This window comes from Chenopodium album, chromosome 22 (assembly GCF_948465745.1).
Source record: "Chenopodium album chromosome 22, dcCheAlbu1.1, whole genome shotgun sequence".
Classification (NCBI taxonomy): Eukaryota; Viridiplantae; Streptophyta; class Magnoliopsida; order Caryophyllales; family Amaranthaceae; genus Chenopodium; species Chenopodium album.
Window position 1 is genome coordinate 24,230,842 of NC_137855.1, and position 72,089 is coordinate 24,302,930.

At 38.9% G+C, this 72,089-nt stretch overlaps 1 long non-coding RNA gene across 1 annotated transcript; it reads left to right on the forward strand.

Annotated features, from left to right (window-relative positions):
* The first annotated feature begins 28,366 nt into the window (after positions 1 to 28,366).
* On the forward strand, positions 28,367 to 31,785 carry LOC145606320 (uncharacterized). Its single transcript, XR_014105242.1, has 3 exons — positions 28,367 to 28,491; positions 29,866 to 29,932; positions 31,249 to 31,785. It is a non-coding gene; the product is annotated as an uncharacterized LOC145606320 (long non-coding RNA).
* Positions 31,786 to 72,089: the final 40,304 nt, after the last annotated feature.

A 72,089-nucleotide genomic window follows, 5' to 3' on the forward strand; every position in this document is an offset into this window, starting at 1 on the left:
ACAACAACAAATTAGCTCAAAAATAAACAATAAATTGAAAAAATAAACAACAATAATAAACTTCATTTCATGTCTTGAATTAAAACAACGAAATATCGGAAAATTAGCTCGAAATACAGGAAAATAATTTCAGATCTTAAATTAACTTGAAAATTAGCTAAATGTTCAACGAAATACCGGAAATTAAAGCGAGATCTGACCTGAGAAGCACCGACATGAACCCTAACGCCTTCTTCATTCTCGTTGCTCGGTGTTCGTCGCTCGTCGTTGTTGTGGTGAGGCGTGAGAAAGGAAAGACCATGAAAGTCGATTGATTTGGGGATAAATAGTGAATAAATAAAATCCAAAAAAACCCACATTCATATCAAAAATCCCAAAACAACCCTTGAAAAAAAAAATAATAAACAGAGGAAAAAATGGAGATTGAATTAAAGAGGAAAAAACATTCATATAAAAAACCCAACAAAATTACCTTCAAAAACGCCACCATTGATGACTTTGATGAGTTTAGAAAGAGAAGGGAGGGTGAGAGAAGAAAGAGAAGGAGATCAAGGGGGAGAGAGAGAGATAGAAGTGAGGCGTGATGGAGGGGAGCTAGAGAAAGGAGAGAGAGCGTGAAAATGAGAGGAGAAAGAAGAAATGAGGGGAAAGAGAGGAGAGAGAGCGTGAAAATGAGAGGAAAGGAGAGAGAGGAGAGAGAGGGTGAGGCGCCGCGTGAAGAGGAGAGAGATGGGGTTCAAAGTTCTTAGGGTTTTTTAACAAATGGCAAGCGGTTTACGGTTCAAACCGCTTGCCATTTACAATTTGGCAAGTGGTTCACCCAAAACCGCTTGCCATTTACAATTCGGCAAGCGGTTCACCCCAAACTGCTTGCCATTTCCAATTTGGCAAGCGGAATTCTAAAACTGCTTGCCATTTTGGGCTTCCCATTTACTATTTTCTACTAGTGGGAAATTTTTATTTCCGGGCGAAAAAAGGTTAAAAATTCCAAAATTGCATATCCACGCTTTTTGAGGCATTTTGAGGTTACGGGGCCCAGTGGCGAAAAGTCTTGAGACTCTTGGGGACACATCTTAGGGTCATATAATGACGTTTGAAACCATATATGACCCTTATATGTTTCCATAAATGTCTGTGGTAGGCTTGAGGTCACGATATCGGTGCAAGTTTAGAACAGGTAAATTGACTGTTTAAAGGCATATTGGATGGTTCCACCCACTCAATTGGACTCCCAGAGGGTATTAGGAACCATGGTAAACGTCTCCGAAATTTTTATTTCAGGGCGAAAAAAGGTCAAAAAATTCCAAAATTGAATATTCACGCTTTTTGAAGAATTTTGAGGTTACGGGGCTCGGTGGCAAAAAGTCTTGAGACCCTAGAGGATACATCTTCGGATCATATAATGACGTTTAGAACCATATATAACCCTTATATGTAGCCATAAGTGTCCGTGGTAGGCTTGAGGTCACGATATCGATGTAAGTTTGGAACGGGTAAATTGACTGCTTAAAGGCATATTGGGTGGTTCCAGTTACTCAATTGGACTGCCGGAGGGTATTAGAAACCATGGTAAACATCTCGTCAATTTTTAATTCCGGGCGAAAAAAGGTCAAAAAATTCCAAAATTGAAGGGCTTTAATCCACGCTTTTTGAGGGATTTTGAGGTTACGGGGCCCGGTGACGAAAAGTCTTAAGACCTTAGGGGATACATCTTAGGGTCATATAATGACGTTTGGAACCATATATGACCTTTATATGTTGTACAAAATAGCCGTGGTAGGCTTCAGTTTACGAAATCGGTCCAAATTTGAAACGGGTAAATTGACTGTTTAAAGGCATATTGGATAGTTCCACCCACTCCGGAGGGTATTAGGAACCATGGTAAACATCTCGCCAATTTTTATTTCTAGCTAATCAAGGTCTAAAAATTCCAAAATTGAAGGCTACAATCCACGCTTTTTGAGGAATTTAGAGTTTACGACCTAGTGGCGAAAAGTCTTGAGACCCTAGGGGATACATCTTAGGGTTATATAATGAAGTTTGGAACCATATATGACCCTTATATGTTGCCATTAATATCCGTGGTAGACTTGAGGTCACGATATCGGTGAATGTTTGGAACTGGTAAATTGACTATTTAAAGGAATATTGGATGGTTCCACCCACTAAATTGGACTCCCGAAGGGTATAAGGATCCATGGTAAACATCTCAGCAATTTTTATTGCCGGGCGAAAAAAAGTCAAAAAATTCCAAAATTGAAGGCTATAATCCACGCTTTTTGAGGAATTTTTTAGGTTACGGGGCCCTGTGGCGAAAAGTGTTGAGACCCTAGGGGATACATATTAGGGTTATATAATGACTTTTGGAACCATATATGACTCTTATATGTTGCTATAAATGTCCGTGGTAGGCTTGAGGTCACGATATCGGTGCAAGTTAAGAACGGGTAAATTGAGTGTTTATAGGCATATTGGATGGTTCTAACCACTTTATGTGACTTCCTGGGTATTAGGAACCATGGTAAACATCTCAACAAATTTTATTTCCAGGCAAAAAAAGGTCAAAAAATTCCCAAATGGAAAGCTATAATCCCCGCTTTTTGAGGAATTTTGAGGTTATGCGGCCCGGTGGCGAAAAGTCTTGATACCCTAGGGGATACATCTTAGGGTCATATAATGACGTTTGGAACCATATATGACCCTTATATGTTGCCATTAATGTTTGTGGTAGGCTTGAGGTCACGATATCGGTGAAAGTTTGGAACGGGTTAATTGACTGTTTAAAGGCATATTGGATGGTTCCACCCACTCAATTAGACTCCCGGAGGGTATTAGGAACCATGGTAAACATCTCGGCAATTTATATTTCCAGGCGAAAAAAGGTCAAAAAACTACACAATTGAAGTCTATAATCCACGCTTTTTAAGGAATTTTCAGGTTATGGGGCCCGGTGGCGAAAAATCTTGAGACCCTAGGGGATACATCTTAGGGTCATATAATGACGTTTAGAACCATATATGACACTTATATGTTGAAATAATTGTCCGTGGTAGGCTTGAGGTCACGATATCGGTGAAAGTTTGGAACGGGTAAATTGACTGTTTAAAGGCATATTGGAATGTTCCACCCAATCAACTGGACTCCCGGAGGGTATTAGGAACCATGATAAACATCTCGGCAATTTTTATTTCAGGGCGAAAAAAGGTCAAAAAATTCCAAAATTGAAAGCTATAATCCACGCTTTTTAAGGAATTTTGAGGTTACGGGGCCTAGTGGCGAAAAGTCTTGACACCTTATGGGATACATCTTAGGGTCATATAATGACGTTTGGAACCATATATGACCCTTGTATGTTGCCATTAATGTCCGTGGTAGGCTTGAGGTCACGATATCGGTGAAAGTTTGGAACTGGTAAATTGACTGTTTAAAGGCATATTGGATGGTTCCACCCACTCAATTGGAATCCCAGAGGGTATTAGGAACCATGGTAAGCATCTCGGCAAATTTTATTTCCGAGGGAAAAAGGTCAAAAAATTCCAAAATTAAAGGCTATAATCCACGCTTTTTGAAGAATTTTGAGGTTACGGGGCCTAGTGGCGAAAAGTCTTGAGACCCTAGGGGATACATATTAGGGTTATATAATGACGTTTTGAACCATAAACGACCCTTATATGTTGCCATTAATGTACGTGGCAGGCTTGAAGTCACGATATCGGTGAAAGTTTGGAACGGGTAAATTGACTGTTTAAAGGCATATTAGATGGTTCCACCCAGTCAATTGGAATCCCGGAGGGTATTAGGAACCATGGTAAACATCTTAGAAAATTTTATTTCCGGGCGAAAAAAGGTCAAAATATTCCAAAAATGAAGATAATCTGTGCTTTTTGAGGAATTTTGAGGTTACGGGGACAGGTGGCGAAAAGTCTTGAGACCCTAGGGGATACATCTTAGGGTCATATAATGACGTTTGGAACAATATATGACCCCTTTATGTTGCCATAAATGTCCGTGGTAGGCTTGAGGTCACGATCTCGGTGAAAGTTTGGAACGGGTAAATTGAATGTTTAAAGGCATATTGGATGGTTATACCGAATCAACTGGACTCCCGGAGGGTATTAGGAACCATGGTAAACGTCACGGCAATTTTTATTTCCTGGCGAAAAAAGGTCAAAAAATTCAAAAATTAAAGGCTATAATCCACGCTTTTTGAGGAATTTTGAGGTTAAGGGCCCAGTGGCAAAAAGACTTGAGACCCTTAGGGATACATCTTAGGGTCATACAATGACGTTTGGAACCATATATGACCCTTATATGTTGCCATTAATGTCCGTGGTAGGCTTGAGGTCACGATATCGGTGAAAGTTTGGAGCGGGTAAATTGGCTGTTTAAAGGCATATTGGATGGTTCCACCCAGTCATTTGGCCTCAATGAGGGTATTAGGAACCATGGTAAACATCTCTGCAATTTTCCTTTCCGGGCGAAAAAAGGTAAAAAAATTCCAAAATTGAAGGCTATGATCCACAATTTTTGAGCTATTTTTAGGTTTCGGGGCCCGGTGGCGAAAAGTCTTGAGACACTAGGGGAAACATCTTAGGGTCATATAATGACGTTTGGAACTAGATATGACCCTTATATGTTGCCCCAAATGTCCTACGGGATACATCTTAGGGTCATATAATGACGTTTGGAACTATATATGACCCTTATATGTTGCCATTAATGTTTGTGGTAGGCTTGAGGTCACGATATCGGTGAAAGTTTTGAACTGGTAAATTGACTGTTTAAAGGCATATTGGATGGTTCCACCCACTCAATTGGACTCCCGAGGGTATTAGGAACCATGGTAAACATCTCAGCAATTTTTATTTCCGGGCGAAAAAAGGTAAAAAAATTCCAAAATTGAAGACTATAATCCCACGCTTTTTGAGGAATTTTGAGGTTACGGGGCCTGGTGGCGAAAAATCTTGACACCCTAGGGGATACATCTTAGAGTCATATAATGACGTTTGGAACTATATATGACACTTATATGTTGCCATAAATGTCCGTGGTAGGCTTGAGGTAACGATATCGGTGTAAGATTGGAACGGGTAAATTGATTGTTTATAGGCATATTAGATGGTTCCACCCACTCAATTGGAATCCCGAGGGTATTAGGAAACATGGTAAACATCTTCGCATATTTTATTTCCGGGCGAAAAAAGGTCAAAAAATTCCAAAATTGAAGGCTATAATCCACGCTTTTTGAGGAAATTTGAGGTTATAGGGCCCGGTGGAGAAAAGTCTTGAGACCTTAGGGGATACATCTTAGGGTCATATAATGACGGTTCAAACCATATATGACCCTTATATGTTGCCATTAATGTCCGTGGTAGGCTTGAGGTCACGATATCGGTGAAAGTTTGGAACTGGTAAATTGACTGTTTAAAGGCATATTGGATGGTTCCACCCACTCAATTGGAATCCCAGAGGGTATTAGGAACCATGGTAAGCATCTCGGCAAATTTTATTTCCGGGGGAAAAAGGTCAAAAAGTTCCAAAATTAAAGGCTATAATCCACGCTTTTTGAAGAATTTTGAGGTTACGGGGCCCGATGGTGAAAAGACTTGAGACCCTAGGGGATACATCTTAGGGTCATATAATGACGTTTGGAACCATATAAGACCCTTATATGTTGCCATTAATGTCCGTGGTAGGCTTGAGGTCACGATATCGGTGAAAGTTTGGAGCGGGTAAATTGGCTGTTTAAAGGCATATTGGATGGTTCCACCCAGTCATTTGGCCTCAATGAGGGTATTAGGAACCATGGTAAACATCTCTGCAATTTTCCTTTCCGGGCGAAAAAAGGTCAAAAAATTCCAAAATTGAAGGCTATGATCCACAATTTTTGAGCTATTTTTAGGTTTCGGGGCCCGGTGGCGAAAAGTCTTGAGACACTAGGGGAAACATCTTAGGGTCATATAATGACGTTTGGAACTAGATATGACCCTTATATGTTGCCCCAAATGTCCTACGGGATACATCTTAGGGTCATATAATGACGTTTGGAACTATATATGACCCTTATATGTTGCCATTAATGTTTGTGGTAGGCTTGAGGTCACGATATCGGTGAAAGTTTTGAACTGGTAAATTGACTGTTTAAAGGCATATTGGATGGTTCCACCCACTCAATTGGACTCCCGAGGGTATTAGGAACCATGGTAAACATCTCAGCAATTTTTATTTCCGGGCGAAAAAAGGTAAAAAAATTCCAAAATTGAAGACTATTATCCCACGCTTTTTGAGGAATTTTGAGGTTACGGGGCCTGGTGGCGAAAAATCTTGACACCCTAGGGGATACATCTTAGAGTCATATAATGACGTTTGGAACTATATATGACACTTATATGTTGCCATAAATGTCCGTGGTAGGCTTGAGGTAACGATATCGGTGTAAGATTGGAACGGGTAAATTGATTGTTTATAGGCATATTAGATGGTTCCACCCACTCAATTGGAATCCCGAGGGTATTAGGAAACATGGTAAACATCTTCGCATATTTTATTTCCGGGCGAAAAAAGGTCAAAAAATTCCAAAACTGAAGGCTATAATCCACGCTTTTTGAGGAAATTTGAGGTTATAGGGCCCGGTGGAGAAAAGTCTTGAGACCTTAGGGGATACATCTTAGGGTCATATAATGACGGTTCAAACCATATATGACCCTTATATGTTGCCATTAATGTCCGTGGTAGGCTTGAGGTCACGATATCGGTGAAAGTTTGGAACTGGTAAATTGACTGTTTAAAGGCATATTGGATGGTTCCACCCACTCAATTGGAATCCCAGAGGGTATTAGGAACCATGGTAAGCATCTCGGCAAATTTTATTTCCGGGGGAAAAAGGTCAAAAAGTTCCAAAATTAAAGGCTATAATCCACGCTTTTTGAAGAATTTTGAGGTTACGGGGCCCGATGGTGAAAAGACTTGAGACCCTAGGGGATACATCTTAGGGTCATATAATGACGTTTGGAACCATATAAGACCCTTATATGTTGCCATTAATGTCCGTGGTAGGCTTGAGGTCACGATATCGGTGAAAGTTTGGAGCGGGTAAATTGGCTGTTTAAAGGCATATTGGATGGTTCCACCCAGTCATTTGGCCTCAATGAGGGTATTAGGAACCATGGTAAACATCTCTGCAATTTTCCTTTCCGGGCGAAAAAAGGTCAAAAAATTCCAAAATTGAAGGCTATGATCCACAATTTTTGAGCTATTTTTAGGTTTCGGGGCCCGGTGGCGAAAAGTCTTGAGACACTAGGGGAAACATCTTAGGGTCATATAATGACGTTTGGAACTAGATATGACCCCTATATGTTGCCCCAAATGTCCTACGGGATACATCTTAGGGTCATATAATGACGTTTGGAACTATATATGACCCTTATATGTTGCCATTAATGTTTGTGGTAGGCTTGAGGTCACGATATCGGTGAAAGTTTTGAACTGGTAAATTGACTGTTTAAAGGCATATTGGATGGTTCCACCCACTCAATTGGACTCCCGAGGGTATTAGGAACCATGGTAAACATCTCAGCAATTTTTATTTCCGGGCGAAAAAAGGTAAAAAAATTCCAAAATTGAAGACTATAATCCCACGCTTTTTGAGGAATTTTGAGGTTACGGGGCCTGGTGGCGAAAAATCTTGACACCCTAGGGGATACATCTTAGAGTCATATAATGACGTTTGGAACTATATATGACACTTATATGTTGCCATAAATGTCCGTGGTAGGCTTGAGGTAACGATATCGGTGTAAGATTGGAACGGGTAAATTGATTGTTTATAGGCATATTAGATGGTTCCACCCACTCAATTGGAATCCCGAGGGTATTAGGAAACATGGTAAACATCTTCGCATATTTTATTTCCGGGCGAAAAAAGGTCAAAAAATTCCAAAATTGAAGGCTATAATCCACGCTTTTTGAGGAAATTTGAGGTTATAGGGCCCGGTGGAGAAAAGTCTTGAGACCTTAGGGGATACATCTTAGGGTCATATAATGACGGTTCAAACCATATATGACCCTTATATGTTGCCATTAATGTCCGTGGTAGGCTTGAGGTCACGATATCGGTGAAAGTTTGGAACTGGTAAATTGACTGTTTAAAGGCATATTGGATGGTTCCACCCACTCAATTGGAATCCCAGAGGGTATTAGGAACCATGGTAAGCATCTCGGCAAATTTTATTTCCGGGGGAAAAAGGTCAAAAAGTTCCAAAATTAAAGGCTATAATCCACGCTTTTTGAAGAATTTTGAGGTTACGGGGCCCGATGGTGAAAAGACTTGAGACCCTAGGGGATACATCTTAGGGTCATATAATGACGTTTGGAACCATATAAGACCCTTATATGTTGCCATTAATGTCCGTGGTAGGCTTGAGGTCACGATATCGGTGAAAGTTTGGAGCGGGTAAATTGGCTGTTTAAAGGCATATTGGATGGTTCCACCCAGTCATTTGGCCTCAATGAGGGTATTAGGAACCATGGTAAACATCTCTGCAATTTTCCTTTCCGGGCGAAAAAAGGTCAAAAAATTCCAAAATTGAAGGCTATGATCCACAATTTTTGAGCTATTTTTAGGTTTCGGGGCCCGGTGGCGAAAAGTCTTGAGACACTAGGGGAAACATCTTAGGGTCATATAATGACGTTTGGAACTAGATATGACCCCTATATGTTGCCCCAAATGTCCTACGGGATACATCTTAGGGTCATATAATGACGTTTGGAACTATATATGACCCTTATATGTTGCCATTAATGTTTGTGGTAGGCTTGAGGTCACGATATCGGTGAAAGTTTTGAACTGGTAAATTGACTGTTTAAAGGCATATTGGATGGTTCCACCCACTCAATTGGACTCCCGAGGGTATTAGGAACCATGGTAAACATCTCAGCAATTTTTATTTCCGGGCGAAAAAAGGTAAAAAAATTCCAAAATTGAAGACTATAATCCCACGCTTTTTGAGGAATTTTGAGGTTACGGGGCCTGGTGGCGAAAAATCTTGACACCCTAGGGGATACATCTTAGAGTCATATAATGACGTTTGGAACTATATATGACACTTATATGTTGCCATAAATGTCCGTGGTAGGCTTGAGGTAACGATATCGGTGTAAGATTGGAACGGGTAAATTGATTGTTTATAGGCATATTAGATGGTTCCACCCACTCAATTGGAATCCCGAGGGTATTAGGAAACATGGTAAACATCTTCGCATATTTTATTTCCGGGCGAAAAAAGGTCAAAAAATTCCAAAATTGAAGGCTATAATCCACGCTTTTTGAGGAAATTTGAGGTTATAGGGCCCGGTGGAGAAAAGTCTTGAGACCTTAGGGGATACATCTTAGGGTCATATAATGACGGTTCAAACCATATATGACCCTTATATGTTGCCATTAATGTCCGTGGTAGGCTTGAGGTCACGATATCGGTGAAAGTTTGGAACTGGTAAATTGACTGTTTAAAGGCATATTGGATGGTTCCACCCACTCAATTGGAATCCCAGAGGGTATTAGGAACCATGGTAAGCATCTCGGCAAATTTTATTTCCGGGGGAAAAAGGTCAAAAAGTTCCAAAATTAAAGGCTATAATCCACGCTTTTTGAAGAATTTTGAGGTTACGGGGCCCGATGGTGAAAAGACTTGAGACCCTAGGGGATACATCTTAGGGTCATATAATGACGTTTGGAACCATATAAGACCCTTATATGTTGCCATTAATGTCCGTGGTAGGCTTGAGGTCACGATATCGGTGAAAGTTTGGAGCGGGTAAATTGGCTGTTTAAAGGCATATTGGATGGTTCCACCCAGTCATTTGGCCTCAATGAGGGTATTAGGAACCATGGTAAACATCTCTGCAATTTTCCTTTCCGGGCGAAAAAAGGTCAAAAAATTCCAAAATTGAAGGCTATGATCCACAATTTTTGAGCTATTTTTAGGTTTCGGGGCCCGGTGGCGAAAAGTCTTGAGACACTAGGGGAAACATCTTAGGGTCATATAATGACGTTTGGAACTAGATATGACCCCTATATGTTGCCCCAAATGTCCTACGGGATACATCTTAGGGTCATATAATGACGTTTGGAACTATATATGACCCTTATATGTTGCCATTAATGTTTGTGGTAGGCTTGAGGTCACGATATCGGTGAAAGTTTTGAACTGGTAAATTGACTGTTTAAAGGCATATTGGATGGTTCCACCCACTCAATTGGACTCCCGAGGGTATTAGGAACCATGGTAAACATCTCAGCAATTTTTATTTCCGGGCGAAAAAAGGTAAAAAAATTCCAAAATTGAAGACTATAATCCCACGCTTTTTGAGGAATTTTGAGGTTACGGGGCCTGGTGGCGAAAAATCTTGACACCCTAGGGGATACATCTTAGAGTCATATAATGACGTTTGGAACTATATATGACACTTATATGTTGCCATAAATGTCCGTGGTAGGCTTGAGGTAACGATATCGGTGTAAGATTGGAACGGGTAAATTGATTGTTTATAGGCATATTAGATGGTTCCACCCACTCAATTGGAATCCCGAGGGTATTAGGAAACATGGTAAACATCTTCGCATATTTTATTTCCGGGCGAAAAAAGGTCAAAAAATTCCAAAATTGAAGGCTATAATCCACGCTTTTTGAGGAAATTTGAGGTTATAGGGCCCGGTGGAGAAAAGTCTTGAGACCTTAGGGGATACATCTTAGGGTCATATAATGACGGTTCAAACCATATATGACCCTTATATGTTGCCATTAATGTCCGTGGTAGGCTTGAGGTCACGATATCGGTGAAAGTTTGGAACTGGTAAATTGACTGTTTAAAGGCATATTGGATGGTTCCACCCACTCAATTGGAATCCCAAAGGGTATTAGGAACCATGGTTAGCATCTCGGCAAATTTTATTTCCGGGGGAAAAAGGTCAAAAAAGTCCAAAATTAAAGGCTATAATCCACGCTTTTTGAAGAATTTTGAGGTTACGGGGCCCGATGGTGAAAAGACTTGAGACCCTAGGGGATACATCTTAGGGTCATATAATGACGTTTGGAACCATATAAGACCCTTATATGTTTTCATAAATGTCCGTGGTAGGCTTGAGGAAACGACATCAGTGAAAGTTTGGAACGGGTAAATTGACTATTTAAAGGCATATTGGATGGCTCCACCCACTCAATTGGACTCCCGGAGGATATTAGGAACCATGGTAAACATCTCGGCCATTTTTATTGCCGGGCAAAAAAAGGTCAAAAAATTCAAAAATTGAAGGCTGTAATCCACGCTTTTCGAGGAATTTTGAGGTTACGGGGCCCGGTGGTGAATAGTCTTGAGACCCTAGGGAATACATCTTAGGGTCATATATAATGATGTTTGTAACCATTTATGACCATTATATGTTGCCATAAATGTCCGTGGTAGCCTTGAGGTCACGATATCGGTGCAAGTTTGGAACGGGTAAATTGACTGTTTAAAGGCATATTGGATGGTTCCACCCACTCAATTGGACTCTCGAAGGGTATTAAGATCCATGGTAAACATCTCAGGAATTTTCATTTCCGGGCGAAAAAAGGTCAAAAAATTCCAAATTGAAGGCTATAATAAAATTTATTTGAGGAATTTTGAGTTTACGAGGCCCGGTGGCGAAAAGTCTTGAGACCATAGGGGATACATCTTAGGGTCATTTAATTATGTTTGGAATCATATATGATCCTTATATGTTGAAATAAATGTCCGTGGTAGGCTTGAGGTCACGATATCGGTGCAAGTTTGGAACGGGTAAATTGACTGTTTAAAGGCATATTGGATGGTTCCACCAACTCAATTAAATTCGTGGAGGGTATTAGAAACCATGGTAAACACCTCGGCAAATTTTATTTCCGGGCGATAAATCAACGCTTTTTGAGGAATTTTGAGGTTACGGGGCCTGGTGGCGAAAAGTCTAGAGACCCTAGGGGATACATCTTAGGGTCTTATAATGACGTTTGGAACCATATATGACCCTTATATGTTGCCATACATGTCCGTGGTAGGCTTGAGGTCACGATATCGGTACAAGTTTGGAACGGGTAAATTCACTATTTAAAGGCGTATTGGATGGTTCCACCCACTCAATTGGACTCAATTAAAAACCATGGTAAACATCTCGCTAAATTTTATTTCCCGGCGATAAAAGATCCACGCTTTTTGAGTAATTTTGAGGTTATAGGTCCTGGTGGCAAAAAGTCTTGGGACCCTAGGGGATACATCTTAGGGTCATATAATGACGTTTGGTACTACATATGACCCTTATGCCTTGCCATAAATGTCCGTGGTAGGCTTGAGGTCACGATATCGGTGAAAGTTTGGAACGGGTAAATTGACTGTTTAAAGCCATATTGGATGGTTCCACCCACTCAATTGGACTCGTGGAGGGTATTAGGAACCATGGTAACCATCTCGGCAAATTTTATTTTCGGGCAAAAAAGGTCAAAAAAATTCCAAAATTAAAGGCTATAATCCACGCTTTTTGAGGAATTTTGACGTTACGGGTCCCGGTGGCGAAAAGTCCTGAGACCCTAAGGGATACATCTTAGGGTCATATAATGACGTTTAGAACCATATATGACCCTTATATGTTGCCATAAATGTCTGTGGTAGGCATGAGGTCACGATATCGGTGCAAGTTTGGAATGGGGAAATTGACTGTTAAAAGACATATTGGATGGTTCCACCCACTCAATTAGACTCCCGGAGGGTATTAAGAACCATGGTAAACATCTCGACAATTTTTATTTCCGGGCGAAAAAAGGTCAAAAAATTCCAAAATTGAAGGCTATAATCCACGCTTTTTAAGGATTTTTGAGGTTATGGGGCCTGGTGGAAAAAAGTCTTGAGACCCTAGGGAATACATCTTATGGTCATATAATGACATTTGGAACCATATATGACCCTTATATGTTGTCACAAATATTCGTGGTAGGCTTGAGGTCACGATATCGGTGCAAGTTTGGAACGGGTAAATTGATTGTTTAAAGGCATATTGGATGGTTCCACCCACTCAATTGGACTTCCGCAGGGTATTAGAAACCATGGTAAACATCTCGGTAATTTTTATTTCCAGGCGAAAAAAGGTGAAAAAAAATTAAAAATTGAAGGCTATAATCCACGCTTTTTAAGGAATTTTGAGGTTACGAATCCCGATGGCGAAAAGTCTTGAGACCCTAGGGGATACATCTTAGGGTCATATAATGACGGTTGGAACCATATATGACCCTTATATGTTGCCAAAAATGTCCGTGGTAGGCTTGAGGTCACGATATCGGTGCAAGTTTAGAACGGGTTAATTGACTGTTTAAAGGCATATTGGATGGTTCCACCGAATCAATTGGACTCCCGGAGGGCCCGGAGGTTTATTAGGAACCATGGTAAACATCTCGGAAATTTTAATTTTTGGGCGAAAAAAGGTCAAAAAATTTTAAAATTGAAGGCATAATCCATGCTTTTAAAGGAATTTTGAGGTTACGGGGCTTGGAGGCGAAAAGTCTTGAGAACCTATGGGATACATCTTAGAGTCATATAATGAAGTTTGGAACCATATATGACCCTTATATGTTGCCCCAAATGTTCGTGGTAGGCTTGAAGTCACGATATCGGTAAAAGTTTGGAACGGGTAAATTGACTATTTAAAGGCATATTGGATGGCTCCTCCCACTCAATTGGACTCGCGGAGGAAATTAGGAGCCATGGTAATCATCTCGGCAATTTTTTTTTCTGGGCGAAAAAAGGTCACAAAATTCCAAAATTGAGGGCTACAATCCTCGCTTTTTAAGGAATTTTGAGGTTACGGAGCCCGGTAGCGAAAAGTCATGAGACCCTAGGGGATACATCTTAGGGTCATATAATGACGGTTGGAACCATATATGACCCTTATATGTTGCGATAAATGTCTGTGGTAGGCTTGAGGTCACGATTTCGTGCAATTATAGATTGGGTAAGTTGAATGTTTAAAGGCATATTAGATGGTTCAACCCACTTAATTGGACTCCCGGAGGGTATTAGGAACCATGGTAAACATCTCGGTAATTTTTATTTCTGGACGAAAAAAGGTCAAAAAATTCAAAAATTGAAGGCTATAATCCACGCTTTTTGAGGAATTTTGTGGTTACGGGGCTCGGTGGCGAAAAATAGTCTCGAGACTCTAGGGGATAAATCTTAGGGTCATATAATGACGTTTGGAACCATATATGACCCTTATATGTTTCCATAAATGTCCGTGGTAGGCTTAAGGTCACGATATCGGTGCAAGTTTGGAACGGGTAAATTGACTGTTTAAAGGCATATTGGATGGTTCCACACACTCAATTAGACTCCCGGAGGGTATTTGGAACCATGGTAAACATCTCGGTAACTTTTATTTCCGGATGAAAAAAGGTCAAAAAATTCCAAAAAGTCTTGAGACCCTAGGGGATACATCTTAGGAAAATATAATGACGTTTGGAAACGTATATGACCCGTATATGTTGCCATAAATGTTTGTGGTTGGCTTGAGGGCACAATATCGGTGCAAGTTTGGAACAGGTAAATTGACTATTTAAAGGCATATTGGATGGTTCCACCCACTCAATTGGACTCCCGGAGGGCATTTGAACCATGGTAAACATCTCGGCAATTTTTAATTCCGGCGAAAAAAAGGTCAAAAAATTCTAAAATTGATGGCTATTATCCACGCTTTTTGAGGAATTTTGAGGTTACGGGGCCCGATGGCGAAAAGTCTTGAGACCCTAGCGGATACATCTTAGGGTCATAAAATGACGTTGGAACCATATATGACCCTTATATGTTGCCATAAATGTCCGTGGTTAGCTTGAGGTCACGATATCGGTGCAAGTTTGGAACGGGTAAATTGACTGTTTAAAGGCATATTGGATGGTTACACCCACTCAATTGGATTCCCGTAGGGTATTAGGAACCATGGTAAAAAACTCGGCAATTTTTATTTCTGGGCAAAAAAAGATCAAAAAATTCCAAAATTGAAGGCTATATAATCCACCTTTTTGAGGAATTTAGAGGTTACGGGGCCCAGTGGTGAAAAGTCTTGAGACCTTAGGGCATACATGTTAGGGTCATATATTAACGTTTGGAACCATATATGACCGTCATATATTGCCATAAATGTCCGTGGTAGGCTTGAGGTCACGATATCGGTGCAAGTTTTGAACGGGTAAATTGATTGTTTAAAGGCATATTGGATGGTGACACCCACTCAATAGGACTCCCGGAGGGTATTAGGAACCATGGTAAACATCTCGGCAATTATTTTTTCAGGGCGAAAAAGGTAAAAAAATTCCAAAATTGAAGGCTATATAATCCACCCTTTTTCAGGAATTTTGAAGTTATAGGGCCCGGTGGCGAAAAGTCTTGAGACCCTAGGTGATACATCATAGGGTCATATAATGACGTTTGGAACCATATATGACCCTTATATGTTGCCATTAATGTCCGTGGTAGGCTTGAGGTCACGATATCGGTGCAAGTTTGGAACGGGTAAATTGACAATTTAAAGGCAAATTGGATTGTTCCACCCACTCAATTGGACTCCTCGAGGGTATTAGGAACCATGGTGAACATCTCGGAAATTTTTATTTCCGGGCGAAAAAAGGTAAAAAAATTCCAAAATTAAAGCGCTATACTCTACGCTTTTTGAGGAACTTTGAGTTACGGGGCCTGATGGCGAAAAGTCTTTAGACCCTAGGGGATACATCTTAGGGTGATATAATGACGTTTTGAACCATATATGACCCTTATATGTTGCCATAAATGTCCGTGGTTGGCTTGAGGTCACGATATCGGTGCAAGTTTCGAATGGGTAAATTGACAATTTAAAAACAAATTGGATTGTTCCACCCACTCAATTAGACTCTCGGAGGGTATTAGGAACCATGGTGAACATCTTGGCAATATTAATTTCCCGGCGAAAAAAGGTCAAAAAATTCCAAAATTAAAGATTATAATCCACGCTTTTTAAGGAATTTTGAGGTACGGGGCCTGATGGCGAAAAGTCTTGAGACCCTAGGGATACATCTTAGGGTCATATAATGACGTTTGGAACCATACTTGACCCTTATATGTTGCCATAAATGTTCGTGGTAGGCTTGAGGTCACGATATTGGTGCAAGTTTGGAACGGGTAAATTGACTGTTTAAAGGCATATTGGATGGTTCCACCCACTCTATTGGACTCCCGGAGGGTATAGGAACCATGGTAAACATCTCGTCAATTTTTATTTCCGGGCGAAAAAAGTTCAAAAATTTCCGAAATTGAAGGCTATAATCCACGCTTTTTGAGGAATTTTGAGGTTACGGGGCCCGGTGGCGAAAAGTCTTGAAACCCTAGGGGATACATCTTACGGTCATATAATGACATTTGGAACCATATATGACCCTTATATGTTGCCATAAATGTCCGTGGTAGGCTTGGGGTCACAATATCGGTGCAAGTTTGGAACGGGTAAATTGATTGTTTAAAGGCATATTGGATGGTTCCACTCACTCAATTGGACTTTCGGAGGGTATTAGGAACCATGGTAAACTACTCGGCAATTTTTATTTACGGGCGAAAAGGTCAAAAAATTCCAAAATTGAAGGATATAATGCACGCTTTTTGAGGAATTTTGAGGTTTCGGGGCCTGGTGGCGAAAAGTCTTGAGACCCTAAGGGATACATCTTAGTGTTCTATAATGACGTTGGAAACCATATATGACCCTTATATGTTGCCATTAATGTCCGTGGTAGGCTTGAGGTCACGATATCGGTGCAAATTTGGAACGGGTAAATTGACTGTTTAAAGGCATATTGGATGGTTCCTCCCACTCTATTGGACTCCCGGACGATATTGGGAACCATGGTGAACGTCTCGGCAATTTTTATTTCCAGGCGAAAAAGGGTCAAAAATTCTAAAATTGAAGGCTATAATCCACGCTTTTTGAGGAATTTTGAGGTTACAGGGCCCGAAGGCGAAAAGTCTTGAGACCCTAGCGGATACATCTTAGCGTCATATAATTACGTTTGGAACCATATATGACCCTTAAATGTCGCCATAAATGTCCGTGGTAGGCTTGAGGTCACGATATCGGTGCAAGTTTGGAACGGGTAAATTGACTGTTTAAAGGCATATTGGATGGTTACACCCACTCAATTGGATTGCTGGAGGGTATTAGGAACCATGGTAAACAATTCGGCAATTTTTATTTACGGGAGAAAAATGGTCAAAAAATTCCAAAATTAAAGGATATAATCCACACTTTTTGAGGAATTTTGAGGTTTCGGTGCCCGGTGGCGAAAAGTCTTGAGACCCTAAGGGATACATCTTAGGGTTCTATAATGACGTTGAAAACCATATATGACCCTTATATGTTGCCATAAATGTCCGTGGTAGGCTTGAGGTCACGATATCGGTGCAAGTTTGGAACGGGTAAATTGACAATTTAAAGGCAAATTGGATTGTTCCACCCACTCAATTGGACTCCCGGAGGGTATTAGGAACCATGGTGAACATCTCGACAATTTTTATTTCCAGGCGAAAAAAGGTCAAAAAATTCCAAAATTAACGGCTATACTCCACGCTTTTTGAGGAATTTTGAGTTACGAGGCTAGATGGTGAAAAGACTTGAGACCCTAAGGGATACATCTTAGGGTCATATAATGACGTTTGGAACCATATATGTTCCTTATATGTTGCCATAAATGTCCGTGGTAGGCTTGAGGTCACGATATCGGTGCAAGTTAAGAACGGGTAAATTAGCTGTTTAAAGGCATATTGGATAGTTCCACCCACTCAATTCGACTCCCGGAGGGTATTAGGAAGCATGGTAAATATCGCGGCAATTTTTATTTCCGGGCGAAAAAAGTTTAAAAAATTCCAAAATTAAAGGCTACAATCCACGCTTTTTGAGGAATTTTGAGGTTACGGGGCCCGGTGGTGAAAAGTCTTGAGACCCTAGGGGATTCACCTTAGGGTCATATAATGACGTTTGGAACCATATATGACCCTTATAAGTTGCCATAAATGTCCGTGGTAGGCTTGAGGTCACAATATTAGTGCAAGTTTGGAACAGGTAAATTGACTGTTAAAAGGAATATTGGTTGGTTTCACCCACTCAATCGGACTCCCGGAGGGTATTAGGAACTATGGTAAACATCTCGGCAATTTTTATTTCCGGGCGAAAAAAGGTGAAAAAATTCCAAAATTGAAGGCTATAATCCACACTTTTTGAGGAATTTTGAGGTTACGAGACCCGATGGAGAAATGTCTTCAGACCCTAGGGGATACATATTAGGGTCATATAATGATGTTTGGAACCATATACGACCCTTATATGTTGCCATAAATGTCCGTGGTAGGCTTGAGGTCGCGATATCGGTTAAAGTTTGAGACGGGTATTGACTGTTTAAAGACATATTGGATGGTTCCACCTACTCAATTGGACTCCCGGAAGGTAATAGGAACCATGGTAAACATCTCGGCAAATTTTATTTCTAGGCGAAAAAATGGTCAAAAAATTCAAAAATTGAACGCTATAATCCACGCTTTTTGAGGAATTTTGAGGTTATGGAGCCCGGTGGCGAAAAGTCTTGATACCCTAGGGGATACATCTTAGGGTCATATAATGACGTTTGGAACCATATATGACCCTTATATGTTGCCATAAATGTCCGTGGTAGGCATGTGGTCACGATATCGGTGCAAGTTTGGAACAGGTAAATTGAATGTTTAAAGGCATATTGGATGGTTCCACCCAGTCAATTGGATTCCCGGAGGGTATTAGGAACCATGGTAAACATCTCGGAAACTTTTATTTCCGGGCGAAAAAAGGTAAAAAAACTTCCCAAATTGAAGGCTATAATCCACGCTTTTTGAGGAATTTTTAGGTTATGGGGCCCGGTGGCGAAAAGTCTTGAGACCCAAGGGATACATCTTAGGGTCATATAATGACGTTTGGAACCATATATGACCCTTATATGTTGCCATAAATGTCCGTGGTAGGCTTGAGGTCACGATATCGGTGCAAGTTTTGAACGGGTAAATTGACTGTTTAAAGGCATATTGGATGGTTCCATCCACTCAATTGGAATCCCGGAGGGAATTAGGAACGATGGTATACATCTTGGCAAATTTTATTTCCGGTTGAAAAAAGGTCAAAAAATTCCAAAATTGAAGGCTATCCACGCTTTTTGAGGAATTTTGAGGTTACGGATCCCGGTGGCGAAAAGTCTTGAAACCCTAGGGGATACATTTTAGGTTCTTATAATGACATTTGGAAACGTATATGACCTTTATATGTTTCCATAAATATCCGTGCTAGGCTTGAGGTCACGATATCGGTGAAAGTTTGGAACGGGTAAATTGACTGTTTAAAGGCATATTGGATGGTTCCACCAACTCAATTGGACTCGGGGAGGGTATTAGGAACCATGGTAAACATCTCAGAAAATTTTATTTTCAGGCGAAAAAAGGTCAAAAAATTCCAAAATTAATGGCTTTATTCCACGCTTTTTGAGGAATTTTGAGATTACGGGGCCCGGTGGCGAAAAGTCTTGAGACTCTAGGGGATACATCTTAGGGTCATATAATGACGTATGGAACCATATATGACCCTTATATGTTGCCATAAATGACCGTGGTAGGCTTGAGGTCACGATATCGGTGAAAGAATGGAACGGGTAAATTGTCTGTTTAAAGGCATATTGGATGGTTCCATCACTTTATTGGACTTCTGGAGGGTATTAGGAACCATGGTAAACTTCTCGGCAATTTTTATTTCTGGTCGAAAATAGGCCAAAAAATTCCAAAATTGAAGGCTATATCCATGCTTTTTGAGGAATTTAGAGGTTACAAGGCCTGATGGCGAAAAGTCTTGAGATGTCAGGGGATACATCTTAGGGTCATATAATGACGATTGGAACCATATATGACCCTAATATGTTCCCATAAATGTCCTTGGTAGGCTTGAGGTCTCGATATCGGTGCATGTTTGGAACGGGTAAATTGACTGTTTAAAGGTATATTGGATGGTTCCACCCACTCAATTAGACTGGGGGAGGGTATTAGGAACCATGGTAAACATCTCGGAAAATTTTATTTCCGGGCGAAAAATGGTCAAAAAATTCCAAAATTGAAGGTTATAATCCACACTTTTTGCGGAATTTTGAGGTTACGGGGCCTGGTGGTAAAAAGTCTTGAGACCCTAGGGGATACATCTTAGATCATATAATGACGTTTGGAACCATATATGACCCTTATATGTTGTCATAAATGTCCGTAGTAGGCTTGAGGTCACGATATCGGTGCAAGTTTAGAACGGGTAAATTGATTGTTTAAAGGCATAGTGCATGGTTCCACTCACTCAATTGGACTCCCGGAGGGTATTAGGAATCATGGTAAACATCTCGGCAATTTTTAGTGCCTGGCGAAAATAGGTCAAAAAATTCCAAAATTAAAGGCTATAATCCACGCTTTTTAAGGAATTTTGAGGTTAAGGGGCCCGGTGGCGAAATGTCTTAAGGCCCTAAGAGATACATCTTAGGGTCATATAATGAAGTTTGGAACCATATATGACCCTTGTATGTTGCCATAAATGTCCGTGGTAGGCTTCAGGTCACGATATCGTTACAATTTTGGAACGGCTAAATTGACTGTTTAAAGGCATATTGGATGGTTCCACCCACTCAATTAGACTCACGGAGGGTATTAGGAACAATGGTAAACATCTCGGCAATTTTTATTTTCGGGCGAAAAAAGGTCAAAAATACCAAAATTGAAGGATATAATCCACACTTTTTGAGGAATTTTTAGGTTACGGGGCTCGGTGGCGAAAAGTCTTAAGACCCTAGGGGAAACATCTAAGGGTCATATAATGACGTTTGGAACCATATATGACCGTTATATTTAGCCATAAAAGTCTGTGGTAGGCTTGAGGTCACGATATTAGTACAAGTTTGGAACGGGTAAATTGACTGTTTAAAGGCATAGTGGATGGTTTCACCATCTCAATTGGACTCCCGTAGGGTAGGATTCATGGTAAACATCTCGCCAATTTTTATTTCCGGGCGAAAAAAGGTCAAAAAATTTTAAAAATAAAGGCTATAATCCACGCTTTTTAAGGAATTTTAATGTTACCGGGCCCAGTGGCAAAAAGTCTTGAGACACTAGGGGATACATCCTAGGGTCTTAAAATGACACTTGGAACCATATATGACCCTTATATGTTGCCATATATGTCCATGGTAGGCTTGAGGTGACGATATCGGTGAAAGTTTGGAACGGGTAAATTGACTGTTTAAAGGAATATTGGATCCTTCCACCCACTCAATTGGACTCCCGGAGGGTATTAGGAACCATGGTAAACATCTAGGCAATTTTTATTTCCAAGCGAAAAAAGGTCCAAAAATCCCAATATTGAAGGCTTTAATCCACTCTTTTTGAGGAATTTTGAGATTACGGGGCCCGGTGGCGAAAAGTATAGGGACCCTAGGGGATACATCTAAAAGTCATAAAATGACGTTTGAAACCATATATGACCCTTATATGTTGCCATAAATATCCGTGCTGGGCTTCAGGTCACGATATCGGCGCAAGTTTGGAACAGGTAAATTGACTGTTTAAAGGCATACTGGATGGTTCCACCCACTCAATTGAACTCTCGGAGGGTATAAAGAACATGGTAAACACCTCGGCAAATTTTATTTTCGTGCGAAAAAAGGTCAAAAAATTCCAAAATTAAAGGCTATAATCCACGCTTTTTGAGGAATTTTATGGTTACGGGGCCCGGTGGCGAAAAGTCTTGAGACCCTAGGGGATACATGTTAGGGTCATATAATGACGTTTGGAACCATATAAGACCCTTATATGTTGCCATAAATGTCCGTGGTAGGCTTGAGGTCACGACATCGGTGCAAGTTTGGAACGGGTAAATTGACTATTTAAAGGCATATTGGATGGTTCCACCCACTCAATTGGACTCCCGGAGGGTATCAGGATCCATGGTAAACATCTCGTAAATTTTTATTTCCGGGCGAAAAAAAGTCATAAAATTCCAAAATTGAAGGCTATAATCCCACGCTTTTTGTGGAATTTTGAGGTTACGGGTCCCGGTGGCGAAAAGTCTTGAGACCCCAGGGAATACATCTTAGGGTCATATAATGACGTTTGGAACTATATATGACCCTTATATGTTGCCATAAATGTTTGTGATAGGCTTGAGCTCACGATATCGGTGCTAGTTTGGAACGGGTAAATTAACAGTTTAAAGGCATATTAGATGGTTCCACCCACTCGATTGGAATCCCGGAGGGTATTAGTAACCATGGTAAACATCTTGGAAAATTTTATTTCCGGGCAAAAAAAGGTCAAAAAATTCCAAAATTGAAGATTATAATCCACGGTTTTTGAGGAATTTTGAGGTTACGGGACTCGGTGGGAAAAAGTCTTGAGACCTTAGGGGATACATCTTAGGGTCATATAATGACGTCTGGAACCATATATGACCCTTATATGTTGCCACAAATGTCCGTGGTAGGCTTGAGGTCACGATATCGGTGCAAGTTTTGAACGGGTAAATTGACTGTTTAAAGGCATATAAGATGGTTCCACCTACTGAATTGGAATCCCGGAGGGTATAAGGAACCACGGTAAAAATCTTGGAAAAATTCATTTCCGGGAAAAAAAAAGGTCAAAAAATTCCAAAATTGAAGATTATAATCCACGCTTTTCGAGGAATTTTGAGGTTACGAAGCCCGGTGGCGAAAATTCTGAAGACCCTAGGGGATACATCATAGGGTCATATAATGACGTTTGGAACCATTTATGACCCTTATATGTTGCCATAAATGTCCGTGGTAGGCTTGAGGTCACAATATCGGTGAAAGTTTGGAGCGGGTAAATTGACTGTTTAAAGGCATATTATTTCGTTCCACCCACTCAATTGGACACCTGGAGGGTATTAGGAACCATGGTAAACATCTCGGCAATTTTTTTTTCCGGGCGAAAAAAGGTAAAAAAATTCCAAAATTGAAGGCTATAATCCATGCTTATTGAGGAATTTTTAGGTTACGGGGCCCGATGGCGAAAAGTCTTGAGACCCTAGGGGATACATCTTAGGGGTCATATAATGACGTTTAGAACCATATATGACCCTTATATGTTTCCATTAATGTCCGTAGTAGGCATGAGGTCACGATATCGGTGAAAGTTTGGAACCGGTTAATTGAATGTTTAAAGGCATATTGGATGGTTCCACCCACTCAATTGGACTCCCGGAGGGTATCAGGATCCATGGTAAACATCTCGGAAATTTTTATTTTCGGGCAAAAAAAGGACAAAAAATTCCGAAATTGAAAGCTATAATCCCACGCTTTTTATGGCATTTTGAGGTTACGGGTCCTGGTGGCGAAAAGTCTTGAGACCCTAGGGAATACATCTTAGGGTCATATAATGATGTTTGGAACTATATATGACCCTTATATGTTGCCATAAATGTCTGTGGTAGGCTTGAGGTCACGATATCGGTGCAAGTTTGGAACGGGCAAATTAACTGTTCATATTAGATGGTTCCACCCACTCAATTAGAATCCCGGAGGGTATTAGGAATCATGGTAAACATCTTGGAAAATTTTATTTCCGGGCAAAAAAAGGTCAAAAAATTCCAAAATTAAAGATTATAATCCACGCTTTTGAGGAATTTTGAGTTTACGGGGCCCGGTGGCAAAAAGTCTTGAGACCCTAGGGGATACATCTTAGGGTCATATAATGACATTTGGAACCATATATGACCCTTATATGTTGCCATAAATGTCCGTGGTAGGCTTGAGGTCACGATATCGGTGCAAGTTTAGAACGGGTAAATTGACTGTTTAAAGGCATATTGGATGGTTCCACCCAATCAACTGGACTCCCGGAGGGTATTAGGGGCCATGGTAAGCATCTCGGCAATTTTTATGTCCGGGCGAAAAAAGGTAAAAAAGTTTCAAAATTAAAGGCTATCATCAATGCCTTTTGAGGAATTTTGAGGTTACGGGGCCCAGTGGCGAAAACACTTGAGACCCTAGGAGATACATCTTAGGGTCATATAATGACGTTTGGAACCATATATGACCCTTATATGTTGCCATAAATGTCCGTGGTAGGCTAGAGTTCACGATATAGGTGCAAGTTTGGAACGGGTAAATTAACTGTTTAAAGGCATATTAGATGGTTCCACCCACTCAATTGGAATCCCGGAGGGTATTAGGAACCTTGGTAAAAATCTTGAAAAAATTCATTTCCGGGCAAAAAAAGGTCAAAAAATTCCAAAATTAAAGATTATAATCCACGCTTTTTGAGGAATTTTGAGGTTACGGGGCCTGGTGGCGAAAAGTCTTAACACCATAGGAGATACATCTTAGGGTCATATAATGACGTTTGGAACCATTTATGACCCTTATATGTTGCCATAAATGTCCGTGGTAGGCTTGAGGTCACGATATCGGTGAAAGTTTGGAGCGGGTAAATTGACTGTTTAAAGGCATATTAGATGGTTCCACCCACTCAATTGGCCTCCATGAGAGGAGCCATGGTAAACATCTCGGCAATTTTTATTTCCGGGCGAAAAAAGGTACAAAAATTTCAAAATTGAAGGCTATAATCCATGCTTTTTGAGGAATTTTTAGGTTATGGGGCCCGGTGGCGAAAAGTCTTGAGACCCTAGGGGATACATCTTAGGGTAATATAATGAAGTTTGGAACCATATATGACCCTTATATGTTGCCATTAATGTCCGTAGTAGACTTGAGGTCACGATATCGGTGAAAGTTTGGAACCGGTTAATTGACTTTTTAAAGGCATATTGGATGGTTCCACCCAATCAATTGGACTCCCGGGCGGTATCAGGATCCATGGTAAACATCTCGGCAATTTTTATTTCCGGGCGAAAAAAGGTCAAAAAATTCCATAATTGAAGGCTATAATCCCACACTTTTTGAGGAATTTTGAGGTTACGGTTCCTGATGTGGGAAAATTAGGTCGTTGGACTAATCCTCCTAAGCCAAACAAAATTTATAAACACTCAACAAACCTAAATACAAGTATAGAGGTAAGTCAAGGGTCGAACCCAAAGGAACCGTAATGTCAAAGTGCTTCCAATTATGTGCCTAAGCTAGGTCGAAGGCAAAGGGTAAAAGAGGACACTAACAACTACTAAGACAAAGAAACCAAACAAGTAAAATGCTAGGGATTATGATTCACTTATAATAGCAATGAACAATGCAAAATGGTTTAGGAAGTTGACTAAGTCAAGCAATGTGAGGGAAGATTAATTATGCAACCAAAAGAGCATATCAAGCTATTCTCCTAGAGGTCTAACTACCGTCAACTAAGATAAACTCTAGCTAGGAAACATCACAAGACACCTCAATCTTGTAAATGCAAGCCACAAATCAATGGTCCGTATCAATGTGAACTTACAATGCAATCTAGTGTGAATAACTAGGGTGATCAAGCCTAAATCAAACACACACATGCACATAATCAATTAACCAATTTAATCACATCATCAACTCCATCAAAATCCCCAATCTACATCAATCCATTACATAATACAAGCTTCACCAAATCCCTAACCAAACAACTACTCTAGCAACATCATCAATTTAACTAACAACTAAAGAAATCAACAATTAACAATCTAAGAAGAACAATCAAAGAAGAACAATTACTCTAATCAAACATCAATCATCAAATCATCAAAATCCAATCAAAATCAAACAATCAAAACATGAATACTAAACAAAACAATAAATGAGATAGAGTTTAGAAATGCCCATTGATAATAGAGTAAATCTACAATACAATTGTCACCATTGGATCTTCAATCTCTCAATAACCATTGAAATTCTTCACTTTATCTCTCTAAAATCTACTCCTAAAACTAACCCCTAAATCTAGAGAGAGAAGCTCTCAACTAAGCTAAGAATATGATCTAATTCTATTATGAAAACTCCTTGCAAAAATTTGGGTTCAAATGGGTATAAGAAGAGAAGGAAAATCGTCGAAATCCGATCGGAAAAGACCCACGTCGGTGCGGCCGCACAACAGAGGATGTGCGCCCGCACCACCATGATGTGCGCCCGCACCACCATGGTGTGCGGCCGCACATCCTTCGTGTGCGCCCGCACCTTCTGCGCGTGCGGCCGCACTCAGCTGGGTTTCTTCGAATCTTCAACTCTTCAAGCTCAAAGGGTGCACACATGATTTATGATGATGATGGGCACTAGGAGTGGTAGTAGCTAAGGCTTAATATTGAGGGCACACACTTCCTTTGAAAGGAGCACAAGAGAAGAGCCAAGACTTGGAACTTCCACTTCTTTGCATCTTGAGCTTCCCAAATTCCATGAACTTGATCCAAAAGCTTCTTCCAGCATAGTGGATCACCAAAATCAAGACCCGAACCTCGTCCAATACCTACAACCACGAAAATAGAGCAAATAAAGAAGAAAAGGCTAGAAAACCAACGAAAAGCACAAAAGCTACAAAATAAGAGAAGAAAGGTAAAACTAAGCAACAAAGCATAGAATTAAGCACTTATTAACCATGAAAGATATGAAAAGAGCATAGAAAGAACCTAAATGCTCGTCAAATGTGTGCCATTTATGACACACATTAAATACCCCCAAGCTTACCTTTTGCTCGTCCTCGAGTAAAACAAAACCAAGGGAGTGGAAATGACGAGCTTATTAAAACAAACTAAAGAAGAGACAAGGTGAGAATATACACTAACTCACTTTCGTAGGAATCACGGTTGTTTTTAGCTACAACAAGCCCTTTAAACCCCAAAGTCGCCTATGAGGACGAGTGAGGTCTCGTAAGGGTATCCTAAGAGTTTGACCCATAACTCTCATAATAATACAAACAAGGAAAAGAATGAAAAAGAAAACAAAATACAAGAAAAGCAAACAAATGTTCATGAAAGGACTTTTGCAAATGTACAAGCACAAGAGGATGCAAATCTTTCTAAACAAATAAAGGAATGCACGTTCCAAGATACCCAAGGTTGATTGAAACATAAATATGCTAAGCATAGGAACTAGCTTTCACAATCCACTTTCATCCCAAACGATCTTACCGCGTTCTTCCTAATAGCTTCAAATCGACCTCAAATGAGCATCCCAACGATTCCACGAAGGAACCGAAAAAAGTGAATTTTTAGGCTACTCGACATCTTGACTTTTGCATCCCCTCTCCCTATTCCTAAAACTCACATTCCTCTCCACCGATGAATGACTCAACCATTTAGGGCAAAAGGTCTTTCCCCAAGGTTGTAACGTTAAGGCAAAAGGGTGAAGGTAGGCTAAAATTTAAAATTTGGTGGTTTTCCTAATAGTGAAGCAAAGAACGGCCAATTCTTAGAATCACAATCAAGTAGTCAGGGTCGAACCCAAAGGAACGGTAATGTCTAAGTGCTTCCAATTATGTGCCTAAGCTAGGTCGAAGACAAAGGGTAAAAGAGGACACTAACAACTACTAAGACAAAGAAACCAAACAAGTAAAATTCTAGGGATTAGGATTCACTTATAATAGCAATGAAAAATGCAAATTGGTTTAGGAAGTTGACTAAGTCAAGCAATGTGAGGGAAGATCAATTATGCAGCCAAAAGAGCATATCAAGCTATTCTCCTATAGGTCTAACTAGCGTCAACTACGATAAACTCTAGCTAGGAAACATCACAAGACACCTCAATCGTGTAAATGCAAGCCACAAATCAATGCACTACAAGAAAAAGGGGGATTAGCAACTGATTTTTGCGACTACCATAATAATTAGTCGCAAAAATAATTTTTGCGACTGAAAAAGACGAACAGTCACAAAATTTGCAACTGATTTTGCAGTAGTTGCTATGCGGTCGCTAATTAGCAACTAATTTTTGCGACTACTATAATAATTAGTCGCAAAAGTTATTTTGCGACTGCAAAAAACGAGTAGTCGCAAATTTTTGCAACTAATTTTGTAGTAGTTGCTATGTGGTCGCTAATCTGCGACGCTCTTATAATTTTTTGCGACTAAAGATTAGTTGCTACGGTAAATAATTTTGAAACAATTTTTTTAATAAAATTTGCTACTACTATTGCAAGATTTGCAACTAACATGGTAGTTGCTAACATTGTTAATGAAAAATAAAAACCCCCTTTTATTAAACAAGGAAATATAAACCCTTAGTATAATGAGTTAGTTTTTTATTTTATTTTTTTTACTAAAATTAAAAACCCTTAGATGTTGCCGTAAAAAACCCAATTATCACTCCTTAATCCTTATTCACGAAGAGTACTGCAGACATACTCTTCTTCCTTAAAAAAAAAAGCCGAAGGCCAAGTTCAATTCAGAAAAAATCTAACCGTCGTCGTTATATTCATCTGTCCCCGCCATGCCACCATATCTCCTCCCAGGTTAGTTACGCATGCTTCCCCTTCCTACCGTCCATTCCATCTTTCTCATATTGCAATTTGCTAATGGCGATTTAGGGTTATCATTGAGTTTTCGTCCAATTTTTTACTTTAACAAGTTTCGTTTGCGAATTGCAAACTGATTTTAGTCTGATTATTGATTGAATTGCGAATTGAATGAGTTGCGAATTGATTGAATTGATATTAATCTGGTTTATTGCGAATGGATTGAACTGATTTTAATCTGGTTGCCAATTGCGAATTTTGGGTTTATTTTTGAACTCAATTAATGTAAAACCATTCAAACATGATTTAATATGCAAAAAGCCCTAATTTTTTTTAATTTCTGTATGATTTACTATATACTTTGCTTTTAAACGTTGCAAATTAGGCAATGTTGGTAATTACTGTAGTTTTTTGCATCTACTATTGATGAGATTTAAATTGTAATGTTGTTTCTCTTACTGTATTTTACTATGCTGTTTGATTATTTTTGTTGACATATGGTGACACAAATATTATGTATACATGATTGGAAATCCCTTTTCTTAAATTAGCCAATGTTGCTGTTGAGGATGATATGGCACTACAAAATTTGAATGGAGTGGAACAAGGAAAGATTTAGCTCTCACTAGATGGGTTATGGTGAATTATAATCATTTATGTATTATATTTGATGTCTCACACTACCACAAATACAGTCTATTAAGCGCTTAGGTAGACACACACTATGAAATTGCTGAAATAGTCATATGCTGTGTTAAATTTTCATGAAGTGAATCATTTCAAAACTCTCACTATTCCCAATATCCCACTATTGGAGTCTTCCTCAACCCCTAACCTCTCACTATTGAGCATAATCAAATTACCCCAATTTCTGCGCTCGATTCTTCAATCTTCAATTCAATTTGTGAGTTTCAATCCATCCACATATCAATCTAAACTCATACTCTTTGCTTAAAGAACCCTGATTATTTAAATCATTACCCTTTTTTTTGAATTTTTGTGATTAATTACTTTGTTCAGCAGTTCAATTCGTGAGTTTCAATCAATTCTGTCAACCCATATGATTTACTGGAATAAAGATTCATCTGGTAAGATTTTTCGCATGATTATTTTAGTTTTTGTTAGATTTAACCTTTCAATTTGCCTAATAACTCAATGAGTCATTCTATTTGCCAATCGATTTATTCAACCTTATATATTGAATTTCGCTATGTTTATTGAAATACTTAGAACCCTTTTCCAGAAAGTTGAGTACCAACCTGATTTGTTTTTTTGTTTTCCCCTTCAATTTCATCTAGTTGAAGAGCTTTTAGTCGTTTTTTGGGGGGGTTTTGTTGTATATAACCTATAATTTCGTTATTTGTTGTGTAGTTGTAAGCAGCGTTTGAAGTACTTCATGTGAAAAAGAACGAGATTGAAAAAATAGAGATTTAATTTGGTATGTTTATTGCATCTTTACGATTAGATCTTTAATCCATTAGTATGTCCCCTGCTTGCTACATGTTTTAGAATTTGTTCTTGAATCTTTTAGTTGTAGGCTCAAGTTATAGGATACTGCACTTTTTTTTAACCAAAGGTTAGTAGATTTATTCTATTTTAAATAGTTCATACAATAGAGTTTGGCAGAGAGGTGTTGAATATATGATATCCAACAAGGTCCAGCCAGTTAAGGAAAGAGTAACGACACACAAACTAAAATACCCCTAGGGATTAAGCAAGATAATCTAAAAAGGTGACTAAGAATGCAGAGTAAGTGCTACAATTTCCATTTTCATTCATTAGTAACTACATTGTACTTTGACCCCCTAAAGACTTTAGAGTTGGTAGCCATTTTAATAATTATTCTCATTCTTATTACATGATGAATTGAGGAGTTAAAGATCCTCTAGGAAATTTTACTTTTGCGACGGTTCTACAAAATTTGTTGCTAACCCAATTCCTAGTATACAAGTCCTGTGATTATAACCTAACCAAATTAGATGTAGAGAATAAAAGGGTTAGAAAAAAAAAAGCTTACATGAAACAGATTGTTGACTAGGGAAAAGCCCGGAAGAATAGGAATTAAAAGAGTTCATGAGGGACACAAATACTTGACATAATATATTTATAAGTAAGAAGTTGTTACTCTTATTTTTTCCATTGACTTTCTGTTGTGAATGGGAAAAGATAATTATGATTATTTCTTCATATATCATCATCTTTTAATTTGAGCTTCTTGTTATCTCAAGTAGAGAGAATTTTATACATTAGTTTAGTTTGAGGATATATAATGTTATTTTTGTAGATAAGCATAAAATGTATATAAAGATAAAACCCAAAGATGTATATGACTTGGTAGACGATGACATTAGAGAAGAGAAGGAAAATGAACCATATTATATCTCAACAAGTCATGGTATGAGTATACTTATATATTTTGCTAAGATTATAAAAAATATATATGGTAGTTAATGTTTGGAAATATTATAGATTATTTGTTTGTTTGTCTAATTGAGTTGGAGGATGAAAATAATTGGCCGGCGTTAATCAAATGATTAATGTGGTATGGCACAATGTGAATTGAAACAGGTTTATTTTGAAGCCATACCCTATTGGAGGGAATTGTTCAATTTACAAAGGAGAATCTGCCGAAATATTTACTAATAATTACTTTCAATAATTATTTTACTACAAGTGTTGCAGTTTTTTATTTTTTTTTTATTTTTTTTATATAACAATTGAGACCATAGTTTTCTAATACATATCTTAATGCAGGGAAAAACTTGAGGAACATAAGACCAAAGGAATTGAGATAAACCCCGACAAAGTCTACTTGGAGCTTGTAGGTGGGCAAAAGAAAGAAAAGTCTACGGTTTAGGGAGTACTTCACAAATGTTATACAAGAGCAATCCTACTTCTCACCCTCGTGCATCATCTTCCACTCCTTCCATGATTTCTCAACTAAGCTCTTAAGTTGAAGAATTAAAGAAGATGGCGGAAGAAAACCATAACAAGGTAGAAGAAAGCCAAAAAATAGCGACATAAAGCTTAAAATATGCTAAGGAATTTGTCGAAAATCATGAGATCGAAAAAGCTACTTGGAAGAAGGAAAAATTAGCTATGCACAAAACATTGTAGGAGATGGCATCCCTTGTCTCCTGCGTCGTAGTCACCCACTCTACTAATGCAATTAAGTGTTTTTTTTAAACAATTAGTCATATGGGTTGAATATTGTTTTTTAATACAATGATATAAAATTGATGATATTTTGGATATTTGAATAAAATTAACATTTGGTTATTTAAATTAATGTGTGGGTACGTTTTTTTTTGGGATTGATATTGATCGTCGCTAAATTATGGTCTCCAAATATTGATAGTCAGTCGCAAAAATTTAGCGACTGAAGATTTGGTTTAGAGACTGGTTAGTTTAGTTGCAAAATAATTAGTTTCAATAGTCACTAATCTGTCGCAAATAATTAGTTTTGTAGTCGCAAAAGTTTAGTCTTGTATGTAGTTGCTAATTCGTCGCGAAAAAAATTAGTCACAGTTGTAGCAAATTTGTCGCAATAAATCTAGTTTGCGTAGTCGCAAAACTTGGTCTTGTAGTCGATAATCCGTCGCAAAAGTAGTTATAAAACATTGGTCTCCGTAGTTGCTAATCCGTCGCAAATATTTTACGACGAACAATGGTTTAGTTGCTAAAATTTAAAAGTTAGTCGCTAAATGGCAGTAGCAAAGGCGTTGCAAATCCGTCGCTAAATTTGCGACTGTTCAAAAATTAGTTGCAAAAATGGATTTGCGACGAGGTCTTTGGCAACTAAGCAAAGTAGTTGCAAATCCGTCGCAAATCCATTTTTGCGACGGATTTGCGACTATTTTGGCCGTCGCTAATTACCCTTTTTCTTGTAGTGATGGTCCATATCAATGTGAACTTACAATGCAATCTAGTGTAAATAACTAGGGTGATCAAGCCTAAATCAAACACACACAAGCACATAATCAATTAACCAATTTAATCACATCATCAACTCCATCAAAATCCCCAATCTACATCAATCCATTACATAATACAAGCTTCACCAAATCCCTAACCAAACAACTACTCTAGCAACATCATCAATTTAACTAACAACTAAAGAAATCAACAATTAACAATCTAAGAAGAACAATCAAAGAAGAACAATTACTCTAATCAAACATCAATCATCAAATCATCAAAATCCAATCAAAATCAAACAATCAAAACATGAATACTAAACAAAACAATAAATGAGATAGAGTTTAGAAATGCTCATTGATAATAGAGTAGATCTCCAATACAATTGTCACCATTGGATCTTCAATCTCTCAATCACCATTGAAATTCTTCACTTTCTCTCTCTAAAATCTACTACTAAAACTAACCCCTAAATCTAGAGAGAGAAGCTCTCAACTAAGCTAAGAATATGATCTAATTCTATTATGAAAACTCCTTACAAAAATTTGGGTTCAAATAGGTATAAGAAGAGAGAGAAAATCGTCGAAATCCGATCGGAAAAGACCCACGTCGGTGCGGCCGCACAACAGAGGATGTGCGCCCGCACCACCATGATGTGCGCCCGCACCACCATGGTGTGCGGCCGCACATCCTTCGTGTGCGCCCGCACCTTCTACGCGTGCGGCCGCACTCAGCTGGGTTTCTTCGAATCTTCAACTCTTCAAGCTTAAGGGGTGCACACATGATTTATGATGGTGATGGGCACTAGGAGTGGCAGTAGCTAAGGCTTAATATTGAGGGCACACACTTCCTTTGAAAGGAGCACAAGAGATGAGCCAAGACTTGGAACTTCCACTTCTTTGCATCTTGAGCTTCCCAAATTCCATGAACTTGATCCAAAAGCTTCTTCCACCATAGTGGATCACCAAAATCAAGACCCGAACCTCGTCCAATACCTACAACCACGAAAATAGAGCAAATAAAGAACAAAAGGCTAGAAAACCAACGAAAAGCACAAAAGCTACAAAATAAGATAAGAAAGGTAAAACTAAGCAACAAAGCATAAATCTAAGCACTTATTAAGCATGAAAGCTATGAAAAGAGAATAGAAAGAACCTAAATGCTCGTAAAATGTGTGCCATTATGACACACATCAGTTCCCGGCGGCGAAAAGTCTAGAGACCCTAGGGGATACATATTAGGGTCATATAATGACGTTTGGAACTATATATGACCCTTATATGTTGCCATAAATATCCGTGGTGGGCTTGAGGTCACGATATCGGTGCGAATTTGGAACGGGTAAATTGACTGTTTAAAGGCGTGTTGGATGGTTCCACCCACTCAATTGGCCTCCCTGGGGGTATTAGGAACCATGGGAAACATCTCGGCAATTTTTATTACCGGCGAAAAAAGGTCAAAATATTCCAAAATTGAAAGCTCTAATCCATGCTTTTTGAGGAATTTTTAGGTTACGGGGACCGGTGGCGAAAAGTCTAGAGACCCTAAGGGATACATCTTAGGGTCATATAATGACGTTTCGAACCATATATGACCCTTATATGTTGCCATTAATGTCCGTAGTTGGCTTGAGATCACGATATCGGTGAAAGTTTGGAACTGGTAAATTTACTGTTTAAAGGCATATTGGATGGTTCCACCAACTCAATTGATCTCCCGGAGGGTATCAGGATCCGTGGTAAACATCTCGGCAATTTTTATTTCCGGAAGAAAAAAGTTCAAAAAATTCCAAAATTAAAGGCTATAATCAACGCTTTTTAAGGAATTTTGAGGTTACGGGGCCCAGTTGCGAAAACAATTGAGACCCTAGGGGATATATCTTTGAGTTATATAATGACGTTTGGAACCATATATGACCCTTATATGTTGCCATTAATGTCCGTCGAAGGCTTGAGGTCACGATATCGGTGAAAGTTTGGAGCGGGTAAATTGACTGTTTAAAGGCATATTGGATAGTTCCACCCACTCAATTGGCCTCCCTGAGGGTATTAGAAACCATGGTAAACATCTGAGCAATTTTTATTTCCGGGCGAAAAAAGGTCAAAACATTCCAAAATTGAAGGCTATAATCCATGCTTTTTGAGGAATTTTTAGGTAACGGGGCCCGGTGGCGAAAAGTCTTGAGACCCTAAGGGATAGATCTTAGGGTCATAAAATGACGTTTGGAACCATATATGACCCTTATATGTTGCCATTAATGTCTGTAGTAGGCTTGAGGTCACAATATCGGTGAAAGTTTGGAATTGGGAAATTGACTGTTTAAAGGCATATTGGATGGTTCCAGCCACTCAATAAGACTCCCGGAGGTTATCAGTATCCATGGTAAACATCTCGGCAATTTTTATCTCCGGGAGAAAAAAGGTCAAAAAATTCCAAAATTGAAGGCTATAATCCAACGCTTTTTGAGGAATTTTGAGGTTACGGGGTCCGGTGGCGAAAAGTCTTGAGACCCTAGGGGATACATCTTAGGGTCATATAATGACGTTTGGAACTATATATGACCCTTATATGTTGCCATATATGTCCGTGGTAGGCTTGAGGTCACGATATCTATGCAAGTTTGGAACGGGTAAAGTGACTGTTTAAAGGGGTATTGGATGGTTCCACCCACTCAATTGGCCTCCCTGGGGGTATTAGGAACCATGGTAAATATCTCGGAAATTTTTATTGACGGGCGAAAAAAGGTCAAAACATTCCAAAATTGAAGGCTATAATCCATGCTTTTTGAGGAATTTTTAGATTACGAGGCCCGGTGGTGAAGAGTCTAGGGACCCTAAGGGATTCATCTTAGGGTCATATAATGACGTTTGGAACCATATATGACCCTTATATGTTGCCATTAATGTCCGTAGTAGGCTTGAGATCACGATATCGGTGAAAGTTTGGAAATGGTAAATTGACTGTTTAAAGGCATGTTGGATGGTTCCACCCACTCAATTGTACTCGCGGAGGGTATCTTGATCCATGGTAAATATCTCGGTAATTTTTATTTCCGGCCGAAAAAAGGTCAAAAAATTCCAAAATTGAAGGCTATAATCCATGCTTTTTGAGGAATTTTTAGGTTACTGGGCCCGGTGGCGAAAAGTCTTGAGACCCTAAGAGATACATCTTAGGGTCATAAAATGACGTTTGGAACCATATATGACCGTTATATGTTGCCATTAATGTCCGTAGTAGGCTTGAGGTCACGATATCGGTGAAAGTTTGGAACTGGTAAATTGATTGTTTAAGGCATATTGGATGGTTCCACCCACTGAATTGAACTCCCGGAGGGTATCAGGATCCATGGTAAACGTCTCGGCAATTTTTATTTCCGGGCAAAAAAAAAGGTCAAAAAATTCCAAAATTGAAGGCTATAATCCCAAGCATTTTGAGGAATTTTGAGGTTACGGGGACCGGTGGCGAAAAGTCTTGAGACCCTAGGGGATACAACTTAGGGTCATATAATGATGTTTGGAACCATATATGACCCTTATATCTTGCCATAAATGTCCGTGGTAGGCTTGAGGTCACGATATCGGTGCAATTTTGGAACGGGTAAATTGACTGTTTAAAGGCATATTGGGTGGTTACACCCACTCAATTGGACTCTCGGAGGCTATTAGGAACCATGGTAAACATCTCGGTAATTTTTATTTCCGGGCAAAAAAAGGTCAAAAAATTCCAAAATTGAAGGCTATAATCCACGCTTTTTGAGGAATTTTGAGGTTCCGAGGCCCGGTGGCGAAAAGTCATGAGACCCTAGGGGACAAATCTTAGGGTTATATAATGACGTTTGGAACCATATATGACCCTTATATGTTGCCTTATATGTCCGTGGTAGGCTTGAGGTCACGATATCGGTGAAAGTTTGGAACGGGTAATTTGACTGTTTAAAGGCATATTGGATGGTTCCACCCACACAATTGGACTCCCGGAGGGTATTAGGAAGCAAGGTAAACATCAAGACAATTTTATTTCCGAGCCAAAAAAGGTCAAAAAATTCCATAATTGAAGGCTATAATCCACGCTTTTTGAAGAATTTAGGGGTTACGGGGCGCAGTGGTGAAAAGTCTCTAGACCCTAGGGGATACATCTTAGGGTCATATAATGACGTTTGGAACCATATATGACCCTTGTATGTTGCCATTAATGTCCGTGGTAGGCTTAAGGTCACGATATCGGTGAATGTTTGGAACGGGTAAATAAACTGTTTAAAGGCATATTGGATGGTTCCATCCTCTCAATTGGAATCCCGTAGGGAATTAGGAATCATGGTAAACATCTCGACAAATTGTAGGCAATAATCCACGCTTTTTGAGGAATTTTGAGGTTACGGATCCCGGTGGCGAAAAGTCTTGAAACCCTAGGGGATACAACTTAGGGTCATATAATGACGTTTGGAACTGTATGTGACCCTTATATATTGCCATAAATGTCCGGCTAGGCTTGAGGTCACGATATCGGTGCAAGTTTGGAACGGGTAAATTGACTGTTTAAAGGCATATTGGATGGTTCCACCAACTCAATTGGACTCGTGGAGGGTATTAGGAACCATGGTAAACATCTCGACAAAGTTTATTTTCGGGCGAAAACTGGTCAAAAAATTCCAAAATTGAAGGCTATAATCCACGCTTTTTGAGGTATTTTGAGGTTACGGGGTCCGGTGGCGAAAAGTCTAGAGACCCTAGAGGATACATCTTAGGGTCATATAATGACGTTTGGAACCATATATGACCCGTATATGTTGCCATAAATGATCGTGGTAGGCTTGAGGTCACGATATCAGTGCAACTTTGGAACGGGTACATTGACTGTTTAAAGGCATAGTAGATGGTTCCACCCACTCAATTGGACCCCCAGAGGGTATTAATAACCATGGTAAACATCTCGGCAATTTTTATTTTCTGGCGATAAAAAGTTAAAAAATACCAAAATTAAAGGCTATAATTCACGCTTTTTGAGTAATATTGAGGTTACGGGGCCCGGTGCCGAAAAGTTTTGAGACCCTTGGGGATACATCTTAGGGTCATACATTGCATTTGGAACCATATATGACCCTCATATGTTGCCATAAATGTCCGTGGTAGGCTAGAGGTCATGATATCGGTGTAAGTTTGGAACGGCTAAATTGACTGTTTAAAGGCATATTAGATGGTTCCACCCAATTCCCTCAAAAAAAAATGGTTCCAACCAATCATTTGGACTCCCGGAGGGTATTAGGAACCATGGTAAACATCTTGGCAATTTTTATTTCTGGGCGAAAAAAAAGTCAAAAAATTCCAAAATTGAAAGCTATAATCAACACTTTTTGAAGAATTTTTAAGTTACGGGGCCTGGTGGCGAAAAGTCTTGAAACCTAGGGGATACATCTTAAGGTCATATAATGACGCTTGGAACCATATATGACCCTTATATGTTGTACAAATAAGGGTAAATTGACCGTTTTAAGGTATATTGGATTGTTCCACCCACTCCATTGGACTCCCAGAGGATATTAGGAACCATTATATTCATCTTGGCAATTTTTATTTCTGGGGGAAAAAAGGTAAAAAAATTCCAAAATAGAAGGCTATAATCCACGCTTTTTGAGGAATTTTAAGGTTACGGGGCCCGGTGGCGAAAAGACTTGAGACCCTAGGGGATACATCTTAGGGTCATATAATGACGTTTGGAACCATATATGACCCTTATATGTTGCCATAAATGTCCGTGGTAGGCTTGAGGTCACGATATCGGTGAAAGTTTGGAACGGGTAAATTGACTGCTTAAGTCATATTGGATGGTTCCACCCACTCAATTGGACTCCCGGAGGGTATTAGGAACCATGGTAAACATCTCGGCAATTTTCATTTCCGAGCGAGAAAAGGTCAAAAAATTCCAAAATAGAAGGCTATAATCCACGGTTTTTGAGGAATTTTAAGGTTACGGGGCCCGGTGGCGAAAAGTCTTGAGACCCTAGGGGATACATCTTAGGGTCATATAATGACGTTTGGAACCATATATGACCCTTATATGTTGCCATAAATGTCCGTGGTGTGCTTGAGGTCACGATATCGGTGCAAGTTTGTAACGGGTAAATTGACTGTTTAAAGAGATATTGGATGGTTCCACCCACTCAATTGGACTCCCGGAGTGTATTAGGAACCATGGAAAACATCTCGGTAATTTTTGTTTCCGAGCGAAAAAAGGTAAAAAAATTCCAAAATTGAAGGCTATCCACGGTTTATGAGGAATTTTGAGGTTATGGGGGCACGGTGGCGAAAAGTCTTGAGACCCTAGGGGATACATCTTAGGGTCATATAATGACGTTTGGAACCATATATAACCCTTTTATGTTGCCAAAAATGTCCGTGGTAGGCTTGAGGTCTCGATATCGGTGCAAGTTTGGAATAGGTAAATTGACTGTTTAAAGGTATATAGCATGGTTCCACCCACTCAATTAGACAGGGGGAGGGTATTAGGAACCATGGTAAACATCTAGGAAAATTTTATTTCCGGGCGAAAAAAGGTCAAAAACTTCCAAAATTGAAGGTTATAATCCACGCTCTTTGCGGAATTTTGAGGATACGGGTCCCGGTGCTGAAAAGTCTTGAGACCCTAGGGGATACATCTTAGATCATATAATGATGTTTGGAACCATATATGACCCTTATATGTTGCCATAAATGTCCGTAGTAGGCTTGAGGTCACGATATCGGTGCAAGTTTTGAACGGGTAAATTGACTGTTTAAAGGAATAGTGGACGGTACCACTCACTCAATTTGTGCAAATTTGGAACGGGTAAATTGACCGTTTTAAGGCATATTGGATGTTTTCACCCACTCAATTGGACTCCCAGAGGGTATTAGGAACCATGGTAAACATCTCGGAAATTTTTAATTCCGGGCGAAAAAAGGTCAAAAAATTCCAAAATTTAAGGCTATAATCCACGCTTTTTGAGGAATTTTGAGGTTACGGGTCCTGGTGGCAAAAAATCTTGAGACCCTAGGGGATACATCTTAGGGTCATATAATGAAGTTTGGAACCATATATGACCCTTATATGTTGTACAAAATAGCCGTGGTAGGCATCAGTTTACGAAATCGGTTCAAATTTGGAACGGGTAAATTGACCGTTTTAAGGCATATTGGATGGTTCCACCCACTCAATTGGACTCCCGGAGGGTATTAGGAACCATGGTAAGCATCTCGGCGATTTTTATTTCCGGGCGAAAAAAGGTCAAAAAAATTCCAAAATTGAAGGCTATAATCCACGCTTTATGAGAAATTTTGAGGTTACGGGGCCCGTAGCAACAAGTCTTGAGACCCTAGGAGATAAATTTTAGGGTCAGATAATGACGTTTGGAATAATATATGACCCTTATATGTTGTACAAAATAGTCGTGGTAAGCTTCAGTTTACGAAATCAGTTCAAATTTGGAACGGGTAAATTGACCGTTTAAAGGCATATTGGATTATTCCACCCACTCAATTGGACTCCCGGAGGGTATTAGGAACCATGGTAAACATCTCGACAATTTTTATTTCCGGGCGAAAAAAGGTCAATAAAATCCAAAATTGAAGGCTATAATCCACGCTTTTTGAGGAATTTTGAGGTTACGGGGCCCAGTGGCGAAAAGTATTGAGACAATAGTGGATACATCTTAGGGTCATATAATAACGTTTGGAACCATATATGACCATTATATGTTGCCATAAATGTCCTTGGTAGGCTTTAGGTCACGATATCGATGCAAGTTTGGAAAGGGTAAATTGACTATTTAAAGGCATATTGGATGGTTCCACCCAATCAATTGGACTCCCGGAGGGTATTAGGAACCATGGTAAACATCTCGGCAATTTTTATTTCCGGGCGGAAAAAGGTCAAAAAATTCCAAAATTGAAGGCTATAATCCACACTTTTGAGGAATTTTGAGATTACGGGGCCCGGTGGCGAAAAGTCTTGAGACCCTAGGGGATACATCTAAGGGACATATAATGAAGTTTGGAACCATATATGACCCTTATATGTTGTACAAAATAGCCGTGGTAGGCATCAGTTTACGAAATAGGTTCAAATTTGGAACGGGTAAATTGACCGTTTAAAGGCATATTGGATGGTTCCACCTACTCAATTGGACTCCCGGAGGGTATTAGGAACCATGGTAAACATCTCGGCAAATTTTATTTCGGGGCGAAAAAACGTCAAAAAAATTCCGAAATTGAAGGCTATAATCCACCCTTTTTGAGAAATTTTGAGGTTACGGGGCCCGGTGGCAACAAGTCTTGAGACCCTAGGGGATACATCTTAGGGTCAGATTATGACGATTGGAACAATATATGACCCTTATATGTTGTACAAAATAGTCGTGGTAAGCTTCAGTTTACGAAATTTGTGCAAATTTGGAACGGGCAAATTGACCGTTTTAAGGCATATTGGATGTTTCCACCCACTCAATTGGACTCCCAGAGGGTATTAGGAACCATGGTAAACATCTCGGAAATTTTTATTTCCGGGCGAAAAAAGGTCAAAAAATTCCAAAATTTAAGGCTATAATCCACGCTTTTTGAGGAATTTTGAGGTTACGGGTCCCGTGGCGAAAAATATTGAGACCCTAGGGGATACATCTTAGGGTCATATAATGAAGTTTGGAACCATATATGACCCTTATATGTTGTACAAAATAGCCGTGGTAGGCATCAGTTTACGAAATCGGTTCAAATTTGGAACGGGTAAATTGACCGTTTTAAGGCATATTGGATGGTTCCACCCACTCAATTGGACTGCCGGAGGGTATTAGGAACCATGGTAAGCATCTCGGCGATTTTTATTTCCGGGCGAAAAAAGGTCAAAAAAATTCCAAAATTGAAGGCTATATAATCCACGCTTTATGAGAAATTTTGAGGTTAGGGGGCCCGGTGGCAACAAGTCTTGAGACCCTAGGGGATAAATCTTAGGGTCAGATAATGACGTTTGGAACAATATATGACCCTTATATGTTGTACAAAATAGTCGTGGTAAGCTTCAGTTTACGAAATTAGTTCAAATTTGGAACGGGTAAATTGACCGTTTAAAGGCATATTGGATTATTCCACCCACTCAATTGGACTCCCGGAGGGTATTAGGAACCATGGTAAACATCTCGACAATTTTTATTTACGGGCGAAAAAAGGTCAATAAAATCCAAAATTGAATGCTATAATCCACGCTTTTTGAGGAATTTTGAGGTTACGGGGCCCAGTGGCGAAAAGTATTGAGACAATAGTGGATACATCTTAGGGTCATATAATGACGTTTGGAACCATATATGACCCTTATAAGTTGCCATAAATGTCCTTGGTAGGCTTTAGGTCACGATATCGATGCAAGTTTGGAACGGGTAAATTGACTATTTAAAGGCATATTGGATGGTTCCACTTAATCAATTGGACTCCCGGAGGGTATTAGGAACCATGGTAAACATCTCGGCAATTTTTATTTCCGAGCGGAAAAAGGTCAAAAAATTGTAAAATTGAAGGCTATAATCCACACTTTTGAGGAATTTTGAGATTACGGGGCCCGGTGGCGAAAAGTCTTGAGACCTTAGGGGATACATCTAAGGGACATATAATGAAGTTTGGAACCATATATGACCCTTATATGTTGTAAAAAATAGCCGTAGAAGGTTTCAGTTTACGAAATCGGTTCAAATTAGGAATAGGTAAAATGACCGTTTTAAGGCATATTGGATGGTTCCACCCACTCAATTGGACTCCCGGAGGGTATTAGGAATCATGGTAAACATCTCGGCAAATTTTATTTTTGGGCGAAAAAAGTCAAAAAAATTCCGAAATTGAAGGCTATAATCCACCCTTTTTGAGAAATTTTGAGGTTACGGGGCCCGGTGGCAACAAGTCTTGAGACCCTAGGGGATACATCTTAGGGTCAGATAATGACGATTGGAACAATATATGACCCTTATATGTTGTACAAAATAGTCGTGGTAAGCTTCAGTTTACGAAATCTGTGCAAATTTGGAACGGGTAAATTGACCGTTTTAAGGCATATTGGATGTTTCCACCCACTCAATTGGACTCCGAGAGGGTATTCGGAACCATGGTAAACATCTCGGAAATTTTTATTTCCGAGCGAAAAAAGGTCAAAAAATTCCAAAATTTAAGGCTATTATCCACGCTTTTTGAGGAATTTTGAGGTTACGGGGCCCGGTGGCGAAAAATCTTAAGACCCTAGGGGATACATCTTAGGGTCATATAATGAAGTTTGGAACCATATATGACCCTTATATGTTGTACAAAATAGCCGTGATAGGCATCAGTTTACGAAATCGGTTCAAATTTGGAACGGGTAAAATGACCGTTTTAAGGCATATTGGATAGTTACACCCACTCAATTGGGCTCCCGGAGGGTATTAGGAACCATGGTAAACATCTCGGCAAAATTTTTTTCCAGGCGAAAAAAGGTCAAAAATATTCCAAAATTGAAGGCTATAATCCACGCTTTATGAGAAATTTTGAGGTTACGGGGCCCGGTGGCAACAAGTCTTGAGACCCTAGGGGATACATCTTAGGGTCAGATAATGACGTTTGGAACAATATATGACCCTTGAATGTTGTACAAAATAGTCGTGGTAAGCTTCAGTTTACGAAATCGGTGCAAATTTGGAACGGGTAAATTAACCGGTTTAAGGCATATTGGATGGTTCCACCCACTCAATTGGACTCCCGGAGGGTATTAGGAACCATGGTAAACATCTCGGCAATTTTTATTTTCATGCGAAAAAAGTTCAAAAATTTCCAAAATTAAAGGCTATAATCCAATGCTTTTTGAGTAATTTTGAGGTTACGGGGCCCGGCGGCAAAAAGTATTGAGACCCCTAGGGGATTTATCTTACGGTCATATAATGACGTTTGGAACCATATATGACCAGTATATGTTGCCATAAATGTCCGTGGTAGGCTTGAGGTCACGATATCGGTGCAAGTTTGGAAAGGGAAAATTGACTATTTAAAGGCATATCGGATGGTTCCACCCACTATATTGGACTCCCGAAGGGTATTAGGAACCATGGTAAATATCTCGGCAATTTTTATTTCTGAGCGAAAAAAGGTCAAAAAATTCCAAAATTGAAGGCTATAATCCACGCTTGTTGAGAAATTTTGAGGTTACGGGGCCCAGTGTCGAAAAGTCTTGAGACCCTAGGGGATTCATCCTAGTGTCATATAATGACGTTTGAAACCATATATCACCCTTTTGTGTTTCCATGAATGTCCGTGGTAGACTTGAGGTCACGATATCGGTGCAACTTTGGAACGGGTAAATTGACTATTTAAACGCATATTGGATGGTTCCAGCCACTCAATTGGACTCCCGGAGGGTATTAGGAATCATTGTAAACATCTCGGCAATTTTTATTTCCGGGCGAAAAAAGGTCAAAAAATTCCGAAATTGAAGGCTATAATCCACGCTTGTTGAGGAATTTTGAGTTTACAAAGCCCGGTATTAAAAAGTCTTGAGACCCTAGGGGATACATCTTAAGGTCATATAATGAAGTTTGGAACCATATATGACCCTTATATGTTGTACAAAATAGCCGTGGTAAGCTTCAGTTTACGAAATCGGTGCAAATTTGGAATGGGTAAATTGACCGTTTTATGGCATATTGGATGGTTCCACCTACTCAATTGGACTCCGGGCGGGTATTAGGAACCATGGTAAAAATCTCGGCAATTTTTATTTTCACGCGAAAAAAGGTCAAAAAATTCCAAAATTAAAGGCTATAATCCATGCTTTTTGAGTAATTTTGAGGTTACGGAGCCTGGTGGCGAAAAGTCATGAGACCCCTAGGGGATACATCTTAGGGTCATTTAATGACGTTTGGAACCATATATGACCATTTTATGTTGCCATAAATGTCCGTGGTAGGCTTCAGGTCACGATATCGGTGCAAGTTTGGAAAGGGTAAATTGACTATTTAAAGGCATATTGGATGGTTCCACCAACTATATTGGACTCCCGGAGGGTATTAGGAACCATGGTAAACATATCGGCAATTTATATTTCCGAGCGAAAAAAGGTTAAAAAATTCCGAAATTGAAGGCTATAATCCACGCTTTTTTAGGAATTTTAAGGTTACAGGGTCCGGTGGCGAAAAGTCTTGATACCCTAAGGGATACATCTTAGGGTCATATAATGAAGTTTGGAACCATATACGACCCTTATATGTTGTACAAAATAGTCGTGGCAGGCTTCAGTTTTACGAAATCGGATCAAATTTGGAAGGGGTAAATTGACCGTTTTAAGGCATATAAGATGGTTCCACCCACTTAATTGGACTCCCAGAGGGTATTTGGAAACATGGTAAACATCTCAGCAATTTTTATTCCCGAGCGAAAAAAGGTAAAAAAATTCCAAAATTCACGCTTTTTGATGTTACGGGGCCCGGTGGCGAAAAGTCTTGAGACCCTAGGGGATACATCTTAGGGTCATATAATGATGTTTGGAACAATATATGAACCTTATATGTTGTACAAAATAGCCGTGGTAAGCTTCAGTTAACGAAATCGGTGCAAATTTGGAACGGGTAAATTGACCGTTTTAAGGCATATTGGTTGGTTCCACCCACTCAATTGGACTCCCGGAGGGTATTACGAACCATTGTAAACATGTCGGCAATTTTTATTTTCTGGCGAAAAAAGGTTAAAAAATTCCAAAATTGAAGGCTATAATCCACGCTTTTTGAGGAATTTTGAGGTTACGGGGCCTGGTGGCGAAAACCTTGAGACCCTAATATAGTCATGTAATGACGTTTGGAACCATATATGACCCTTATATGTTGTACAATATAGCCGTGATAGGCTTCAGTTTACGAAATCGATGCAAATCTAGAACGGGTAAATTGACCGTTTTAAGGCATATTGGATGGTTCTAATCACTCAATTGGACTCCTTGAGGGTATAAGGAAACATGGTGAACATCTCGGCAATTTTTATTTCTGGATGAAAAAAGTTCAAAAAATTCCAAAATTGAAGGCTATAATCCACACTTTTTGAGGAATTTTGAGGTTACGGGGCCCGGTGGCGAAAAGTCTTGAGACCTAGGGGATACATCTTAGGGTCATATAATGACGTTTGGAACAATATATGACCCATATATGTTGTACAAAATAGCTGTGGTAGGCTTTAGTTTACGAAATCTGTGCAAATTTGGAACGGGTAAATTGACCGTTTTAAGGCTTATTAGATGGTTTCACCCATTCAATTGGACTCCCAGAGGGTATTAGGAACCATGGTAAACATCTCGACAATTTTTATTTCCGCGCGAAAAAAGGTCAAAAAATTCAAAAATTGAAGGCTATAATCCACGCTTGTTGAGGAATTTTGAGGTAACGGGGCCCGGTGTCGAAAAGTCTTGAGACCCTAGGGGATTCATCCTAGTGTCATATAATGACGTTTGGAACCATATATCACCCTTTTATGTTTCCATGAATGTCCGTGGTAGACTTGAGGTCACGATATCGGTGCAACTTTGGAACGGGTAAATTGACTATTTAAACGCATATTGGATGGTTACAGCCACTCAATTGGACTCCCGGAGGGTATTAGGAATCATTGTAAACATCTCGGCAATTTTTATTTCCGGGCGAAAAAAGGTCAAAAAATTCCGAAATTGAAGGCTATAATCCACGCTTGTTGAGGAATTTTGAGTTTACATAGCCCGGTATTAAAAAGTCTTGAGACCCTAGGGGATACATCTTAAGGTCATATAATGAAGTTTGGAACCATATATGACCCTTATATGTTGTACAAAATAGCCGTGGTAAGCTTCAGTTTACGAAATCGGTGCAAATTTGGAATGGGTAAATTAACCGTTTTATGGCATATTGGATGGTTCCACCTACTCAATTGGACTCCGGGCGGGTATTAGGAACCATGGTAAAAATCTCGGCAATTTTTATTTTCACGCGAAAAAAGGTCAAAAAATTCCAAAATTAAAGGCTATAATCCATGCTTTTTGAGTAATTTTGAGGTTACGGGGCCTGGTGGCGAAAAGTCATGAGACCCCTAGGGGATACATCTTAGGGTCATTTAATGACGTTTGGAACCATATATGACCATTTTATGTTGCCATAAATGTCCGTGGTAGGCTTCAGGTCACGATATCGGTGCAAGTTTGGAAAGGGTAAATTGACTATTTAAAGGCATATTGGATGGTTCCACCAACTATATTGGACTCCCGGAGGGTATTAGGAACCATGGTAAACATATCGGCAATTTATATTTCCGAGCGAAAAAAGGTTAAAAAATTCCGAAATTGAAGGCTATAATCCACGCTTTTTGAGGAATTTTAAGGTTACAGGGTCCGGTGGCGAAAAGTCTTGATACCCTAAGGGATACATCTTAGGGTCATATAATGAAGTTTGGAACCATATACGACCCTTATATGTTGTACAAAATAGTCGTGGCAGGCTTCAGTTTTACGAAATCGGATCAAATTTGGAAGGGGTAAATTGACCGTTTTAAGGCATATAAGATGGTTCCACCCACTTAATTGGACTCCCAGAGGGTATTTGGAACCATGGTAAACATCTCAGCAATTTTTATTCCCGAGCGAAAAAAGGTAAAAAAATTCCAAAATTGAAGGCTATAATTCACGCTTTTTGATGTTACGGGGCCCGGTGGCGAAAAGTCTTGAGACCCTAGGGGATACATCTTAGGGTCATATAATGACGTTTGGAACAATATATGAACCTTATATGTTGTACAAAATAGCCGTGGTAAGCTTCAGTTAACGAAATCGGTGCAAATTTGGAACGGGTAAATTGACCGTTTTAAGGCATATTGGTTGGTTCCACCCACTCAATTGGACTTCCGGAGGGTATTACGAACCATTGTAAACATGTCGGCAATTTTTATTTTCTGGCGAAAAAAGGTTAAAAAATTCCAAAATTGAAGGCTATAATCCACGCTTTTTGAGGAATTTTGAGGTTACGGGGCCTGGTGGCGAAAACCTTGAGACCCTAATATAGTCATGTAATGACGTTTGGAACCATATATGACCCTTATATGTTGTACAATATAGCCGTGATAGGCTTCAGTTTACGAAATCGATGCAAATCTAGAACGGGTAAATTGACCGTTTTAAGGCATATTGGATGGTTCTAATCACTCAATTGGACTCCTTGAGGGTATAAGGAAACATGGTGAACATCTCGGCAATTTTTATTTCTGGATGAAAAAAGTTCAAAAAATTCCAAAATTGAAGGCTATAATCCACACTTTTTGAGGAATTTTGAGGTTACGGGGCCCGGTGGCGAAAAGTCTTGAGACCTGGGGGATACATCTTAGGGTCATATAATGACGTTTGGAACAATATATGACCCATATATGTTGTACAAAATAGCTGTGGTAGGCTTTAGTTTACGAAATCTGTGCAAATTTGGAACGGGTAAATTGACCGTTTTAAGGCTTATTAGATGGTTTCACCCATTCAATTGGACTCCCAGAGGGTATTAGGAACCATGGTAAACATCTCGACAATTTTTATTTCCGCGCGAAAAAAGGTCAAAAAATTCAAAAATTGAAGGCAATAATCCACGCTTGTTGAGGAATTTTGAGGTTACGGGGCCCGGTGTCGAAAAGTCTTGAGACCCTAGGGGATTCATCCTAGTGTCATATAATGACGTTTGGAACCATATATCACCCTTTTATGTTTCCATGAATGTCCGTGGTAGGCTTGAGGTCACGATATCGGTGCAAGTTTGGAAAGGGAAAATTGACTATTTAAAGGCATATCGGATGGTTCCACCCACTATATTGGACTCCCGAAGGGTATTAGGAACCATGGTAAATATCTCGGCAATTTTTATTTCTGAGCGAAAAAAGGTCAAAAAATTCCAAAATTGAAGGCTATAATCCAGGCTTGTTGAGAAATTTTGAGGTTACGGGGCCCAGTGTCGAAAAGTCTTGAGACCCTAGGGGATTCATCCTAGTGTCATATAATGACGTTTGGAACCATATATCACCCTTTTGTGTTTCCATGAATGTCCGTGGTAGACTTGAGGTCACGATATCGGTGCAACTTTAGAACGGGTAAATTGACTATTTAAACGCATATTGGATGGTTCCAGCCACTCAATTGGACTCCCGGAGGGTATTAGGAATCATTGTAAACATCTCGGCAATTTTTATTTCCGGGCGAAAAAAGGTCAAAAAATTCCGAAATTGAAGGCTATAATCCACGCTTGTTGAGGAATTTTGAGTTTACAAAGCCCGGTATTAAAAAGTCTTGAGACCCTAGGGGATACATCTTAAGGTCATATAATGAAGTTTGGAACCATATATGACCCTTATATGTTGTACAAAATAGCCGTGGTAAGCTTAAGTTTACGAAATCGGTGCAAATTTGGAATGGGTAAATTGACCGTTTTATGGCATATTGGATGGTTCCACCTACTCAATTGGACTCCGGGCGGGTATTAGGAACCATGGTAAAAATCTCGGCAATTTTTATTTTCACGCGAAAAAAGGTCAAAAAATTCCAAAATTAAAGGCTATAATCCATGCTTTTTGAGTAATTTTGAGGTTACGGGGCCTGGTGGCGAAAAGTCATGAGACCCCTAGGGGATACATCTTAGGGTCATTTAATGACGTTTGGAACCATATATGACCATTTTATGTTGCCATAAATGTCCGTGGTAGGCTTCAGGTCACGATATCGGTGCAAGTTTGGAAAGGGTAAATTGACTATTTAAAGGCATATTGGATGGTTCCACCAACTATATTGGACTCCCGGAGGGTATTAGGAACCATGGTAAACATATCGGCAATTTATATTTCCGAGCGAAAAAAGGTTAAAAAATTCCGAAATTGAAGGCTATAATCCACGCTTTTTGAGGAATTTTAAGGTTACAGGGTCCGGTGGCGAAAAGTCTTGATACCCTAAGGGATACATCTTAGGGTCATATAATGAAGTTTGGAACCATATACGACCCTTATATGTTGTACAAAATAGTCGTGGCAGGCTTCAGTTTTACGAAATCGGATCAAATTTGGAAGGGGTAAATTGACCGTTTTAAGGCATATAAGATGGTTCCACCCACTTAATTGGACTCCCAGAGGGTATTTGGAAACATGGTAAACATCTCAGCAATTTTTATTCCCGAGCGAAAAAAGGTAAAAAAATTCCAAAATTCACGCTTTTTGATGTTACGGGGCCCGGTGGCGAAAAGTCTTGAGACCCTAGGGGATACATCTTAGGGTCATATAATGATGTTTGGAACAATATATGAACCTTATATGTTGTACAAAATAGCCGTGGTAAGCTTCAGTTAACGAAATCGGTGCAAATTTGGAACGGGTAAATTGACCGTTTTAAGGCATATTGGTTGGTTCCACCCACTCAATTGGACTCCCGGAGGGTATTACGAACCATTGTAAACATGTCGGCAATTTTTATTTTCTGGCGAAAAAAGGTTAAAAAATTCCAAAATTGAAGGCTTTAATCCACGCTTTTTGAGGAATTTTGAGGTTACGGGGCCTGGTGGCGAAAACCTTGAGACCCTAATATAGTCATGTAATGACGTTTGGAACCATATATGACCCTTATATGTTGTACAATATAGCCGTGATAGGCTTCAGTTTACGAAATCGATGCAAATCTAGAACGAGTAAATTGACCGTTTTAAGGCATATTGGATGGTTCTAATCACTCAATTGGACTCCTTGAGGGTATAAGGAAACATGGTGAACATCTCGGCAATTTTTATTTCTGGATGAAAAAAGTTCAAAAAATTCCAAAATTGAAGGCTATAATCCACACTTTTTGAGGAATTTTGAGGTTACGGGGCCCGGTGGCGAAAAGTCTTGAGACCTAGGGGATACATCTTAGGGTCATATAATGACTTTTGGAACAATATATGACCCATATATGTTGTACAAAATAGCTGTGGTAGGCTTTAGTTTACGAAATCTGTGCAAATTTGGAACGGGTAAATTGACCGTTTTAAGGCTTATTAGATGGTTTCACCCATTCAATTGGACTCCCAGAGGGTATTAGGAACCATGGTAAACATCTCGACAATTTTTATTTCCGCGCGAAAAAAGGTCAAAAAATTCAAAAATTGAAGGCTATAATCCACGCTTTTTGAGGAATTTTGAGGTTACGGGCCCCGGTAGCGAAAAGTCTTGAGTCCCTAGGGGGTCATATAATGATGTTTGGAACTATATATGTCCATGTTAGGCTTGAGGTCACGATATCGGTGCATGTTTGGAACGGGTAAATTGACTCTTTAAAGGCTTATTGGATGGTTCCACCCACTCAATTGGACTCCCGGACGATATTAGGAGCCATGGTAAACATCTCGACAATTTTTATTTCCGGGCGAAAAAAGGTTAAAAATTCCAAAATTGAAGGCCATAATCCACGCTTTTTGAGGAATTTTGAGGTTACGGGGCCTGGTGGCGAAAAGTCTTGAGACCCTAGGGGATATATCTTAGGGTCATATAATGAATTTCGGAACCATATATGACCCTTATAGTTGCAACAAATGTCCGTGAAAGGCTTGAGGTCACGATATCGGTGAAAGTTTGGAACGGGTAAATTGACTGTTTAAAGGCATATTGGATGGCTCCACCCACTCAATTGGACTCCCGGAGGGTATTAGGAACCATGGTAAACATCTCGTCAATTTTTATTTCCGGGCGGAAAAAGGTCAAAAAATTCCAAAATTGAAGGCTATAATCCACGCTTTTTAAGGACATTTGAGGTTACGGGGCTGTAGGGAATATTTCAAGCATTATGATAACCCCAAACTTGAACCCCACTGTGATCATACTATAAAGTACGGTGGCGTTCCAAAGGGAAAGACAAAGAGCAAAAAAAGTCGCCAACAAGTTTTAGAAACTTGTAAACCCAAAAGACAATCCAAAAGGACCATCAACTACTCCATAAGGTCTTGAATCAAATAGGTTCCGGGGATGAGGGTACGAATCCAATCTACAAAAGAAAGGACCCGCCTTATAAAAATAGGCCTCTACTTTGTTCTGCTCGTACTCATGTGCGCTTTTCGGATAACATACAAACATTATATTAAACCTAACCTGTTTATCTACGTTGGTTGAATATTAATGCACAAATAATACTATGATTGGCGATCACTTGTATTAAAATCACATTAGCCTAAACCAAATTATTAATTATCTTATTAAGCGTGATTTCAAGTACAAATTCCCTTTAACAATAATAAAAGGTGTGATCAAGCAATAACAATAATATATATCAAGAACATAATAATAAACAATAACAATAATGATGATAATATCATGATAAGGCATAATAAAGTTTGATAACAATAGCAAGATCCTAGGCATGATACTAACAAGATTAATAACAAATCATAGCATGTCACTAAACAATAAAGATTAAAGCTTTAAACCTAACATGGTACTAACATGATATTAGAAAGGATAAAGGCACCCTAAACATGATTCTAGAAAGCATAAAATAACATCCTAACACGATACTAGGAATTAATCAATAATAAAAATGCATTCTACATTGAAAGAGAGTAATAAGATTACATACTTTGAAGCCTCGTACCTCTTTCTAATAAAAAAATACACAAGTTAGTAAACTTCAATGAAAATAATAAAGAACAATTAAAGAATCAAATTGAAATCAAATTAAATAAAGTTTAGACTAGTTTTGGACCAAACCCTCTGAAAAAATCAAACCTTTCAACTCTAGGGCGAAGGCAACTTCAAACTTGGCTAAGAGATTCTAAGTCTTGTGAATGCGGAATATTGTAGGTAAAAAAGCTAGTTTAGAAAGAGAGAGAGAGAAAGAAAGCATATATTGCTCAAGAGAGAAAAGAGAGAATTAAGGAAGAATGAATGAGAATTTTCGATGAAAGTTGATTCGGACTCTATTTATAATGAAAATAGTCCAGAAAAATCATAGAATTTGATAAGGAATAAAACTCCACGTTGTCGCCAGGAATCAACTCTGTCGCGACGCGACAATGTCTGTCGCGATGCGACAGGGTCTGTCGCGAGGCGACAGGGTCTGTCGCGAGGCGACAACCTGTATTAGCGCGTTTTTCTTCACGCGGAATCCGATCTTAAATCAACTTGATCTACGGAATCCGTACAGAAGATAAAATATATATTTTTAAGATAATAAAACGAAATTTTACTCCAAATAAAAATCTAATTTTAAAATAATTAATTATTAAATCTAATAATATTAGAATTAAAAAGAACTTTCTAGAAACTTCTAGAAAACTATAATTAATCCTAATAATTTTAGGAATAATAATTAACATCGGGCCCTCCTCTAGATCATTGGGCCGTATTAAAATAATTAACCAGGCCCAGTTTATTATTTTGGCCATAACTTCCTCAACATTCATCGGAATTGTGCTTATAATATATCGTTGGAAAGGTCTTTTCGAGCCCTATCCATCTACACTATTATTGGACCTTAATTATGGACCAAACTAAACTGGTTCGGCTATAAAGTCATTTTCAAAAACAGAGAGAAGAGAACTTTAATTAAAACTAAATCGCAACACTTGACTTTCAACCACTTTCACCTAATTCGATAATAGTACAACGTGAAAGGCATTCATCACTGGGTTTGGTTTTAGGGAGACACAAATGGGTGTCTACAGGGGACCGGTAGGGAAAAGTCTTGAGACCTTAGGGGATACATCTTAGGGTCATATAATGACGTTTGGAACCATATATGACCCTTATATGTTGCCATAAATGTCCTTGGTAGGCTTGAATTCACGATATCGGTGCAAGTTTGGAACGGGTAAATTGATTGTTTAAAGGCATATTGAATGGTTCCACCCACCCAATTGGAGTCCCGGAGTGTATTAGGAACCATGGTAAACATCTCGGAAATTTTAATTTCCGGGCGAAAAAAGGTCAAAAAATTCTAAAATTGAAGGCTATAATCCACGCTTTTAGAGGAATTTTGAGGTAACGGAGCCCGGTGGCGAAAAGTCTTGAGACCCTAAGGGATACATCTTAGGGTCATATAATGACGTTTGTAACTATATATGACCCTTATATGTTGCCATAAATGTTCGTGGTAGGCTTAAGGTCACGATATCGGTGCAAGTTTTGAACGGGTAAATTGACTGTTTAAAGGCATATTAGATGGTTCCACCGACTCAATTGGTATCCCGGAGGGTATTAGAAAACATGGTAAACATCTCGGCAAATTTTATTTCCGGGAGTAAAAAGGTCAAAAAATTCCTAAATTGAAGGCTATAATCCACGCTTTTTGAGGAGTTTTGAGGTTACGGGTCTCGCTGGAGAAAAGTCTTGAGACCCTAGGGGATACATCTTAGGGTCATATAATGCGTTTGGAACCATATATGACCCTTATATGTTGCCATTAATGTCAGTGGTAGGCTTGAGGTCACGATATCGGTGAAAGTTCGGAAAGGGTAAATTGACTGTTTAAACGCATATTGGATGGTTCCACCCACTCAATTGGCCTCCCTGAGGGTATTAGATACCATGGTAAACATCTCGGCAATTTTTATTTCCGGGCAAAAAAAGGTCAAAAAATTCCAAAATTAAAGGCTATAATCCACGCTTTTTGTGGAAATTTTAGGTTATGGGGCCCGGTGGCGAAAAGTCTTGAGACTCTAGGGGATACATCTTAGGGTCATATAATGACGTTTGGAACCATATATGACCTTTATACGTTGACATAAATTTTTGTGGTAGGCTTGAGGTCACGATATCGGTGAAAGTTTGGAACTGGTAAATTGACTGTTTGAAGGGATATTGGATGGCTCCACCCACTCAATTGGCCTCCCGGATGAAATTAGGAACCATGGTAAACATCTCGGCAATTTTTATTTCCAAGTGAAAAAGGTCAAAAAAATTCCAAAATTTAAGGCTATAATTCACGCTTTTTGAGGAATTTTGAGGTTACGGGGCCCGTGGCGAAAAGTCTTGAGACCCTGGGGGATACATCTTAGGGTCATATAGTGACGTTTGGAACTATATATGACCCTTATATGTTTCCATAAATGTCCGTGGTAGGCTTGAGGTCACGATATTAGTGCAAGTTTGGAACGGGTAAATTGACTGTTTAAAGGCATATTAGATGGTTCCACCCACTCAATTGGAATCCCGGAGTGTATTAGGAACCATGGTAAATATCTCGGTAAATTTTATTTCTGGGCGAAAAAGGTCAAAAAATTCCAAAATTGAATGCTGTAATCCACACATTTTGAGGAATTTTGAGGTTACGGGGCCCGGTGGCGAAAAGACTTGAGACCCTTGGGGATACATCTTAGGGTCATAGAATGACGTTTGGAACCATGTCTGACCCTTATATGATGCTATAAATGTCCGTGTTAGGCTTGAGGTCACTATATCGGTGAAAGTTTGGAACGGGTAAATTGATTGTTTAAAGACATATTGGATGGTTCCACCCACTCAATTGGACTCCCAGAGGGTATTAAGAACCATGGTAAACATCTCGGCAATTTTTATTTCCAGGACAAAAAAGGTCAAAAAAATCCTAAATTGAAGCCTATATAATCCACGCTTTTTGAGGAATTTTGAGGTTATGGGGCCCAGTGGAGAAAAGTCTTGAGACCCTAGGGGATATAAGTTAGGGTCATATAATGACGTTTGGAACCATATATGACCCTTATATGTTGCCATAAATGTCCGTGGTAGGTTTGAGGTCACGATATCGGTGCAAGTTTGGAACGGGTAAATTGACTGTTTAAAGGCATAGTAGATGGTTCCACCCACTCAATTAGACTCCCAGAGGGTATTAGGAACCATGGTCATAATCATCTCGGCAATTTTTATTTCCGGGCGAAAATAGTTTAAAAAAATTCCAAAATTGAAGGCTATAATCCACGCTTTTTGAGGAATTTTGAGGTTACGGGGCCCGGTGGCGAAAAGTCTTGAGACCCTAGGGGATACATCTTAGGCTAATATAATGACGTTTGGAACTATATATGACCCTTATATGTTGCCATAAATGTCCGTGGTAGGCTTCAAGTCACGATATCGGTGAAAGTTTAGAACGGGTAAATTGACTGTTTTAAGGCATATTGGATGGTTCCACCCACTTAATTGCACTACCGGAGGGTATTAGGAACCATGGTAAACATCTTGGAAATTTTTATTTCAGATCGAAAAAGGTTTAAAAAATTCCAAAATTGAAGGCTATAATCCACGCTTTTTGAGGAATTTTTAGGTTACGGGGCTCGGTGGCGAAAAGTCTTGAGACCCTTGGGGATACATCTAATTGTCATATAATGACGTTTGGAACCATATATGACCCTTATATGTTGCCATAAATGTCCGTGGTAGGCTTGGAGTCACGATATCGGTGCAACTTTGGAACGGGTAAATTGACTGTTTAAAAGCATATTGGATGGTTCCACTTACTCAATTGGACTTCCGGTGGGTATTAGGAAACATGGTAAACATCTTGGAAATTTTTATTTCCGGGCGAAAAAACGTCAAAAAATTCCAAAATAGAAGGCTATAATCCACACTTTTTGAGGAATTTTGAAGTTACGGGGCCTGGTGGCGAAAAGTCTTGAAACCCTAGGGGATATATCTTAGGGTCATATAATGACGCTGGGAACCATATATGACCCTTATATGTTGTACAAATAAGGGTAAATTGACCGTTTTAAGGCATATTGGATTGTTCCACCCACTCCATTGGACTCCCGGAGGATATTAGGAATCATGGTAAACATCTTGGCTATTTTTATTTCCGGGGGAAAAAAGGTAAAAAAATTCCAAAATTGAAGGCTATAACACACGCTTTTTGAGGAATTTTAAGGTTACGGGGCCCGGTGGCGAAAAGTCTTGAGACCATAGGGGATACATCTTAGTGTCATAAAATGACGTTTGGAACCATATATGACCCTTATATGTTGCCATAAATGTCCGTGGTAGGCTTGAGGTGACGTTATTGGTAAAAGTGTGGAACGGGTAAATTGACTGTTTAAAGGCATATTGGATGGTTCCACCCACTCAATTGGACTCCCGGAGGGTATTAAGAACCTTGGTAAACATCTCGGCAATTTTTTTTTCCGGGCGAATAAAGGTAAAATAATTCCAAATTTGAAGGCTTTAATCCACGCTTTTTGAGGAATTTTGAGATTACGGGGCCCGGTGGCAAAAAGTCTAGAGACCCTAGGGGATACATCTATGGGTCATAAAATGACGTTTGAAACCATATATGCCCCTTATATGTTGCCATAAATGTCCGTGGTAGGCTTCAGGTGACGATATCGGTGCAAGTTTAGAATAGGTAAATTGATTGTTTAAAGGCTAGATTCCGCCCACTCAATTGAACTCCCGGGGGGTATTAGGAACCATGGTAAAGATCTCGGCAAATTTTATTTCCGGGCGAAAAAAGGTCAAAAATTCCAAAATTAAAGGCTATAATCCACGCTTTTTGAGGAATTTTAAGGTTACGGGGACTTGTGGCGAAAAGTCTTGAGACCCTATGGGATACATCTTAGGGTCATATAATGACATTTAGAACCATATATGACCCTTATATGTTGCCATAAATGTCCATGGTAGGCTTGAGGTCACGATATCGGTGCATGTTTGGAACGGGTAAATTGACTATTTAAAGCCCTAATAACTGTTTGGCAGCTCCCTACTTTGCTTTGTCCCTAATCGTTGTCCCTAATCCTAGGTTAATTCCCACTTCCTAAGAGTGCCAAGCATATTCACAACATGCTTTTACGTAGGCGCACTTCAAACGACGCCTACAATTCGGCGACTCCGCTGGGGAGGATTCTTGGTTATTTATCGATTTGAGTGATCGGTATTTAATTGAGATGAGTGGATGAGACTTGAAAGATTCTTGAATTGTATTCCTGCAATTTAATTGTCATTGTCACATATGCATATGCATTTTAGGTCACCTATTTTGCCACAATAGTACGCGTTTTACGTATGTGGATAGCCCGGGGGATTTAAGCTCTATCAACCCAAAAACGCTCGTGGCAATAAGGGTTCATCCGAGTTTCTAAATCCACCGAAACCATGGAGTCGAGTTCAATTTCATCACAAACTCGCGGAGCCGCCCGTTGGCATACACCCTCAAGGGAGGTTGCCTTGCTAACGCGTCCAAACTCTTAACCATGGTACCCTTTGACACCCAATAAGCTTGACCATAGTAGAACATAGATCTTAACTTTAGGTTGCGAACTTCATTGCATCATTCGTGACAATGTGCTTATGTGTGCATATTTTTTATTTCATTTTTTCTTCTCTTCTTTTTTCTCTTATCAAACTTTTTTGTTTTATTATATCCGAATCATAGTTTTTATTTTTTTTTTGTTTTTTTTTTAATTTTAAGTCAACACAAATTTTTATTCCCGTATCCTGCATACGAGTCAACTTGTTTTGGTCATAGCCGGAGTTCTAGAAAGAGTTACGTGTCGTGCCATCTACGGATCTGTAGCCCCGAGTTTTATCTTTTATTTGGCGTTGGTTTAGCCACAATCAGAGTCACAAAACAAAAGGTTATTACCGATATTCTACAGTCTGTCCAGTTTTAGGTGTCTTTTTAGTGTCAACTTTCTTTCTTTTTAATTTTTTTTTCGTATCAAGCTAGTCTTAGAAAAGTCCTAATTTCCTTTGCATTCGATCATGTCATTCGCAAAAAAAAAAAAAAAAAAAAAAGAAAACCGCCAAACTAAACACAAGGTACACCAATGATTTGAGGAACCTTCGCAACCCTATCATTCCCCCTTAAACCATTTTCATTCGATCACATATCCATTTATTCATCAACCACTTTGAGCCTCGTCTAACGTTTGGCCTCATTTATTCAACCCACATTTACCTAATTATGGGATGGGAAGGTGTGCAATTTGTGTAACATTCAAAAAGCAAGTTAAAAAAAAAGAAAACAAAAACAAAAGAATAAGTAAATAATTAAAAAACAATGTAACATCCACCCTTTTTGAGGAATTTTGAGGTTATGGGGCCCGGTGGTGAAAAGTCTTGAGACCCTAGGGGATACATCTTAGGGTCATATAATGACGTTTGGAACCATATATGACCCTTATATGTTGCCATAAATGTCCGTGGTAGGCATGAGGTCACGATATCGGTGCAAGTTTAGAACGGGTAAATTAGCTGTTTAAAGACATATTGGATGATTCCACCCACTCAATTAGACTCCCGGAGGGTATTAGGAACCATGGTAAACATCTCGGCAATTTTTATTTCCGGGCGAAAAAAGGTCAAAAAATTCCAAAATTGAAGCCTATAATCCACGCTTTATAAGGAATTTTGAGGTTACGGGGCCCGGTGGCAAAAAGTCTTGAGACCCTAGGGAATACATCTTATGGTCATATAATGACGTTTGGAACCATATATGACCCTTATATGTTGTCACAAATATTCGTGGTAGGCTTGAGGTCACGATATCGGTGCAAGTTTGGAACGGGTAAATTGACTGTTTAAAGGCATATTGGATGGTTCCACCCACTCAATTGGACTTCCGCAGGGTATTAGAAACCATGGTAAACATCTCAGTAATTTTTATTTCCAGGCGAAAAAAGGTGACAAAAAATTAAAAGTTGAAGGCTATAATCCACGCTTTTTTAAGAATTTTGAGGTTACGAATCCCGATGGCGAAAAGTCTTGAGACCCTAGGGGATACATATTAGGGTCATATAATGACGTTTGGAACCATATATGACCCTTATATGTTGCCACAAATGTCTGTGGTAGGCTTGAGGTCACGATATCGGTGCAAGTTTAGAACGGGTTAATTAACTGTTTAAAGGCATATTGGCTGGTTCCACCCACACAATTGGACTCCCTGAGGGCCCGGAGCGTATTAGGAACCATGGTAAACATCTCGGAAATTTTTATTTTTGGGCGAAAAAAGGTCAAAAAATTCTAAAATTGAAGGCATAATCCATGCTTTTTGAATAATTTTGAGGTTACGGGGCCTAGTGGCGAAAAGTCTTGAGACCCTAGGAAATATATCTTAGGGTCATATAATGAAATTTGGAACCATATATGACCCTTATATGTTGCCCCAAATGTCCGTGGTAGGCTTGAGGTCACGATATCGGTGAAAGTTTGGAACGGGTAAATTGACTATTTAAAGGCATATTGGATGGCGCCTCCCACTCAATTGGACTCGCGGAGGGTATTAGGAACCATGGTAATCATCTCGGCAATTTTATTTTTCTGGGCGAAAAAAGGTCACAAAATTCCAAAATTCAGGGCTATAATCCTCGCTTTTTAAGGAATTTTGAGGTTACAGGGCCCGGTGGCTAAAAGTCATGAGACCCTAGGGGATACATCTTAGGGTCATATCATGACGTTTGGAACCATATATGAGCATTATATGTTGCCATAAATGTCCGTGGTAGGCTTGAGGTCACGATATCGGTGCAAGTTTGGAACGGGTAAATAGCCTGTTTAAAGGCATATTGGATGGTTCCACCCACTCAATTGGACTCCCGGAGTGTATTAGGAACCATGATAAACATCTCGGCAATTTTTATTTCCGGGCGAAAAAAGGTCAAAAAATTCCAAAATTGAAGGCTATAATCCACGTTTTTTGAGGAATTTTGAGGTTACTGCGCCCGGAGGCGAAACATCTTGAGACCCTAGGGGATACATCTTTGGCTCATACAATGACGTTTGGAACCATACATGACCCTTATATGTTGTACAAAATAGTCGTGGTAGGCTTCAGTTTACGAAATCGGTGCAAATTTGGAACTAGGAAAATTGACCGTTTTAAGGCATATTGGATGGTTCCACCCAGTCAATTGGACTCCCTGAGGGTATTAGGAACCTTGGTAAACATCTCGGCAATTTTTAACTTCGGGCGAAAAGAAATCAAAAAATTCCGAAATTGAAGGCTATAATCCACGCTTTTTGAGGAATTTTGAGGTTACGGGGACCGGTGACGAAATGTCTTGAGACCCTAGGGGATACATCTTAGGGTCATATAATAACATTTGGAACCATATATGACCATTATATGTTGCTATAAATGTCCGTGGTAGGTTGAGGTCACGATATCGGTGCAAGTTTGGAACGGGTAAATTGACTTTTTAAACACATATTGGATGGTTCCACCCACTCAATCGGACTCTCGGAGGGTATTAGGAACCTTGGTAAACATCTCAACAATTTTTATTTCCGAGCGAAAAAAGGTCAAAAAATTCCAAAATTAAAGGCTATAATCACGCTTTTTGAGGAACTAGTCGTTGGAGCACGCGCGATATTCGTGGTTGTGTTCGGTTATTGTGATATTCGTGGTGTGTTCGAATTTTATAATAGCAATGATACACATGAATTTGTAGTATTAACAAGCTAGGATTAGTGATAAAGTTTTAATGGGGAAATATCTATGGAAAGTGATACAAATTAGCGCTACAAATTAGCTAACACTTCCTCTCAACATTGCCTTCTCTATCTACATATCTCGTTCTCCCTCTAGTCCCTTTTCCTCTCTTGACTCTACTCTATCTCTCTCCTAGCCCTTTTCTTTATTTCCCAAAACTCTCCTCCTTGCTCTTTTTTAGTGGATTCATAGATTTAAACTCTCTCTCTCTCTCTCATGTAAATCCAAAAAAGTATTTAAGTTAAACAATTTCCTAGCTGCAATAATTGAAAAATAAATTTCTGGGATATAGAGGAGATACTAACCACATTCACCAATATTGGAAAGACTCCAAATTTTACAAATGTAAGGTTTGCAAATTTGAAAATATCTAAGTTTAAAAAAATTATCCTTGCAAAATACTTTGATGGTTTTACAAATTTTAGTCAACATCTGCTTTTTAATGTCAAATCCTCTTCTCTATATGTAGAAGAATTGCACAATATTTATGACTTGTCAAAATTTAAAAAGTTTTATTTATATATTCCACAATTACATTAAAGATGGTTTCTTGTATATCTTCCTTCTATTAGGATGGTTTCCTCCATCTTTGTCTAGAATCTCCCCTTTTATTATTCCTCTAATCTCCGTATGTAAATAAAGTTGATCATACTGCAGCCACGGTTTAATTAACAATAGAAATTGTAATAACACTAATTCATTTAATAATATGCAAAACAATAATTATCGAAATGTTGGGCATGTATATATTCTAATAATGTAAAGTACATATATACGCCAAGTATAGATGAAATGTTGAAAACTAAGAATCTCATGTTATATTGATATCTGTACATACAATTATACAAGTAATCTAATGGACAAAATTGAGTGAAAAAAAAAATTAAAAAATGAAGAGTACTTAGAAGATGAAAACCCAAAGAAATCAAAAGGACAAAAAAAAGTATCAGTAAACCAATGAAACAAAGAGTTCTAAGTTTGTGAGCAGAAAGTGATGAAAAATTGAGCTTCTACATGTAATCCAGAGCTGAGGAATTTGTAAAATGGTGAAAGTCGAGGAATTCTGCAAAATAAGAGACAAAACAAAATTAATTACATAAGTAATACTCAGAAGTAATTTATAATGATCTATGAAAGTAATAATAAACAAAAAGAACAATATTTCTGCACCTGAGGGACTGTCTTCCTTTGCTTTCGGTCCTGCAGCAATAACATTCTCGACAGGTAGAGGGGTAAAGGATGACCAATATTCGAGTTTAGCTTCTATGATGACTGGACAGATACCTTAGAAATGTATAGAGCCATATATCACCTTTCATTATTTGCATTATAAAGGAAAAAAAAATTAAAAACAATAATTAGATGTCAGCAGGGTCTTGCTAAATTAATCAATTACCACATCGTACACATAAACTCCAATATTGAGAAAGCCAACACCTCTTAAGAACCACCTCTTCTTATTCCAACGTTAAGACTCATGTAAATACAATTGGAAACAATTATAATAAGAAATGAAAGAAGAGTAGAGCTCAAACCATCTCTTCCCACGTCAACATTAATCTATGGACCGTAGACCGAAAAGATCTTTATTCGGACTCGGACTCCTGGAGCTAATCAAGTGCACAAATTGCCTCATCCCTAGTAGACTATTCAAAATAAAGTGTCATTTTATCTATTAAGAATCATGAAAATAAAATCTAGCATCTGAAAGATCGGTAGCCAGAGAAGTAAAATTGGACACCTCTGCCTCTATCCTAAGTGCCAACTATCATAGTTAACTAATTGAAAAATAATGGATCACCCATCCTCTAATACAGATGATAAATAGGATCTTTGGCTCTGGCTCGACGTAGAATCCACCCTTCAATTTAGTCTCCCCTGTGAGACAGATCAATTCACTCTCCCGATTAACAATAAACAAGTTTAATCAGAAACTTAATTAAATAACCATACACCAAGAATAGACGCCACAAATAACATACTCAGACCTGGTTTGTGTATTCCTTAGCTACGCTCAGCCCTCTTAAAGATCAGCTTCCTGATTTAACCTCTTCTTCTTCTTCTGAACATCCTGATCCTCCTTGGCCAAAGCCCATTTTTCCTCCCTCTTCTGCTTTTTCAAAACCGACTCCAGTACTACAACTTAAACATTCAAACTATCAGTTTCTTCATCTAACATCTAAGAAAATTGAGTTGGTCCATGGTTTAAGGCACCAAGGTAGGTCAAACATGAAACTTGTTATTCTGTCCCTGCATACACTTGTAAAGTAATAAGGTGATTTTTTTTATACCTAAAACCTTCTTAAGATAATTTTCACTATAAAACATCACGTCTTAATCTAGAAAGCTTTATAGGGTATCATAACCTTTATTCTTATATTAGTTTGTTGAAGTATCAACTCCAAGAGGCCAAGATCAAAGGCCTCGACTAATCTTACAATTTCCATTCCAAGATTAAAGAAAATCAGTTAAAATCCAAACAAATATTGAAGAGAAAAAGGAGAATTTCGGTGGAAAAATGATAGACCATAGACATAACAAAAAAAGCACCAATACCAGCAAAGTTCAATCCCCATGCCCCACCCCACCCCGACACTCAAACTGATCTAGTTACCTATGAAAGAAAAAAAAATACAACCATCATATATGACACACCACTCCATGTACATATGCAATTACCTCAGCATTTGAACCATAACCCCTCATAACAAGCCAGCCTATGAATGAGCTTCTTTGTCACTTATATTGACCTTTAGAACCTCTATCTGCTTTTTGGCACAAATTAACAAAAGAAGTAATATGAAAACAAATTTTAAATGTCAAAGAACTCAATATCAATACTAATTTCTGCGTTCCTATTTAAAGAAATTGATAAATTTTGTAGGCATATTAGCTGCAAATTAGACTACATTATTTTTAAAGAAAATAAAATGAAATGAGGAACTTCACTCACTGTGAGATAAAGGCTCCACCAAAACAGCCACGAGTCCTTCTTGTTCATGCGAGCCAATGACTGTACAACACAAAAAGATGAATTTATAAAGAGAAACTTAGAAAGGCACGCCATTCAGCTAAGCAAATGATGGTCAAGCATACTCAACATGCAATGACTATTAGAATAATTCTAGTGCAATAATGAGTATTTACCTCAGGATCAAGAGATTCAAATTTCCATATACTTTCTCCTAAATCATTAATTTCATTACCTTCTCTAACAGATCCAACATTGACTCTGTCATGAGGCAACATTGACCCTATCATGGCATAAGTACCCAATATGTTTACAGAAGTACTGCACAATTTAACTCAGAGCTGAAAGAATATAAATTTTGAAAAAGCTTATTAGCAATGCAACTATAATGAGTATAGTAGCATTTTTGTTAGCCAGAAAAAACATAAAATTTATCCTTCATTAGTTGTAATGCAAATATCTTTAAAAATGCCAGCATCATTGACATGTAGCAGTTAAGCAAATTAGATTATTAGACAGGGAGCATTTAGAGTTATGTGAAGGTAAAACAAAAAGGTAATAGCGTAATGAAAGAAATCCTAGTTCATTTACCAAACCGTGAAGAGGGTATCCTGTGAAGCAAATTTTGCATGACAGACTTGATTTCACTCACAGAAGATTGATCACATATCTACACATACCACCGTACTACAATATGAGCATCTTATCCTACTTGTACACCAAGCATTGTTACACAAACTTTTACATAAATCGGATGTACAATAAATATTGTACATCCGTTATAAAGTTACCCCTAAAATAAGCAAAAGTTACCCTAATATGGATAAATGTTACCCTAACATAAATAAATGTTACAAAGTATTTATACTTTATTGATAAAAGTTACCCAAAAAATTGTAAAAGTGACCCTAAATTTGATAAAAAGTGACCCCCAATGTACAATAAATTACTGTACACCGGATGTATACAAAAGTTTTTGGCATTGTTAATAGTAACAGATGGCAAACTCACAAGTCACAATTTTGCTTACAATCATGCACAACCTCTTTTATACCTTTAAAAATTTTCAATCAATTTAATAAACCTAGAACAAAAAAGAAAAAAAAATCACAAATTAAAGCTGAAAAATGACAGAGCACCACAACTCGAAGACCCAACACCATGACCCGAAACACTTAAATTCGGGTCAAAAGACCCATTACCCAAACCCACGGGAGTCAGTGACCCCGGATGCTGCAACATTGAAGGATCAATGGAAGTTTTCTGTAAAGAGATACATAAGGTGGTCATCTCTTGCTTGGAGCTCCGTTTTTGTTGCGGGTGAGGCTTGTTTTGCTTTGGGTTGGATCATTAAGGGTGGTAATCCTCTTCAATCCAACCAATAAATGAACTTTTTTATTAAATAAAAAAAAAAGACAATCCAATCAACTAAATATTAAAAATTTAGCTTTCATCATCAACCAAAAATAAACCCAGTAAAACCGAATTAATACCAGAAATAATTTAAAATTTAAAGGATTTTATTTAAAAAAAAAAAAAAAAAAAACCAAATCAACGAACAAAATATAGTTGTAGGCCCAAAATTACCCAGATATTAAATTTTGGGGGAATAAAAATCTCAAACGCTTGGAAAACCCGAAATTTGGAAAAGAAAAAGGAAGAAGTTACCTTAGTGTTGTGATTAGGGCGATTGCAGGAGGAGCAAGAAAGGGAATAGCCTGGAACTCTGGAAGCATGGTAAAATTGACAGTCGCCATTGACGAACTTCCTTCAAAACAAAATTCTGCAAAACCATAAATCACAATCCTTGTCGAACAAAAGGGGTACGCTGCAAAATTGAAGTAATTCCACCCAATGTATCAAATAAAAATTGAAATTGAATGATTTAAAATAAAACTGCAATTTAGGGGAGAAAGCTCGGCGCTTTAATGGAAGTCTCAGAGCGTTTCAAGGTAATGAACTGATAAAAGGTTAACCTAAAATTGATTGGAAATTAAGAAAACCCAAATAATTAATTATCAAGAAAGGAAAGAATAAGAGGAGACAATTGGCAATCGAACCTGTAATTGTTCGACAGGAGAAGAGTATTCGAAACGCTGAGAAGAATCAAAGCACCATCGTCGAAAGGGATGATCGTTGATCTTGAGTTGCAGAAGTTTCTCTCTCTAGGTTTCTCTCTCCTTGTTTCCCCTAAATACTGACCCTTTTTCCTTTAGATTCAGACAGAGTTGGAAGAAGGAAGAAGCAAGAACGTCAGAAAGTGAGGAAGTCGGTGAAAAGCAAGGGCCAAGTAAGTCGGTGGAAATAAGGGGAACAATTGGCAATTCATTAATGTTGGGGGCAAGGCCGTAATAACACCAAAAAATACCATTCATAAGGAATAGTACCAACATTTGCATTTTTATAATGGTTAGTTATGGATTTTGGGGTTACGGGCCCGGTGGAGAAAAGTCTTGAGACCCTAGGGGATACATCTTAGGGTCATATAATGATGTTTGGAACCATATATGAACCTTATATGTTTCCATAAATGTCCATTGTAGGCTTTACGTCACGATATCAGTTCAAGTTTGGAACGGGTAAATTGACTGTTTAAAGGCATATTGGATGGTTCCACCCACTCAATTGGACTCCCGGAGGGTATTAGGAACCATGGTAAACATCTCGGCAATTTTTATTTTCGGGCGAAACAAGTCAAAAAATTCCAAAATTGAAGGCTATTATCCACGCTTTTTGAGGAATTTTGAGGTTACGGGGCCCGGTGGCGAAAAGTCTTGAGAACCTAGGGGATACATCTTAGGGTCATATAATGACGTTTGGAACCATATATGACCCTTATATGTTGCCATAAATGTCTGTGGTAGGCTTGAGGTCACGATATCGGTGCAAGTTTAGATTGGGTAAATTGACTGTTTAAAGGCATATTGGATGGTTCAACCCACTCAATTGGACTCCCGGATGATAATAGGAACCATGGTAAAAATCTCGGCAATTTTTATTTCCGGGCGAAAAAAGATCAAAAAATTCCGAAATAGAAGGCTATAATCCACGCTTTTTGAGGAATTTTGAGGTTACGGGGACCGGTGGCGAAATGTCTTGAGACCCTACGGGATACATCTTAGGGTCATATAATAACATTTGGAACCATATATAACCATTATATGTTGCTATAAATGTCCGTGGTAGACTTGAGGTCACGATATCGGTGCAAATTTTAAACGGGTAAATTGACTGTTTAAAGGCATATTGGATGGTTCCACCCACTCAATTGGACTCCCCCAGGGTATTAGGAACCATGGTAAACATCCAGGAAATTTCTATTTCCAGGCGAACAAAGGTCAAAAAATTCCAAAATTGAAGGCTTTTTGAGGAATTTTGAGGTTACGGGGCCCGGTGTCGAAAAGTCTTGAGAACCTAGGGGATACATCTTAGGGTCATATAATGACGTTTGGAACCAGATATGACCCTTATATGTTACCATAAATGTCCGTGGTAGGCTTGAGGTCACGATATCGGTGCAAGTTTTGAATTGGTAAATTGACTGTTTAACGGCATATTGGATGGTTCGACCCACTCAATTAGACTCCGGAGGGTATTAGGAACCATGGTAATCATCTCGGCAATTTTTATTTCCGGGCGAAAAAAGGTCAAAAAATTCCAAAATCGAAAGCTATATCCACGCTTTTTGAGGAATTTTGAAGTTACGGGGCCCGGTGGCAAAAAGTCTTTAGACCCTAGGGGATACATCTTAGGGTCATATCATGACGTTTGGAATCATATATGACCCTTTTATGTTGCCATAAATGTCCGTGGTAGGCTTGAGGTCACGATATCGGTGCAAGTTTAAAACGGGTAAATTGACTGTTTAAAGGCATATTGGATGGTTCCACCCACTCAATTGAACTCCCGGAGGGTATTAGGAACCATGGTAAACATCTCGGAAATTTTAATTTCCGGGCGAAAAAAGGTCAAAATATTCCAAAATTGAATATCCACGCTTTTTGAGGAATTTTGAGGTTACGGTGCCCAGTGGCGGAAAGTCTTGAGACCCTAGGTGATACATTTTAGGGTCATATAATGACGTTTCGAACCATATATGACCCTTATATGTTGCCATAAATGTCCGTGGTAGGCTTAAGGTCACAATATCGGTGCAAGTTTAGAACGGGTAAATTGACTGTTTAAAGGCATATTGGATGGTTCCACCCACTCAATTGGACTCCCGAAGGATATTAAGAACCATGGTAAACATCTCGACAATTTATATTTCCGGGCGAAAAATGGTAAAAAATTCCAAAATTGAAGTAATCCACGCTTTTTAAGGAATTTTGAGGTTACGGGGCCCGGTGGCGAAAAGTCTTGAGACCCTAGGGGATACATCTTAAGTTATATAATAACGTTCGAAACAAAATATGACCCTTATATGTTTCCATAAATGTTCGTGGTAGGCTTGAGGTCACGATATCGGTGCAAGTTTGGAACGGGTAAATAGACTGTTTAAAAGCATATTGGACGGTTCCACCCACTTAATTGGACTCCCGGAGGGTATTAGGAACCATGGTAAACATCTCGGCAATTTTTATTTCCAGGCGAAAAAAGGTCAAAATTTTCCAAAATTAAAGGTTATAATCCATGCTTTTTGAGGAATTTTGAGTTTACGGGGCCCGGTTGCGAAAATTCTTGAGACCCTAGGGGATACATCTTAGGGTCATATAATGACGTTTGGAACCATATATGACCCTTATATTCTTTCATAAATGTCCATGGTAGGCTTTAGTTGACGAAATCGGTGCAAATTTGGAACGGGTAAATTGACCGTTTTAAGGCAAATTGTATGGTTCCACCCAATCAATTGGACTCCTGGAGGGTATGAGGAACCATGGTAAACATCTCCGCAATTTTTATTTCCGGGCGAAAAAATGTCAAAAAATTCCAAAATTGAAGGCTATAATCCACGTGTTTTAAGGAATTTTGAGGTTACGGGGCCCGGTAGCAAAAAGTCTTGAGACCCTAGGTACATTTTAGGGTCATATAATGACGTTTGGAACCATTTATGACCTTTTTATGTTGCCATAAATGTCCGTGGTAGGCTTGAGGTCACGATATCGGTGTAAGTTTGGAACGGGTAAATTGACTGCCTAAAGGCATATTGGATGTTTCAACCCACTCAATTGGACTCCCGAAGGGTATTAGGCACAATGGTAAACATCTCGACAATTTTTATTTCCGGGCGAAAAAAGGTCAAAAAATTTAAAATTGAAGGCAATAGTCCACGCTTTTTGAAGAATTTTGAGGTTACGGGGCCCGGTTGCGAAAAGTCTTGAGAACCTAGGGGATACATCTTAGGGTTATATAATGACGTTTGGAACCATATATGACCCTTATTTGTTGCCATAAAAGTCCGTGGTAGGGTTCAGTTTACGAAATCTGTGCAAATTTGGAACGGGTAAATTGACCGTTTTAAGGCATATTACATGGTTCCTCCTTATCAATTGGACTCCCGGAGGATATTAGGAACCATGGTTAACATCTCGGAAATTTTTATTTCCCGGCGAAAAAAGATCAAAAAATTCCAAAATTGAATGTCTACGCTTTTTGAGGAATTTTGAGGTTACGGGGCCTAGTAACGAAAATTCTTGAGACCCTAGGGGATACGTCTTAGGGTCATATAATAACGTTTGGAACCATACATGACCCTTATATGCTGCCATAAATGTTCGTGGTAGGCTTCAGTTTACGAAATCGATGCAAATTTGGAACGGGTAAATTGACCGTTTTAAGGCAAATTGCATGGTTCCACCCAATCAATTGGACACCCGGAGGGTATTAAGAACAATGGTAAACATCTCCGCAATTTTTATTTCCAGGAGAAAAAAGGTCAAAAAATTCCAAAATTCAAGGCTATAATCCACGCTTTTTGAGGAATTTTGAGGTTACGGGGCCCGGTAGCAAAAAGGCTTGAGATCCTGGGTACATCTTAGGGTCATATCATGACGTTTGGAACCATATATGACCCTTATATGTTGCCATAAATGTCCGCGGTAGGCTTGAGGTCACGATATCAGTGTAAGTTTGGAACGGGTAAATTGACTACTTAAAGGCATATTGGATGGTTCCTCCCACTCAATCGGACTCCCGAAGGGTATTAGGAACCATGGTAATCATCTCGACAATTTTTATTTCCGGGCGAAAAAAGGTAAAAAAATTCCAAAATTGAAGGCAATATTCCACGCTTTTTGAAAAATTTTGAGGTTACGGGGCCTGGTGGCAAAAAGTTTTGAGACCCTAGGGGATACATCTTAGGGTCATATAATGACGTTTTGAACCATGTATGACCCTTATATGTTGCCATAAATGTCCGTGGTAGGCTTGAGGTCACGATATCGGTGCAAATTTTGAACGGGTAAATTGACTGTTTAATGGCATATTGGATGGTTCCACCCATTCAATTGGACTCCCCCAGGGTATTAGGAACCATGGTAAACTTCCCGGAAATTTCTATTTCCGGGCGAACAAAGGTCAAAAAATTCCAAAATTGAAGGTTATAATCCACGATTTTTGAGGAATTTTGAGGTTACGGGGCCCGGTGTCGAAAAGTCTTGAGAACCTAGGGGATACATCTTAGGGTCATATAATGACGTTTGGAACCAGATATGACCCTTATATGTTGCCATAAATGTCCGTGGTAGGCTTGAGGTCACGATATCGGTGCAAGTTTGGAACGGGTAAATTGACTGTTTAAAGGCATATTGGATGGTTCGACCCACTCAATTGGACTCCCGGAGGGTATTAGGGACCATGGTAAACATCTCGGCAAATTTTATTTCCGGGCGAAAAAAGGTCAAAAAATTCCAAAAAGGCTAGAGATGTACTTGCTATTCCCGTTTCAACAGTCGCTTCTTAATCAGCCTTTCGCACCGGTGGTCGAGTGCTTGATTCATTTCGCAGCCCACTTTCAACTAAGATGGTAGAAGCCTTGATTTGTGCACAAGATTGGCTACGTACATCTCAAGGTCTACTTATTCTTGAGGAGAGACTTGAAGACATGGAAAAAATTGAATCAGGTAACATTTAAATATTTTCTCTTTTTCTTTTTTTTTTTATTTTTTCCCTTTAAGCCTGATATCTTCCTTTTCCTTACTCTTTTTTTTTTTTGAAGAAATGTTACCACTTGGTGAGGAACAATCCGTCTTTGTTGATGATGATTAGAGGAAGGAGTTGTTAGAGGCAGGAGCTGTTATTAGCTTGAAGGAACATTTCCTCTTTGTTGGTGATTGGACTAACTAAAGGCATCATTTTTTTTAATCAGACATTATTTAAGGTTATGTAATGAGTTGTATAAGAAATTGTATGTTTGGAGTTTGGAGTTTGGAGTTTGGACTTTTTTAGTTTTTTTTATAAGAAACTGTATGTTTGTAATTAAGTATGAGACTATTTGGTTGTTATTTTTTTTTTAATTCATGGACTATTTTTTTTTTCTTTGTTCAGATGGTTATTTTTTGAAATCATGGATTTTTAATGTACTTGTCAGGTATTCAGGTTGAACTTTTTATTTTTTTTTTGATAAGATATTTAGGTTGAATTTTTATAATAAAAAAAAAACATAAGTAAAAAAAAAAAAAAAAAAACTAGAAAAAAAGCAGGTGTTAAATACATAAAAAGAACCAAACAATAAAAAAATCAGCTTATTGGTTCGGTTCGGATATTTGGTTCGGGTACCCGTATTTTCGGGTATCCGAATTTTCGGGTACCCGAACCTTATTGGATCGGTTTCGGGAATTGGTTTTAGCCTTAATGGTTATTGGGTACTCGAACCGATAACGTTATTGGAACGGGTACCCGTCCCATGCTCTCCCCTAGTTGCACCCACTCAATTGGACTCCCGGACGGTATTAGGAACCATGGTAAACGTCTCGTTATTTTTTATTTCCGAGCAAAAAAAGGTCAAAAAATTCCAAAATTGAAGGCTATAATCCACGCTTTTTAAGGAATTTTGAGGTTACGGGGCCCTGTGGCGAAAAGTCTTGAGACCCTAGGGGATACATCTTAGTGGTCATATAATGATGTTTGGAACCATATATGACCCTTATATGTTGTACAAAATAGCCGTGGTAGGCTTTAGTTTACGAAATCGGTGCAAATTTGGAATTGGCAAATTGATCGTTTTAAGGTATATTGGAAGGTTCCACCCATCAACTGGACTCCCGGAGGGTATTAGGAAACATGGTAAACAACTCGGCAATTTTTATATCTGGGCGAAAAAAGGTAAAAAAATTCCAAA